Below are 72,089 nucleotides of genomic sequence, written 5' to 3'. Positions count from 1 at the left end.
CTATTACCCAAACTAAAACCTATTAAACTTTAAAGTTAAAAAATAATTACAATGAAGTTGGAGAAACAAAATTCTTACCCATTTCTGAGTATAACCCCATCTCTGGTACCCAATATACGCCTGAATGCAGCCCTAGGGTAAATGTGGGCCAGTGTAAAGTTGGAGAATACAAGGAGTAATCAAAAAGACTGGAGTGAAAGATACATGAGGTTTGTTTACAAGAGGGCACCTAAAGAGAAGTCATGGAATCACACATTTACAAATCTAATATATTTCAGAAAGAAATCATAAATTATTCTAAGTAAATTTTTCATTCTCCGAAGAACTAACTGGAACTGAATGGTCTAAATCTCAAATTAGTTTAATCATTAAATAGATTTAGCTATTTAGTAATAAGGCTTGTTCTGTTTTTTACTTAAAAATCTAGAGGAAAAAAATACCTTTTCCTTTTTGTAGAGTTATGATTATGCTAACTCATTATCCATTTAACAAATATTTTGAAAGCTTATTAACTTCATTTCTCTGGGCCAACCATATTGTGTGGGGGATAGACATAAGACATTTAGCATGATAGAAGTCTATTTGGACCATAATATAATCTCTTGGGTTGAGATCCACATTGAACGGTGAATCCCAATTAAATACTTTACCAAATTTTCAGCATTTTTAGTAGCATATATATATTTGCTATATTAACATTCTTTGGGCTTTTTTTTTTTCTTTTACAGTGGCACCTGTGGCATATGGTAGTTCTCAGGACAGGAATTGAATCAGAATGACAGCCATGGCAACACCACGTCTGAGCTGCATCTGTGACCTATGCCACACCTTACAGCCAAGGCTGGATCCTTAACCCTCTAAGCCATGCCAGGGGTTGAACCCACATCCTCACAGAGATAATGTTGCATCCTTAACCTCCTAGGTTACAGAAAGAACTCCTTTTTTCATTTGTTCAGGTTTTTGTTGCAGTATTTGATTTACAACCTGGTGATAATCTCTACTGCACAACAAAGTGATTCCATTTTACCTACACCCTTATCCATTCTTTTTTAGATTCTTTTCCCATATACGTAATCACAGAATATTGAGGAGAGTTCCCTGTGCTTCCCAGCAGGTCCCCGCTGACCATCCGTTCCATATATAATAGTGTGTATATGCTAATCCCAATAAACTTTTGTTACCAAAGGGGAAAGGTCAGGGTAAGGGATGGATTGGTGTTTGGACCCATAGTTTTAAAAAGGAATGCAACGAATTTAATTGTATACACATATATTTCTTAAAACATACTTGTATATACATAAACATCTAAATATAGTGCATTCTTTTATGAAACATCAAGTGGTTAAATAAATTAAATCATTAAGAAATCTGGAACTGAATGGTTAGAGAAATTGATACCCTTCATAATTGCAGTGAAGATTAAAGGACATAGAAAGGGTCAGGGTGTTTTGTGCCTTGCATTAGCAGCTATAAAACCAAATTTTGCATTTTTATAGGATTGCATCTACATAGCTATATCAAAAAAAAATATTATCAGAATATTTCTTCTCAGGTTGCAATCTAGGACTTGAATCCAGGGATCCAAATGCCCATGATCTTTTCACTGTAAGACATTCCAAAAGGTAGAAATATTAAAATAATGATAACCTATACTCTATTACAGAACTCAGACCACAAACTTATAGGATCAATGAAAATATACAAGTAGTACCAAGTATTTATCAGGAGTATAGATTAGGGTCTGAATTCAAACAAATAGCCAGTGCTTCAGTAAATGTATAAATGTATTTCTACTTGATGTTGTTTTAATGCTTCATTAAATGTATAAACATATTTCTACTTTATGTTGTTTTATACTATTGCCCAATATTCAGTAAAACATTATTTTTGAGTGGTGGACATGTAAATGAAAAATACAGTCTGCCCTATCAGTAAACAAAGGATGTTGCAGCCATCAGTCTACCACATTTATAGCCACCCTAACAGTGAGCCCTGGATGGAAACAGGATGCCAGCCAAATCATCAGACAACAGAAGTACCCCTCCCCTCCCCTCCCCTGGACAGGGCCCCTTGAGGAGACAAAGGATTAAAAAGCACAGGATACTGGCCCCAGAGAGCTGAAGTGCATGGGAAAGGAATGATTTCAGTGAGCCCAGACTCTTGCATCTTCCAATCATAGAAAAAGCACTAAATTCCTTAACTTGAGATATCTGGTTTTAATTAACAGCAAAACTCCTGTATATCCTGGCTCCCCGACTTGTCACTTTGGAGCAGTCTCTCAGAGTTATCTGAGATACTATGTCCTGGGCTTAAGTCCTCAGTTTTGTCTACTGAATAAAACAACATAACTCTCAGTTTTTATGTTGTACAATTTTTTTTCAGTTGATGGAGACTACCAAATTGAATATATATCAATATATAATAGGAGTATTAGTTTAAAAAATAATTTAAAAAATGAACATGTGTGTATGTACTTATATCACTATTTTGCTATGTTAGTCAAAAGCCATATTCAATACCACAGTATTAAACTATCACATTTAGAATGGATGGGCAACAGAGTCCTGCTGTAAAGCGCAGGAACTCTGTCCAATCTCTTGGGGATAGAACATGATGAGGGATGATGTGAGAAGGGGAGTGTGTATTTATGTGTGGCTAGGTCACTTTGCTGTACAGCAGAAATTGGTACAACCCCATAAATCAATTACACTTTAATTTAAAAAAGGATTCTCTAAAAAATATCACGACATTAACCTCTTTGTGCCTATACTCCAATTTATAACCCCAGGATTTTTCATCAGAAGTAATCAAGCTAGAATGCTAACAGCATCTTCTGGGTCCCTATGTGATCTTAATTACTTCCTTGAGCCTTCCAGACTTTGGATTTGAACTGCTTTGAACCATTAGTATAACCCTCCTTAATTAATGGGATTCTTTGAAGCCAGTAGCTTCTACACCTAAGTTTTAGATTGCAATTTTTAGTCTCATGTTTCCTTCTTCTGCGTTATTCTTTACTTGAGCAATCTGCAGTGTCACCTGATGCACCAGAATAATCACACTAGGATATTATGAGCCCATGTTATATAATCTTATATCAGATGTAAAGCTCTACTGATTTTATACATATTTATGGGGAAAAGAAAATAAAGCAATAAATATTTATTTAATAGGTCTGAAAAAAATCTTATCCCACATATTTAACTTGAATAGAATCACGCCATAGATTTAACTTATAGGCCATTAAGAGACATTAAAGGGATAGAGGAACAAGTGAAATGACACCAAGAAGAAATAATCATATGAACTTAGAAGATAAAAGATAACTAATACAATCTCAAGAGTAAAGAGAAAAAGAAAAAAGGAAGACTTTTCCAGATTAATAAAGTCACTACATAACTAAATGCAATGTATAATTTATTAGACCCTAGTTCAAACAAACCAATAGTAAAATAGATTGTGAACATAGCTAGAGGGAACTGAACATGGATAGGGCATTAGATGATGTTGAAATTTTATTGCTAATTTTTGTTCAGGGAAAATCTTATTACAATTACAAAGGAAAATATCTTTATTGTTGAGAGACTCATATGGAAATATTTAGGATTAAAATAGTTTGATAGGAGTTCCCGTCATGGCGCAGTGGTTAACGAATCCGACTAGGAACTCTGAGGTTGCGGGTTCGGTCCCTGCCCTTGCTCAGTGGGTTAACGATCCGGCGTTGCCGTGAGCAGTGGTGTAGGTTGCAGACGCGGCTTGGATCCCGCATTGCTATGGCTCTGGTGTAGGCCGGTGGCCACAGCTCCGATTAGACCCCTAGCCTGGGAACCTCCATATGCCGCGGGAGCGGCCCAAGAAATAGCAACAACAACAACAACAACAATAACAACAACAACAAAAGACAAAAAAAAAATAGTTTGATATATGTAGTTTACCTCAAAATAGTCTAGGAAAGCAATTAGTAAAGCAAATATGATGAAATATCAAAAATTGCTAGCAGGTGATAGGGTTGTTTATATTTCCATTATCCTACAAATTAGAATATTTTCATAATTAAATAGGAGAAATTGAGAAAAATCCTAATGTGGAGTACCTGCCTTGGCTCAGCGGGTTAAAAACCTGACTCGTATCCATGAGAAGGCAGGTTTGACCACTGGCCTCACTCAGTGGTTTAAGGATCCCGCATTGCTGAAAGCTACAGCATAGGTAGTAGGTGTAGCTTGGATCTGGCGTTGCTATGGCTGTAGCATAGGCAGCTGCAGCTCTGATTTGACCCCTAGCCTGGGAACTTGCATATGCTGCAGATGAGGCCCTAAAAAGAAAAAAAGAAAAGAAAAATCCCAATGCCAAATACTAACAGGAAATGAGAAATTGTGACATACAAAAGTTCCTATTATCAGCAGTAGTTCTGTCTGGGAATGGAGGATATGCATTTGATAGACATATCACCTTTACTTATTTATTTATTTGTCTTTTTGCCTTTTCTAAGCTGCTTCCTGCGGCATATGGAGGTTCCCAGGCTAGGAGTCCAATCGGAGCTATAGCCGCCGGCCTGCACCAGAGCCACAGCAACATGGGATCCGAGCCATGTCTGCAACCTACACCACAGCTCACGGCAATGCTGGATCCTTAACCCACTGAGCAAGGCCAGGGATTGAACCCACAACCTCATGGTTTCTAGTCGGATTCGTTAACCACTGCGCCATGACGGGAACTCCCATGTCACCTTTAGACTGGATTATTGTGACTAGATATAGAACAAGGTACTTGGAAATGCAGAGAAGAACAGTTCAAAGGCTAAGATATAAGGCTAAGACATACAGCCCGTCAGCAAAATTGTTCACCATGCGGAATTATGGCCAATATTCAGTGTGGGTTTTATCCATCCATTTATTCAGCCAACAAACACCTGAGTGACATGGTTTATGTACATCTATCATGATATAAATATTAAGATCACAGTTACTGATTTGATGAACCAAATCAGGAGGGCAGAAAGACAATCAAACTGATAACACCACAATTCTACGCTAACATCGAATGAATGGCTGTAATGTTGACAAGAGGGAGTAGTTAGTTTTGCCTGCATTCTGTTGTGTCTTATAAATTTATAGTTGAGAAGGAAGAAACTTCTAAGGCAGGGAGAATACTAAATAAAAATACCTAGAGATGAGCAAGGGGATGTCAAGACTATTAGGAAATTTAGTATGGGATTTGGACAGATCTTGTAAGAGGTGATGTCGTACAGGAAAGGTTGAGTCAGACTAGGAAGTCTTATAGTCAGATTGAGGAATTAATCTATACTGATATTTTATTTTAATATAGTATGTCAAACTATATCAGATGTCATGGAAATCTGACAAGAAGAAGATTAACATTGATTTTATTTGTGGAAAGTTTTCTCCTCCTGAAGAAATTTACTCTATAGAGAAAGCAAATAAAAATTTTAAACACTAAAAATGGACTCAATTCCTAAGAGAATTGTAATATAAATACCCATTGTATATTTCTTTCTCTTCGCCTGGCCACAGAAGAGTGAATTTGCTAAGAATATGTCACTTTGCCATTCTTGCGTCTCTGCACAAATTGAGGCTTTTGGGAGAAAAAAGGAATAGCAGGTCTGAGATGCCTTGCAGCCTTACAGATTGCCCAAATGCCTACAAATGGACTGATAGGTTAGCTGAAGCAGGTGACACACAAGTATCACTTTGGCAAAAATAAATTATCTCTGACTAATGCCCATAGTATAAATGCTGGCCTCCAGGAAATAATTATTTCATCTCTAACAGGAATAATGATCATATAATTTGATAATGGTTAAAAATTGGGTATACATAAAATGACCAACAATAAGGGTAAAATAAATTGCTATAGCCATTAAAAGAAGCATATAACCTATACTCTAATGCATATTTGTAAAGTACTATCAGTGAGGTAAAAAATGCTAACTGTAAATTTTAAAATACTTAAATATGTTCATATCATATACAACATACACATAAATACAAAGATATACACATATTGTAAACAAATTAATAAAAACACTTTTGCTCAAGTAGTGGGATTATGAGTGATTTAAATATTGTTCTTATACTGTTCCATAATTTACATTTTTCTAAATGATACAGACAGACATTATCACTGGTCTTAAGGGATAAGGGAAATAAAGGGAAGAAGAGAAGCAATTAATTTTCAATGAAAAATATCATAGAAGGGGGAATTCAAGTTATAATAAAATGGGTGAAATCTACTATTCCAATTTTCTGAATTCTGAAGTGTTCTCTCAAAAGCATGTTTGCTTAGAAGATCACAAGCCAAGATACTTAGCCAATGTAATATCTGCCATTACTCAGGAAATGAAGTTTCTGCCTACCTCTTGGGCCATGAGAGTTTAAGTATTTACAAAATGACATTTATTTTCTTTTCCTTTTTTTTTGTCTTTTTGCCTTTTCTAGGGCCGCTCCTGCGGCATATGGAGGTTCCCAGGCTAGGGGTCGAATCGGAGCCGGGAGCTGTAGCCACCGGCCTACCCGAGAGCCACAGCAACGTGGGATCCAAGCCATGTCTGCGACCCACCCCACAGCTCAGGGCAACGCCGGATTCTTAACCCACTGAGCAAGGCCAGGGATCGAACCCACAACCTCATGGTTCCTAATCGGATTCATTAACCACTGCGCCATGACGGGAACCCCACAAAATAATGTTTATTTTCAAGTAACAAACCATTAAGTTCTCTCCCATTGCTTCCTTTCCTTCTTCCAACAAATATTTATGAATAATTACCATGTGTCAAGCACTAGGCTAAGGTCCACAATTAAACTGGTAGCAAGAGATAAAAAGCCACCTCCTCCCTCCTCCCATACACAAAGGGAACTTCAGTCCCTTGAGCATTAACAGAAGGTTATCTTTCTCAAGACCAAGTATTTCAACTACCTAATAAATTACAGCCTGAACTGTAAGCATGTTGGTATGTAAGCACGTTAAGACACGATGCTTCCGCATTTACATTAGCTGTTCCATGGGCAGCACCACCCCTGTAACCAAGCACTGTCCTGTGGGGCTCCTGGGCACACAAGCCTTTATGTGTCCCCCATTTCTTGATTTTAGGGAGTAAGCTTCAGGCTCCAAGACCTTCCCTGATTTCCTAAGGGCAGGTGCTCATCAGGGAAGGGAAGGGATGCAGAGACCAGGGAGAAGCAGTCAAGAGACAATAGTGCAGCTGTGGGGCAAGGTCCTGGTTCCTCTTCAAGGAATATATATAATAATATCTTTGGGTTCTTCTGAAGAACTAAACCCCCAACAAACGGAAGATGTTAACTACTTGATGAAGCATTCTTCATTCCTGAAAGGAGGAGGACCACCAGAATCAGTCCCTGGGCCATAAACACCAACTTTGAGAAACAATGCAAGCGTGCCTCTACCCTGATCCTTACCTGTGGCCCTATTTTCCACTCCCAAAACTAGAAAATCACCTCCTAACCTCTCTCAAGAGGGGTACGGTCTTTAGGACTGATGTAACCCTCCTCTGGCTGGCAAAACAATAAAGCTGTCTTTTTCTCATTCACCCAACATTTTGTCTCCAAGTTTCTGTTTGGCACTGATGGGCCGAGACCAAGTTTCAGCAATACCATCACCTTGTCAAACTCCTCAAGCAGGACAGGAAGAGGAGGTAGTAGATAAAACCAAATGGAATTTCAGGAATTGAAACCAAGCAGGACCCTGTGGAGCTCCTGGGCAAAAAAAAAAGCCATTTGTTTCTTGCTTTTAAGATTATGGGCCTCATTCAGCCTCCATGGCCTTCCCTGAGTTCCAAGGGCCAGGTTCAGACAGTTGCTGATCAGGGAAGGAAGGGGATGCAAAGGCAAGGGAGGACCAGTCAAGTAACAACAGCACAGCCTTGGGGCAGGATCCTCAGAAGGGATACACATAATGATGCAGGCATCTTATACACCTGAGAGAAAAGTGATATTGTTGCGGGATTCTCATCCAGAGAGACGGGACACCGAGGCTTTTTGCCAGGAAGCAGCGTTTATTCATGCCATCACTGGCTCAGCAGATTCACAGCCAAAGACTCCATTATTTTCCCTTTTACATTTTGGTCCCTTTGTCGAACTTATAACATACATTCTGTAAATTTTGGTTGGATGTCTATGTTACAAAGTTGCACATGGATACGGATTATGTCTTGCTGCCGCAGAGTTACGCGTGGGCACATAGATGCTGGTTATGCCGCGTTGCCTTCTCTTTGTTCTGGGAGGGGTCTTACCACAATATTCCTTATGCTTCTTTTAGAAATGAATACTTTAAACCTGAACATCTTAGAGTCCTTCCTTATCCTTCTCCCCGGCTTAATTGCACCCTAAACACATTCACCCATAAGCTAAAGATTAGGCACCTTGAGCACAACTGCCTTTGGGTTAAAGATTATTAGCACATGATGTTTTTCAGGAACTTTTCTAGTTTATTCTAACCTCTGATCAATATTCCCTTTTTGTGGAGTTCCCGTCGTGGCGCAGTAGTTAATGAATCCGACTAGGAACCATGAGGTTGCGGGTTTGATCCCTGGCCTTGCTCAGTGGGTTACGGATCCAGCATTGCCGTGAGCTGTGGTGTAGGTCGCAGACGGGGCTCGGATCCCTGCGTTGCTGTGGCTCTGGCATAGGCTGGCAGCTACAGCTCTGATTAGACCCCTAGCCTGGGAACCTCCATATGCCGCAGGAATGGCCCAAGAAATGGCAAAAAAAAAAAAAAAAAAATTCCCTTTTTGTAAGTACTGTTATTTTAGGCAATAGCCCCGAAGCCCACCACCATGATCATGCTGAGATATTCTGATGCCCCCAAAGAAAGAAGAATGCACATTTGTCCCAGTCTTGATTCCTGTCTGAAAACCAGCTTTTCTCCTTTTTATTATAAAACTCCCCTCAGTTCTTCCCAATAGGGGGCACAGTCTTTAAGGCATTACCCTGCTGTGGCCTCCTTTGGCTGGCAAAGCAATAAAAGCTATCTTTTTCGCCTTCACGCAAAACTCTTTGTCTCCAAGTTTCTATTCAGCACCAGTGGACAGAGCCCAAGTTTCAGCAACAGAATCAGTGTTATAAAGCAGAATGTCTCAACTTAGAAAAGTTAGGTGATTTCTTCAAATATACAATATTGACATTGGCAGTCGTCAGAGCCATCTGGAAAGCCCTGACATTTTTGACTGATTGCGGTGTCATATGCCTCCATGTGGCCTTCTGGGAACCCACCATCTACTATAGTCGAGGTCTATTATCTCTCATGCCACTCAGTGGCTTTACCTCAATAGCAACTTTTCAGCTTTTTCTCATTTGAGAGCACCCTACCCATCATTGAGGCAAACCTGGTTGTGCCAAGAGGCAACCGTCCTCTTGCACGGTGGACTAATCCCCTTCTATTAAACTTTAGTTAGGTTAATACTGAGGCTCTCTGCTGATGTTTAGTTGCACATTAGTGCTTCCCACAGAAGAAGCACATCAAGGAGGGAGAAACCACTGCTTAAGGGGAGTCTCCCCTGGATCAGAAGAAACGTATTTAATTACCAGTGAGTCAATTTATATTAAAATGAGAGTGGGGCAGCAATACAGAAGGCAGTCAGCAAAGAGGTGGGCTAAGAGACCAAAGTCCAGAAGGACTTTAATCTAAAACAGGCAGATGCCACATTCCACTTAGAGATAAAGAACAGGGGAAGGAAGAAAGAGGCAATCCTGGGCCCAAAGTGCCCTGAGGAAGGAGAAGTTTTACAATGCAAATTGTTTTCTTTCCATTTCACATTCCTTTCTTGGGCCTCTGAAGACTAAAAGGCCAGTGCTACTGAAAATAGCTCTATTCCACAAAGTATTGCATTAAGTTTGTGATTTCTGAGGGCTTCTCCTTCAGAAAACCTGTTCTAAAAGCAGCCATTTATTTTTTCAGGTGAAGAGCAGCATTTACAGAGCTACTTATTTCTGAAGACTATATAACTTGTGGCACCAACTCCACTAAAAGTGCATGTGGGGATAACTACGGGCTAGTTTCAGGATAACAGAATTTATCCTAAAGGATCCTTGAATATCCTTTAAGAACTCAGAAGAAAAAGAACAGAAATTTTGGATACAAAGATTCCAGATTTGTATTAAACACTTTCTTGGTTTCAGATGATACGAAATACAACTTAATCCTTTAAATGACGATTGTGAGGATACATGGTTTCACGGAGTAGCAAACACAACCAGTCTAAGAGCTACTCCCGATAACCAAGGCATTAATTTCCAGCTTAAAAATTAAATTAGAAGTATTTGTTTGTCTAAATTAAAGTTAAAAAAAAATCAGTGATATGTCTAAAAGTCACTATTTCTATATACCAAGACTCTTAGAAATAGAGAAAAAACATAAGAAAGAGAGTTAACAGGAAGTTTATCATATTGCTTCTGCTTTTTTCTCACCCTTATTATCTTTTCAGTGTATTCCTTTCTGTACATTCCCCACTGTCTGGTAGACATATACATACACACACACACACACACACACACACACACACACATCAACACATACCCTCAACCTTTACTGCCTAAAGAAGTGGGACCCTGTCTGTACCTAGGAGGCTTCTACTACAACAATGAAGAGAAGAAAGAATTATTATTATCTGATGGGGGCTCACCTCTTTTGGATTAGTAACTCCCAAGTAACTTGTCACTTGCACTATAGTTAAATATAGCCTGCATATGGTTCAAAACATCTGTGATTTTACATTCATGCATAAATTATTTTGTACGGTGGAGTTACTGCAGAAAGCACCCTCCCATCACCATGGTTACCAATCCTTCCTGTAGAGCTCTGGATTCACATGTACTCTTAGTACAAGCAGAGAGTGAATGGTAGAAATAAAATTCAGAAATACAATTTCTTAAGCCAACATGATGAGGTCCGGTGGTACTGGTAATTAGCAAGAAGTTAGCAGCAGAAGAGAATTGGTTGCTTTTGATTTCTTTACAAAGGTCTTTTAACATTAGGCATAAGATAAGCAGTTTGTATAAATCATAGAGAATAAAGTTAATCTGAATAAAATAGCTACATTACTGAAGAGTGATTAAAGGTCCCTTCATTAGTCCATCCGAAGCCACTGCTCATAGCTTTCTATGTTCAAATTTAATAAGACACATGGTCACTTTCTTTTGGAATTGTTTCTTGATGTTCCTGCCTCAGAGTCCCTGGCCTGGGTGCATACAAGTAGAGATATAAAAATAAGCTGAATAAATAAGACATTCAAAAGGCAAATAAATGCTGAGCAGGAATTTGAATACTCATTGAAATAGTTCAATAAGATCTACGTCTTCCTAATTATTCTCAATAAAATACTTAGTTCTGTCCTTCGTCTTGCTCTCTAAAACTACCTGGGTTTCCTTCTTTTCAACAGTGAATTGCAATGTAAAATCAATCACACCACAGTGTTTCAGGGTTCATCATTTAGACACTACACACACACACAAACACACATGCACACACACCCCTCTATTGCTCTTGAGTGACACTTACCCGGAAGGAAAAATAAGACCACTGTGATTTGGGAAATGACAGATATTAACTTTAGGGAAAAGCTGAAAAGGGGTTAATTCAGGATTTAGGAAGCAGAGTGTTAAAGTAGATAATTAAAAAATTAAAACCTTTATTAACACTGAATCCCTGTGAAAAGATGAAGCATTTTCAATTGGGATCCCTTTCACAGAACAGACTAGGTATCTTGCAGTATAAGTTGACATCTCTTAGTAACTAAAAAAAAAAAAGAGAATTGCATCACATATAGTTTAGCTACCTGAGAAAGATGAATCATTTCTTTCTGGAGTGCAAGCTTGTTTCTATTTTATTTATTGATTAATTATAGGGAAAATTCTCCCTCTTCTATGTCTCACTTGATATCCCTTCTCATACTGGCAGAAAATATGGCATGCAGATAGGAACATTTCCGCAGTTGGAGCTGTGACTGCACATAAAATAGATTCAATGGCTTGAGGAAGTGAAGGATGCTGAAACTTACAAGTAAGCTGGGAAAATTCTTTCCTGTCTCTAGGTATCTTAAATATACAAAGGGACATTAATACCAACAACAACTGGGTAAATTATAAGAAACAGCTATTAAAATACATCCATAAACTGGCAGGCAGGTAAACAGGGACAAAGGCTAAATGAAAGAAAGAACCAATACATAAAAAAGAAAACACTTAAGTTGGGTTACATTTGGAGGGAATGTGCCCACATCATTTAATTCGAGCCTCAGATTCACAACCTCAAGGAGAGTGTCTCAGTCCATCTGGGCTGCTCTAGTAAAATGCTACAGACTGGGGAGCTTATAAACCACATAGTCATTTCTCACAGTCACAGAGGCTGGGGAGTCCAAAATCAAGACAACACAGTGTATTCCAGCAAGGTTCTCTTCCTGGTTCACAGCCCATACTATTACTATTGTCCTCACATGGTTGAGGGGCTAGTGAGCTCTCTTGGGCCTCTCTCATAGGCTCTAATTCCATTCATGAAGGCCATACATTCATGATCTAGTCATCTACCAAAGGATCTACTTCCTAACACCCTGAGGGGAAGGATTGATGAATTTGAGGACACAAACATTTGGACCCTAGGAGGGAGCGACAGGTGATAAGAGTCTTGCATCTACCACTATGGGAATTCCAACAGAACCCTTTCTCTCTGCCTTTCTCCCCATCTCCCTCCCTGCCTCTTACACACACACACACAAGAACTACATATGAAACATTAGGACAGATAAGGCACAAACCTATTCCCTTCTCTGGGAATTTCATAAATATTTGTCAGTATGAACAATGCTTAAAAAATAGGGCAGAAAAAATATTTGCCTTAATCAGCTCTGACCCTCACAATAGGATTTGTGTTCTTATATTAAGAGAAAGAGAGGCATCACCCTCATGATCTAGTTATGTCCCAAAGACCCTACCTCCTAATACCATCTTATTGGGGGTAAGGATTTCAATAAATGAATTTTGGAGGGGACACAAACACATAGTCCATAATAATGTTGTTTCTAAGAAGAAAAAGTGTGATCTGAAAACCTCAAGCTGCAAAAGTAGTTTAAGGCAATTCTGGGCATAGTGTTCCTAGGCATATAGCAGAAATAAACAAACATGGTTCTCTGAGGAAGCCCACTTAGACCCTAGACCTTGTAGACCTTGAAAATTTCTAACAAATGAAGTTCAAGGAATATGATCTCACTGTCAAACTCATGAAATGCCCCCCAAAAGAAAGCATCATGAATAAAAGCCATCAATAAAATAATAGACAAATGATTACATGTGAAGACTTTAGCTATTATAATGATCATAAATCAAATACGGGGAGTTCCCACTATAGCTCAGTGGGTAAGTGATACAGCTTGTCTCTGTGGCAGCACAGGTTCAATCCCTGGGCCCCAACACAGTGGGTTTCCCTCCAACCATATCACAAAGTTTGTTTAGTTGATATTGCCCTGGCATCTCTTTTATACCTTTTCCATCCTGGCCTGGGAATTTCAACATGCTATGGGGGGCCTTAAAAAAAAAAGGAAAAGAAAAAAAAGAAATCAAGTATTAAGTAGGTTTAGTATGCTTAAGTAAGTAAAGATAATGACAAGAGTAAAAGTAATACATAATTCTAAAATTAGTAAGAATATTTGGAAAAGCTGAAAAATTTGAAATTTTAAAGAATCCAATGTACACATTTACAAAATAAATACGCATATTTAGAATGCACCAAATGGAACTTCCTAAAATAATCTCTCTCTCCCTCTCTCTCCATATGTGTACATGTATACATACTATATATAGTATATAATATGTATATATGTATAAAGTATATACACACATAGTACTGCTGGATTTACAGAGTAAATAAAAGAAACAGTAAAATTAAAAGGCATAAAGGTGCTTTCCATAATCAGCACAGAATAGAAAAACTGTTAAATATGAAAGATATGAGATGCATATATTATTAAAATAGGTAATAATTGATAAATTTTTATGACTAATAAAAAACAATTCACACAAACAGAAAAGATACATATAAACATATAATAGTGAAACTGCAGATTACCAAAGACAGTAGAAAAGCTTAAAATTGTCTAGAGATTAAAGCTAGTATTGTAGAAGAATAATAATATATATGAATAGTTAACTTCTCAAAAGCAGTCAAAGCCAAAGAAAAGTGCAATACTTTCAATAGGCTGGCTGAAAGGAAACCAAAGTGAAGCTAGGATTGCAGACCCCACAAAAACATGTTTTGGAAAAATAAAACATTTTTAGACAATATCTGCTTTGCCACAAAGAGATTATCACTAAAAAAATCCTATAGGATGGACAAAGATTTCTATCTACATTTTTCATATGCTATAGTTATAACAGCTATGTTAGGGGAGATGTAATAAGTTTTCAATAAATATTTTTGATCAATTAACTAATTATAAACTTTAGATGGAAAAAGTGACTTTATATGAAAGGTCTGAGATTTCAATAAATAAATAAAGATTAAAGAAACTTATACGCATATAAGTAAACCTAACCAACCATATCCATATAAAACAAAGTGTGATGGACTTATAAAAAATAATGACAGAACTAAAACACATGGCCATAGCTGTCATAACAGTTTGGTCTAAGATAAAATACTATCAGGTCTTCTGTTGCTTGGACAGAGAGTAAAGATACTGACTTGCTTCACAACTGATATGCATATAATTTACAATTCCTAAGAGGATCCTTAAAAAATATATCACAAACCCAAAACCCATAGATATAAAAATATGAAACGTTAAAAACTGAAAATCAATGCAAAACAAAACAGTTGAAAGAAACAACTGAGGAAAAGAAAAACAATACAAATATACTCAAAAAACAGGACAGATTTTGATGGTACAAATAAATCTAGACATTTAAGAAACAGCAGTAAATGTACATTGACTTAGTATCCAGATTAAAGACAATTAGACTAAGAGAAAAAAAATCTAACTCTGTTGTTTTATAAGAGGTACATTTAAAACATAAGAACATAGAGATATCAAAGGAAAAAAATGGAAAAGAGATGCCAAGGAAATATAACAAAACAAAACTTGTGATGTGGTTGGAGGGAAATAGAAAGTAGGTTAGGTTTTTTTGTTTTTAGGACCTTGATTCTACTCTAGGAATTAGGCTTTATCTCCCATGATAGCCTTTAGTTATTTGTGTTAGCATCATTTACATACATTATTGGAACTGAAAGAATTATAAATGTTTATTTTTCATTGTAAAGCTGTAGTCTGGACCTAAGAGAAACAGTATCTATTTTGTGACATAAACACAAAGAACACTGAAATATATGCTTTGAACCAGTTAAAATAGACTAAAGTATATGAGTGTTTAATTAGGTGGCAGTAAATATTTTCCAGAATACCCACCTAAGCAAAATATAAGGTATGCTAGTATCTTTGATTTTGATATAGTTTTATCTTATCTGTTTCATTCACTCATGTGACTGGCAGAGTAAAAAATAGTTACTATGTAAATACCTTTCTCATCTGACTTAATACCTTGGACAATAGTAGACTATTTGCCCATAAATAGAACAGGTGATAAAATTAACAAGCTAATGTTAAATAAGAAAAAAACAACAAATCTTATCTTGTTAGAATCCTTATAGCTAAAATATACCAATAATGGAGTTCTACTCATGGCTCAGTGGTAAAGAATCCAACTAGTATCCATGAAGACTCGGGTTTGATCCCTGGCCTCACTTAGTGGGTTAAGGACCCAGCATGGCTGAGAGCTGTGATGTATGTCTCAGATATGGCTTAGATCCTGTGTGGCTGTGGTGCAGGCCAGAAGCTGCAGCTCAGATTTGACCCCTAGGCCTGGGAACTTCCACATGCTATGGTTGCAGCCTGAAAAAGAAAATTAAAATAAAATAAAGTATACCAATTAGTTTATTATTTCTCAATGCACTATCGTGGGTGGGAAGACACATGTTATCAAAAACATCTATTTATTAAATTCTCTGGTACTTAAATTTAACAGTGATATGATAAATGTGTATATTCTACACACATACTAAGTATTCAGATGGCTCGTGTTCGTTAAATAATTTCATTGTTGGTAGATTGGAAAATTCATAGCCATATTATATGAAATGCTAGTATCTATCTATTGGTATTATACTTAAATAATTATTCATATGCATTTTAGTATCAAAATCCAAGCTTGTATAATTATTGTATGACCAAGAAAAATAGATTATAAGGCAAAACACATTATTAGAACTAAAAAAGAGTTGGCATAATTGTCCAGGAAGATGCAAAATTATAAACTTGTATGAATCTTATACATGCATGCATATACATACAAGCACATACACATATATTCACATTCATATATATATATATACATGCATATATAAATGAATTATATACATATAATAGCAGAGAAATAATCAAATTTGCTTGGGATCAATTGGGAGAGTCTCTTATCACTCTCTTAGTAATTGAAAGATCAAGCAGGTAAAATAAATAAAAAATCATGTGTTCAATTTAAAGAATATGATAAACACATGTGTTATAATGGATTTTATAAATGTTGCACCCAATAACTGTACGACACATATTCTCTTCAAGCACAAGCGTACTTTTATGCTATTTGTCATCATTTTGAAAGCTTGGTACAATACAGACTACAGAGATTTCTCTCTATAGTACAATTACATTAATAATTACAAATAACTAACAAGAAAAATGATTGGAATTTTTGAAAAATTTGCATTAATATTAACTTGAATTAATAATTCACTGGCCAAGGAAAACATAAAAACAGAATAATGATGAGAATATTTGGGACCTAAAGACCATTAAAAACTGTGGGATGCAGCTGAATGCTATTTAGAGGGACATCTCAAGTCTGGCATGCATTAGGAATAAAAAAATTGTTTAATCCTAAAAATTAGAAGTTATTAAATAAACAACAATAATAGGAAAGAAAGTGGAAGAAAGGACATTTAGAAGAAAAAATAATCAAATAAAAGGAAAAATCTAATAGGGAAAATAATGTCCCTACTGGCCAATGAATCTTTTGTCAGAAATCAGCATCAGTTCTTATATGAGCCTTTAGAAATCACTAGAATAAATGGTTTTATTATGGTTTCCCAAACCTTTTAAGTTATAATGATGAGACATGTTCCTATTCACACAATCTAGGTCACTTGATTGAAAATTTTGTGTTCCAAAGTGCTGTTCTCTCTTAGGCTGGAAGTCTATACAACTTTCTTTAGAAAAGAAATGTGCATAATACCACATTTAACTTTTTAAGAAACTGATCTTAAGGCATCCTTCCCTTAGCCTTTTTTTTTTTTTTTTTTTTTAAACAGCCACACCTGCAACATATGGAAGTTCCCGGGCTAGGGGAAGAATCTGAGCCACAACTGCAGGCCCCCACCACAGCCACAGCAACACTGGATCTGAGCTGCATCTGCCACCTATGCCACAGATTGCAGCAGCGCTGGATCCTTAACCCACTGAGTGAGTCCAGGGATCGAAGCTGCATCCTCATAGCCTCTATGTCAGGTTCGTAAGCCACTGAGCTAAAATGAGAACTCCCTTATTCTTGTATTAACTCTAAAAAAAAAAAAATGTTAACAGCCAAAAAAAGTTACCCTTCTCTCAACTTTGTGGCTAATTGTTTCCCAGACACCACACCATGCTACACAACTACAGGCGGAAGCTGCAGTGGCTAAAGGTCCATAACTTCTTTGTTGGCCAATTATAGCTTATTTCAGTAAAGTTACTTTTTTTTTCCCCCCTGGGACAAGTTGATCTCTGTAGATCACTATTCCAATCACAGTGCATGATTTGACACATTTGTTCCATTCTTACAATCCCTTTCTCCTTGATATTTTTTTAAACATTTCCTATTCTATAACCCAACAGAGAAATGCATCACATTTCCTCTGAAAGGCATCAAAAGATATCCGCTTAAGGGAGGAGAGAGTGAATTTAACTGGATTTACTTTTACAGAATTGTAGAGCATGTACTTTAAACATGACTTTAGGATTTTGTTAGGTATTTGAAAAATATATATGCTTACACATTCATCCAGCAAATATTGTTCAGTCCTTGCTATATTCCAGGTTCTTTTTTTTTTTTTTTTTTTTTGAGAGGGAAGAAATGAGTAACAAAGAATTGGGAGGCAGAGGCAGATAAAGAGTTTGGATTATTTCTGGTGGAGGGTGGCAACAGTGCTGGGGTAAAGTAATAAGTCCCAGTGTAGACATACTGAGTTATTGGCCTAACACCTGGGATAATGTATCCACTACGGAGAGATAATGTGGTTCTATGAATAAACATATACATACTAATGTGTTCCTATTTAAAGACCACTTAAATGGCCTGCCTTCAAGTTGTCCATAATGAACTGGGGCAGGGGGGATGTATACATAAATAACAGTGGTAGAGGGTGGCAAGTACTATGCTGAAAGTATGACACAGAGTTCCCTGGGAAAGCAGAAGGGGTCACTGAAACCATATCTCTAAAGAAAAGTTACAAGAGATAGTGATGGGAATTCCCTTGTGGGGCAGCGGGTTTGGGATCCAGCATTGTCACTGCGGTGGCTCTGGCTGCTGCTGTGACATGGATTCAATCCTTGGCTCAGGAACTTCCATCAGCCACAGGCACAGCCCACCCTCCACCAAAAAAAGATACATAGGCTTGAACGGTGTCTTGATGAATGAGCTGAATGAGGCAAATAGAAAGATGGTGGGTGAACTAAAGAAGACATCAAGGAATTAGCAAACATGTCAGGTGATCAGTGGTAGATTAGTCAAGAAACCAGCCAATCATGTAAAGACTGTAAACCATTAAAAACTAAACCAAACCTAAAGACCCAGGAAGAAGGCTCTTACCAGAAGTTTCTAGATGAAGGAAGTAACCTTAAGTGGCCCCATCAATAATGATATCACAGTTCCCAAATCTGGCAGTGTACCCAAAGTATATATAAAAAGATTAATATAACAAGTAATTTCGATGTGCAAATGCATTTGGAATGTGTAGGTCTAAACATAACATACTGCCTCTCTCTTCAGAGGTAATTTGGACCAAATGACTTTTACATAGCCATTCTACAGTTTGGCCAGGAATGGATGAAATGGCATGGTATTAAAAACAAACAAATAGGAGTTCCCGTCGTGGCTCAGTGGTTAACGAATCTGACTAGGAACCATGAGGTTGCAGGTTTGGTCCCTGCCCTTGATCAGTGGGTTAATGATCTGGCCGTTGCTGTGAGCTGTGGTGTAGGTTGCAGACATGGCTCAGATCCTGCGTTGCTGTGGCTCTGGCATAGGCTGGTGGCTACAGCTCTGATTAGACCCCTAGCCTGGGAACCTCCATATGCCGTGGGAGCGGCCCAAGAAATAGCAAAAAGACAAAAACAAACAAACAAACAAACAAACACCAAACAACTCTCTGAAAGGGATACTAATAAGAATTACTGGGAAAACTGGCTTCTCTAACTGTAGTATAACTATGAGATGCAGTAACAGTAGTAGTAGTAGTATGTATAACAGTGGAAAAGTATCACAGAGAGAAATCCCACAAATGTGGCTTATGAGACCACAAAAACTAAAACAATCAAACCACAACATAAAACAAACCTAGTGGAGAATATGAATCAACGTAATGACCTAGGGGCAATGAATTTTGCCACTAGGGATATGGGATCTCTAGAAGCTGCCTTCAATTTTGCACCATTTTCTGATTCTCCAAACACATCCCCATCTCTAGGGGCCCAATTTAGGTTAGGACTGAGCCCAGGATTCATGGATTGTGAATCCTAACTTACTTCTATGTAACTTATCAAAATAAACTAGATCAGTGACTTGATTTGGCATTCTTTCCTTGTGATAAGAGACAACCTGAGATCATGGATGCTGTGACAGTCATTGCTGATTGTCACTCAGTACACAACCCTCCTTCTACCTTAGTGTGATACATGGCTGTTCATAGCAAATTCTGTATTTCCCAGCCTCCCTTGCAGCTACGTAAATTCATATAAATATGTTTTAGGCAATGTGATTTAAAGGGAGGTAATAACCAATTTTAGCAAGTGTCCCTGGGACATAAATTTCATGGCTTCCTTGTTTTGGCCTGGGGTAGGGTTGGGGAGGGAACCAAGCAAACTGATGGCTGGGTATCAAACAACCATCCATCTTGGACCATGCAATGGAAGGCATATGTTGATAATGGTGAACCAACAGATAGAAGAATATCACAACATATGATAGATCCTGGTATTCAAGGAACTGCCCCTCCAAGATACTTTCCTCCAAGCATGTCTCTAAGAAATGGAAAAATAGCAAAGATGACCTATGGCTCTGTAGAAATATCATAATTCCTGCATAGATCCTACTATCATCTCTGAAGAATACGCTCTAAAGAAAAGAACACTTGGTATTAACCGCTTTAGTCACCCTCCAAGCCACATCACAGAATCAGCACAAACCCAGACCCAGGCAATCCCCATCAAGAGTCCCTATTGCAGGACCTTTCTAATACTAAAGGCTACCTGTCTCTACTAATTTCAGCCAACAATTGTGGTGCTGTGTCTGAAACACCAACCCAAAGGTAGCAGTTCTCAAATGCTGGTGTATAATATCACTAGATACAAAGTATCTTAAAGTATCTATTAAAAATCAGATCATCAGGCCCAATCCCTAGAAATTTATATTTAGTAGCACTAAGAATTTGCATCCCAACCAATACCTAGGTCACTCTGAGGCAATGGAATTTTGGCTACTCTTTGTGAAAGACAATTATAAATATATGTGCAGGAATTACCTATTAGTTAATTTACAAGCAAAGGTTTATTTAATCTATACCCACATACACTCAGTTAAGAGGGATGAATCATTTAGGGGAGACAATTAGACCTCAGCTTTCAAATGGCTTGCTCACAATTCTGGGGATATATCTACACAGAACTTTGCAGCCTATAAAATACTTTCTTCACACATATGTAGGTCCCACAAAATGTGATGAGATTTCTTGTGACCCTAATTCACATGTAAGAAAATCTGAAAAAGATGGTTGTGTGAACATGTATAACTGCATTGCTTTGTTGCACAGCAGAAATTATCACAACATTGTGATACTTCAGTAAAAAATTTTTAAAATGGAAAAAAAAAAGAAAAAGAAAACATCAAATTCCAAGGGTTAAGGCTGGTGCTAGATTTGCCAGAGCCTCTGATGCTGGCTGGTTCTAAGACTCCATCATTCACCTCCTGGCTATCTCACTGGAAAAGAAGTAAAAGAATCTGGAAAGTCACAAAGCAAGTAAGTTTTCATGAGCCATAGGACATGGGCAACCCTGTGGTTAGAAAAGGCTGGTAATGCTGAATAGCATTGAGAACTTTGTCTAGATACTCATGTTGCAACAGAACAAAGGGTGGGGGAAAAAATGTAATTGTAATGTATACATGTAAGGATAACCTGACCCCCTTGCTGTACAGTGGGAAAATAAAAAAAATTATTAAAAAAATATATTAAAAAAAAAAAGAGAAGAAAAGGCTGGTAAGGGACAGACAGCAGAGGTGGGAAACAATGTTCAAAAGAAATCTCTCAAGGATGAAGGAGAACGCACCCAAAGATAAATTACGTCCTGACTTAGCAAGTTCAGCTGCAACTAGCCTTTCATCCAGAACTGGCAGCAAATTGTCACAAAGGAAAATTTTAAATAGAGATCTTCCTACCTTGTCTATAATTGTTTGTGATGAAGTAATGCCTAGGCCAGATTGTTGGCCCATGATGGATGATGGGCAGGCTGCAGCAAATGTATAACCAGGGTTCCCCTAACTAGAAGTCTGTTTCTCCACCCTTTAGCATGAACCATGTTGAGAACATCTTTGAATGTGCTAACCTTGGACATGAATATGTTATTCATTTGGACCACACTTAAAAATAACATATTTAAAACACTATTATATGTTGTATTATGTTAATGAGAGAAACCTCTCCAAGGAATAAATTGTACTATGGATGCATGATGCATACTATTTACCAAGAAAACTAGATTTTCTGTCCTGTTTTTGTTCTAAGTCTATCCAAATTCTTCATTCAACAAAACTGATCTACGTATAAAACTGCATGAGAACATTGATGAGATTAATTATTTTGTTTGCAGCAGGGGATTTGTGGGCTATAGAACCAGTGTTCTGGTGGTTCAAGATAACCTGATCTGCTCTCATCTCATTCAAATATGGCATTAGTGGATCCACAGAGCACCAAAGGAAGCAATCTCATAGGAGAGCTAACAGACCTTTAGAATGACTGGCTCAGCATCCTGGGGATGTTTCCAGTAAGTCAATGTGAGAAGGGAGGCACTATCATAAAACTTTTACATCCTAAGGTCTACAGGTTTCTGTATACGTGGTACCCACCCATTTTTCATCACCCACACCTCCTATTGGTCGCTTTCTGGGGGATTCTACCTAAGTCACACTGGCTTTCTTCAAATTTTGTAAATATTGTGCAATCCTTCCTGTTCTAAGATCTTTGCTTTTGCTAAACCTCTACCTGGAATTATATTCTCCCTTTCTAACTCCTGCTCATTCCACAGCTATGAAAATAACTGCCATATCTTTGGGGAAAGTTTACTTGATTATCTCCATTTCAAATGAGGTTAAGTCTTCTGTCTACAAATCTCAGGGCCTTCATGGTTTTCCTTCATAGCACTCATTACCATAAAAATCTATAGTAATCTGGAGTTCCTATTGAGGCGCAGTGGTTAACGAATCTGACTAGGAACCATGAGGTTGCGGGTTCGATCTCTGCCCTTGCTCAGTGGGTTATGGTTCCGGAGTTGCCATGAGCTGTGGTGTGGTTCGCAGACGTGAAGCACATGTTGCTGTGGTTCGCAGACGGGTCCCATGTTGCTGTGGCTCTGGCGTAGGCTGGCAGCTACAGCTCCGATTAGACCCCTAGCCTGGGAACCTCCATATGCCGCAGGAATGGCCCAAGAAATGGCAAAAAGACAAAAACAAAAAACAAACAAACAAAAAAAAACTATAGCAATCTGGGTAATTATCTGTTTGATGAATGTTCCCTACTTCACGACACCATAGTTTCACACAGGCAAAGACCAAGCTTGTCTTCATCATCATTGTGTTACCAGCAAAGTACTTGGCACACAGTAGCTACTTAATAATTACTGATTGAAAGAGTGAATAAGTGAGTAAATAACTTTCCTTAAGGAAAACCATTAACAAGTTCCTGTGAAGACTTGAGATTTGCTTAAACACCCACCCACCCACACAAAGGTATCCTGGGGTTTTGAATAACAGCATCCATGAGACAGTTTAAACAATGTAAGAAGCCATCATTTGTTCTGTAACCTGGTCCAAGGCACTTGGAAAGTGACGTAAATTAGTGACTATAGAACTTCGGGGTTCATAAGTTTCAAAATTTAACATAACATTTCTCTTTGCTTTAGCCCCTCCTTTGGTATTTCATATTTAGTAAATCTGAGATGAATGCTGAAAATCTGCAATAAATAACCACCTCAGGAAATTTTAATTAAATGACTGATTTCTAAAAATATTTGTTGAGCATCTCCTATATGCCAGGCATGGCATGAAGTGGAGACACAGATGATGGCAAAGTTTGAGAGCCACTGCAGTAAATGATGGCCCAGCAATTCTCACTACTATTTCCAGTGCTATAATTTCCATTTATGTGTGCATACAGTAGGTATTCATTGATGACTTCTAAAGTTTAAAGCACTATACAAGTTCTTTCCCTCAAGTTCCTGTAATATCTCAGAAAAGCATGTAAACTCATATTCACATATTTATTGGCTATCTGCCAAACGTCAAGTGTTGATAAACATTTTTACATGTTCTCAAATAGGTCTTTTTATGAACAATTATTCAGATCTCTAAAAAAATAATATAGTATTATTTTAGTGCTTAATAATTTTTAAGCATTGTGATTTTAACCATAGGAATTATTTTAGTAAGCACTAAAATAATACTTTATTGATTATTTCATTAAATTATCATAGGAGTCCTATGAAGCAAATATCATTTTTGTTTATAAATAACTTGCTATAGATCACCTAGCTAGTAAGTGGGATAAAAGGGGAAAATTAATGTTATAAATAGCTTCAATATGAGGCAGTAAGTGTTACCAAGTGTTCAATGGAACTACAGAAAAAAAGAAGTAGGAGAAAACCATTTGAGAAGGTAAAATACAAAATAAGTGTGGGCACTGCAATATACCTACAGCAGAATTCATGATGAGGTCATTTTATTGATGGCCCTATTTTTTTTTTGTCCTTTCTAGGGGTGCACCTGCGGCATATGGAGGCTCCCAGGCTAGGGGTTGAATCAGAGCTGTAGCCACTGGCCTACGCCAGAGCCACAGCAACGCAGTATCCAAGCCACGTCTGCGACCTACACCACAGCTCACGGCAATGCCAGATCCTTAACCCACTGAGCAAGGCCAGGGATCAAACCTGCAACCTCATGGTCCCTAGTCAGATTCATTAACCACTGTGCCACTACGGGAACTCTGATGGCCCTATTTTTATTAGTAGAAAGACCTGCAAAGAGATTTTAGCCACTTAAGCCTGTTTTGCACACATAGCATGAGCTATACAGTAAATTTTTCTGTCGAGATGTTTTCACTGTTTGGTGTTTGCCTCACCATTCTGAAGGGGTTCAGCCTGAGCTTATTCTCACAGCCATTCCATAGAGGCAATCTTCCACTTGGATCCATAAAATTTGATACTTTAGCAGCTTTCCTTTGGAAAGGACTACCACTGGCAAGCAGCCAAATAGTTATAAGCAAGCCTTGTTCAATATTTACTGCATTTAGGATATATACGAGGTTGAATGGTGTCCTTCCAAAGTTCAGGTTCAGCAGCAACCTCACAACATGACCTTATTTGGAAATAGAGTCTTTGCAGATATAATTGATTAAACTGAGGTTATACTGGATTAGGGTGAACTGAAACCCAATGACTGGAATGCTTGTAAGAAGGCTATGTGAAGACACACACAGGGAAGAAGGCCATGAGATGATGGAGTAGAGACTGGAATGAGGTATCCACAAGCCAAAGAATGTCAAGGATGGACTGGGGCCAGAGAGAGGAAGGAAAGAGTCTTCCCAGACATCTTGAGAGAGCAAGACCCTACTGGCCTTCGCAAATACATTTCTATCCTTTAAGCCACCCAGTGTGTAATTACTGGTTATGGTTGCCCTAGGAAAGTAATACAGGATTTTATCCGAGAAACCCTCTGGCAGAGATCATGATGACAATGTACCTATAATATGGTTATTCTTTTTCACTGCCCCAAGAAAATTTCTCCTGGTGTGATCTTAAATAATGGAGACACATGACTGCAAAGTCAATTAAAATAGTGACATAAGCAACCTAACTTCAAAATGTCAAAGTTTATTGAGAAGAACTGCAAAGACCTTTACATATTTTTCAGATACAATTTTCTGTTAGTCAAACTTGTATGTCAAAATTAGTGTTGCCTTTGTCATTTACAGGAGCCATCTGTGAGAAGAACAACCAAAAAAAAAAAAAAAAAACCTGCCGAAATGTACTTCCATGGATGCTAGGATACCTTAGGGATTCGGGACAATAGCAATGCCCTCTTTAACAGTGAGGTTAGGGATAAACGTAATCTTTGGATGGTGCTATAAATGAGCTTTATAAAAAAGAATCTTCAGAGAATGGGTGATTTTGAAGAATGAATGATCCATGTACAATGTCTCAATGAAGAAAGAGGTGTGTATGTGTGTGTTTGGTGGAGGGTTGAGGACCAGGCACCTGGTCCCTTCTTTCATATCCCCTTTCTTTCCACAAACAGGCCACCACTGTTTCCAGGGTGATCACAATTTTACAACCTGTAACAAAATTAAATTTAAAAACAAAAACGCCTAAGAAGAGTTTCAGCACAGTTTATATATATACCTTATGGGTTGTTACACTTTGCAGTTAGAGGCAATGAACTTGAAGGGAAATATTGAGGACTTGCCAAAAATTGGTGCAAATGAGGCTGCCATATTTATACTTTACGCTCCCACGGAGTATCCTACCACATTTTATATTCAGGAAATGCTGTATCACACATTTATAACAGCAACAGGGTATGTTTTCAATAGTAAAAGTATTGGTGTTTCTAGCATATGCAAGTGAATTCTATAATATCCCTTTCCCAGAATACATTTACTCCTCACCCATTAGTCTACAAGCTTATTAATTACGGTGTTTCTAACCCAGTGATAATTGCAAAAAAAAAAAAAAGTAATTTTTATAATCTGGAAGTCAGCCCAAATTCTTTCATTCATCTGTCCCCTTCATCTAATCTACGTTGAGGCACTATGGGGAGTGTTAAGAGCATAGATGCTAGGGTCAGAGTGACCTAGGCTCAAAGTCTCATCAATCTTTCACATTTTATCCATGTAACCTGAAAAGTTGGTTTCACTTTCAAAGTCTTTGTTTCCTTTCCTGTAACATGGATATCATGACAGCGGCCACAGTGGAACGGGGTGGTGGACACGGACTGCACTTGAACCCTGTGTCCATAGCCAAGGAGAAACTGGCAGTCCCCTTCCAGAAGGGAAATCATTGAAGAGACTCTGCCAGTTTCTCTCCACATCTTCATTCACTCCACTCTTGGGAAGGAGAGGATTTATCTCAGTGGTAAATTTAAGAGAAGGAAGTGCAGATGCACCATGAACATCTTCCTCTCTCCTCTTCAGATCTGCCTTCCTGCAACGAGGGCTCCAGGGAGTCTGTGCCCTCCCTGCCCATGTAGTGGGGAAGGGCTGAAGCTGTCTGACTGCACCAAGCAATGGGCTCATACATCTTTATAATTCATGAAGGATATCTAAAGAAGCCAGCCCCTCTGATGAGCCAAGCTACACTTTCTAATCAGCTCATCAGAAATACAGAGGGGAGAGGGAGTAACAAACTCAACTAATATCCATGAGCATGCAGGTTTGATCCCTGTCCCCATTCCATGGGTTAAGGAGCTGGCACTGCTGGGAGCTGTGGTGTAGGTCACAGATGCAGCTCAGATCTGGCATTGCTGTAGCTCTGGTGTAAGCTGGCAGCTGCAGCTCGGATTCGACCCCTAGCCTGGGAACTTCCATATGCCATGGGTATGGCCCTAAAAAGAAAAAAGAAAAAACGAAATAAAAAGGGGACAAAGGAAGATTGTTTGGTTCTTATAAAAACACCACTAGCCTCAGAGATGGTGTTACTCAGGCATTTAAAAAAAAAAAAAAGAATGCAATAATGCCATTTGCAGCAACACGGATAAACCTAGAGATTATCCTATGAAGGGAAGTTAGTCAAAGACAAACATCATATGATATCACTTACATGTGGAATCTAAAAAAGGGATACGAATGAACTTATTTGCAGAATAGAAATAGACTCACAGACTGAAAAACTTATGGTTACCAAAAAAGACAGGTGGGAGCGGGAGGGATCTACCGGGGTTTGGGAAGTGGCATATGCGCACTGAGGTGTTTGGAATGATTGGCCCACGGGGACCTGCTGTATAACACAGAGAACCCCACCAAATATTCTGTGAAAATCTGGGTGTGGAAAGAATCTGAAAGAGAATGGATGTGTGTACATGTATCACAGATTCACTTTGTTGTGCAGCAGAAATGATCACAACGTTGTAAATCGGCTACCCTCCAATAAAACTTTAAAAATGAAAAAAAAAACTGGGTTTTGAGATCTGAATGAATTAATGATGCAAAACTCAGCAGAGTGCCGAGTACAACGCTCAACAGCAGACTTCTGGCTGTTCCTGGGACAGTATTCTTCTCACTGACATCACTACCTCCACATTGTTACTGTTTTATCCTTATCGCTCCTGGATTGGCACCAGAGAACTGTGACTTCTTATTACATAAATGGTTTACATAAGAGTAAGGAGACCGTCAAAAGGAAAGGCTGTGTTACTCCGTGGAGAGAAAAGGAAAGAAAAATGGAGATGCTATCAGGGCACGTGGTACCAAGTTGGAGAAGCCTTTCATACTTGTACTGCCCTCTTTGGAGGTCTTCCCTCCATTTCTACCTAGAATGGAGAGCATCTAGGTTCTAAAAGGGACCTAAGGCAGCTATAAGTGCCATTTGATTCCAAGGGAAGCTCACCTCTCTTGGTGCCCAGGGCATGGAATTCTGGCTAGAACAGCCTTCTCCTGGGGAAGCAGAGACAGAACACTGGTGACACAGGTAGATTCTCAGAGTAAAAAGCAGATAGTCAATGTCCACGAGCCACAGAGGAAGAACAGAGAGGAATTGAGACCTTATTCTTTTTTTGTCTTTTCAGGGCCTTACCCATGACATATGGAGGTTCCCAGGTTAGGGGTCGAATCAGAGCTACAGCTGCCAGTCTATACCAAAGCCACAGCAATGCCAGATCCAAGCCGCATCTGCAACCTACACCACAGCTCACAGCAATGCCAGAACCTTAACCCACTGAGCGAGGCCAGGGATCGAACCCACAACCTCATGGTTCCTAGTCAGATGTGTTTCTGCGGCGCCACGACGGGAACTCCAAGACCTTATTCTTAAGCACCTCTTGTGGACACTGAGAAAAGTGCCTTAGGTTGAAGCAGGTCCTTTGGCAGAAACTGAGTTGAGTCCCAGTAGATCTGAACAATAAACCATCAAATTGTGGGTAGAAATGCTGTGTAACTTGATTCATACCCAGCAAATAATAAGTCCTAGAAACATCTGGATTACATAGGAATTAATATTCTGGCCAGGCAATTAAATATCCACTGTGCCACACAGAGTATGATGGGACCATTGCCAAAATTTCATCTCACTTAGTGCACCATAATTGAGTAACTGAATAGCAGTACATAAGAACCCATCAGTGCCTTAAATTACAGAAAGGTCTACCAACACTGGTTTACTTTCTGGGAAAAGTGAACCTAAAAAAATAAAGTCATCCTTAAAACTCATTTTACAGAGAGTAAACTATTAAGTTCAAGGAATTACAACAAACTTTCCAATTTCACATGAAAAGTTGAGCCAAGAATACTATTGGTCTCTGATTCAGTGAAATCAAAATATTATTTCCCTTGTGTTCCAATCTGTCCCTCCCCCAAAAGACCATCCCTGGTCTCTTATTCCCAGTGCCCTTCCACACATATACCACACACTAAAGGCCGATCTTCTAGCCAAAAGCACTGCACAGTTTACTATTATTATTATTATTATTATTTTGAGCTTCAGGGAATAAAGAATAGTTGCATTTTCTCTGTTTCTTCACTTTCTCAAACAGTCTAGATCTTAGATCATAATTAAGGTAAGATCTTAGCGAGATAGTAATGAAGAGAGTAGGGTAACAGTGGCTGGAAAGAGCAAGGAAGAGAAAATGAGAGAAGAGCGAGGATCTAAAAATGTTCTAAGAAGGAAATTAACATGCCACGTTTGGAAATTGGGATATCCCAGTTTCTGTGTTAAATTGGAGCAAAAGAAATAAAGACAGACATTAAGATAAATTCTTGACTACAGCCTACTTTTTTCTTTTTCTTTTGTAATTGCATCCACAGCATATGGAAGTTCCCGAGCCAGTGGTTGAACCCGAGCCTCATCTGTGATCTATGTCACAGCTGTGGCAACACTAGATCCTTAACCCACTGCACCACAGTGGGAATTCCTACAGCCTACTTTTCAATACTGAATTAAAACACGGATTTCAAATAGTCACTTTGAAATTGGATGATTCTGAATTCCTGACTTTATGTTGGGTCTTCTTTAGCTTTCTCTTAGGGTTACTGCATCCATATTCTGACCTTTGCAGTATAATCTGGCAGGTGTGTCTCAAATTCTCTTAATAGTGTGCTTCGTTAGAATGCTCACTAATAATGACAATGGTTAACATGTATTGAATGCTCAAATTCATGTCAGCAACTATTATAAGCACTTCAGGTGTATTAATGCATTTAATTCTCTTATTAACCCTATGAAGATTTAAATAATACTACTTTTTAAAATAAAACAACTAAGGCACAGTAAGAGTAAATAAATTGTCAGGATCATAAACACAAACAGTGTGGATGGGTGCAAACCAAGGTTGTCTAGAGCCTAGAACTAACCACTGTGCTAAGCTGCTTTGGAACCTAGAACTAACCACTGTGCTAAGCTGCTTTGGAACAAATAAAAATGTGGATGAAAAGTCAATACTGCTATTTGTAAGTTTGTAATGTCTCAAATAGTCCATGTGTAATAAGCTAAAATTTTGTATTTTTTTTTCTTTTTGCTATTTCTTGGGCCGCTCCCGCGGCATATGGAGGTTCCCAGGCTAGGGGTCGAATCGGAGCTGTGGCCACTGGCCTGCGCCAGAGCCACAGCAACGCAGGATCCGAGCCGCGTCTGCAACCTACACCACAGCTCACGGCAACGCCGGATCGTTAACCCACTGAGCAAGTGCAGGGACCGAACCCGCAACCTCATGGTTCCTAGTCGGATTCGTTAACCACTGCGCCACGACGGGAACTCCTAAAATTTTGTATTTTCTAGTCATATTATACCAGAATGACCTTTGCTAAAATTGAATAAACTTTTATCTCTATTTGGATACAGAAAGTTGGAAATATGTTCATGGCAGAGGTCCACACCAGTACTAATAATTATTCGGTGTTTCCACATATATTATAGCTCATGCTCTCTTTACTATAGGCTTTCACTTCTCAACAAATCTTAGAAAAGGTTCTCTGATCTCAGTCCTACCTGTTTGTCCCATCAGCCTCATTTCTCCTTCAATTCACCTTCATTCAGTGGGGATGCACTCTGGACATTTGAGGCTGGGGTCGATGGGTGGGATCATCTCATGTAATACAGGACCTTTGGAATTCTTGGCTGTAGGCATTAAATGCTAAAGGACAACCACAAGTGTTCCCACACTTTTTCAAATTCCCCCAGGGGCAGCGCTGTACTTGGTTAAGAGCCCACCATTGGCCCAAGAGCCCAAAGCCAGCCAAGTGATATTTTGCACAATCTCTTTGTTTCTATATTTACTCATGATGCTCTGCCCTAAGGTTTGTGAATATAATCCCAATTACAAGTTCATGACCCAAGTGGAAGTCCTCTACTGTAGTCTAAGTCTCCATGTCTTCTACAGACAGTTCCTGAGCTCCTTCCTCAAAGGTAAAGTGTATGTATTGGATTGTATTTAGTTAGTTGAATCTTTTGAAGGATGAAAATGCATTTCAATATTTCACTACTGTCCCAGTAGGTAAGTCTATTTAATTCTAGGAAGACACCCTAAAGGGCTTTACTTTGTTATGGAAGGGGTGATCTTGTTAAACTCATGTCACACACTTTCTATGTAAATGACTCCTAAGTTTAATTTTTACACAAGTTTTCCATGGTTGCTATTATTGTGCCCATTTTGGAAACAAGAAAGCTGAGACTGAAAGATATTAAATAATTTTCCAATAAGACCATTCATCAAGGCAATAATTACATTTATAGTAATAATAACAACACAGAGACCTAATTCCACTAGGTAAATATTAACTTCTCAGGCTTTAATTAATTGAATTTCTAAGTCTATCAGGAAGTTCTAGAGCAGAGCCTTAGTGGGCCCTCTCCAAAAAGAATCAACTGCCTTTACCCTGCCCATTTATCTTATAAGTTTTGTTGACTACAACCAAACCTACCCTTGTCTAGCTAGAGGTCTAGATAAAAGTCTCTGGAGAAAGCCCACTTTCTTCTAGAATAAATAAGACATAAAATATATAATCTAAAACATTCTGGAAAGAACTGATCAAAGCATCTGAAATTTGCCACTGCCATCACTAGTTGTGTTTTCTTATGAGGTTGGACCTCCATCTCCTTATTTATAAAGCTGGATCCATGAGACCTAATATTTCTCCCAGAGATGATTAAGGTTTGATGGCACTTACTTAAGAAACTTCTCTATTCAAATATTGTCTCAATTTTGTCCCCTATTCTCATAAAATGCTCCGGACCATATCTTGAATGCACCAGAGGGAAACCAATGCTAACTCTCTTAGAGGTACTTTCACTCTTTGTAGGACTGGCTGGTGAGGAGAAACGGTTTTTAAGACTAAAGGTTGGGAGAAGAACACTCTACGTGGGAGGGTGCATTGCAAGGAGTGGATGAAATTATAGCACAAAGGATCAAAGAGAAAAATTGCCTTTAGAGTGACAGGCTCTCCTTCAAGGCGAAGAAAAACCAAATAATTTATGCCTGCAGAGGTACCGCAAGGCTCATATTTTAGCCTGCAGAATTCCTCAGGATTGCTATAACCGAGCCTCTTGCAGGGAGGACCTATTAATCCTTTGCATGCCTTGCCATTAATATTGTTTATTGGGCCACAAGAAGAGGACATAAACCTTTAATGTCACTTTTTCACACTAAGGATTTTTTCCTTAAAAATTCAATGGTATCTGCCAATTTGATATGGCACTTTAAGGAGATTAGAGAAGCAGATGGCTGATTCTTAATGACTAATTTTTTGCATCAACCAATGATTTGTTATTTGATGCACACTGCACAGAATAACAATGTTCCTTTTTAATGGAGTTGGGCTGTGCTAGTGAAAGGAAAAAGGAAGTTTTTTTGTTGACAAATAATAAAGATTTGATTCAGAAGGGTCTAGAAGGAAAACAGAGCAAGAGGACCTACAAACTAACCAAGAGGAGAGAAGAGGAAGCAGAGAAAAACCCGGTACCCACTCAATGTTAATTGTGAAGAAAATCTCAAGCAAAGTTTACAAAATGTCCAAAGGTTTAAAAAGGAGGCAGGCAGGTATAGGTTCAAATCTTTGGACAGCCATTTGCACTCTAAATAACTTGAGACTGTTAGTTGGGCTTAGTTTCAGTAAAGGTAAAATGTCAGTAGAAATCAATCTCATTAAAAGATGCTATAAACATTAAATTTTAAAGTGTACATAATGGGTTAACTCAATACCTGATCTTTAATAAATACTCATTTGTTAATCATCTGATGTAAGTATTCCCCAGATGTTTTCTTTCCCCTACCCTCTGATAAACTGTTTGCACCCCTTCCATTATCCTCTGTTTAATCACTAACACGGTGCTGGAGGACAATTCTTTTTGGTTATCTCCCCATGCCCCTACCCCCAGTGTCAGACCTAGGATTGTCAAGAATCTTATGGATGTTAGGAGGAAAACAAGACTGCAGGACAACATAAGAGGAAGGAAAGGAAACAGGAAGTAATTACGAAAAACAAGAAACTTCTTCTACAGGGGCCAATGTCAGACTAAAGTAGTACTTTAGAGTTTTGAGACAGTTGGGCACCAAACTGGGAATAAGGGAAAAAGTCAAATATTGTGACTTGGTAAAGGTGAAAATGATTTAGAATAAGTGGAGCAAGATCCACTTATGGATGACGCGGATGATGTGGTAATAAAAGACAGAGAAATTCAGTATCTTTGTAAAGACGATCTGATGCAGCAAAAAGTATTATAATGTAAGATTATATAAGATAAGGTTATGCTTTGAATAATGCAGCCAGTAGCCACATGTGGCTTTTTAAATTAAAATTAGACAGCATCCAGAATTCAGTTCCTTATTCACACTAGTCCCATTTCAAGTGCTCAATAGCCACCAATGCCTAGTAGCTATTGTATATTACAGGTTATAAGCATCGTCTCAGTAGGTTCTGCTGGGCAGTTGCTCTTTAGCAAAGTACAGGGAGGAAGTTTCTGCTTGTTTACTATTTATCCAGTGACTGTCTAGTGCCATTTACTCTTCTGCATGTTAGGTTTACAGGGATGACTAAAGCAAGTTTCTGGCTCTGAGTTTTCAGTCTAGCTAGGCAAGTGCACAGAAATAAACAAATCATAGCAATGCAATAAACTCATCACTGGATATATGAGGGGATATGGAAATTAATGGGAGGGAGTAATAAATAATACTTAACTGGAATGATAATTTCTTTGGAAACATTATTTAGGCTCTCATTAGCTGTGCAGTTTGGACAGGTTATTTAACTTCTCTGTTCATTTTTTTTCACATCCTTCTTTCCCTGTTTTTTCAACAAAGATTTCTTGAGTGTTTTTCATGTGTGTCATAGAGTGTGGGAAACATCTGGCGCCACTGAAGTTCTGGTTAAAATATAACCCATTTGTAATGTCTAAAATGTTAAATGTAATTAATAATGTAGTATGTTATGTACACACGTTGTTAAGAGAGTAAACACTGAGTTCTATCTAAAGAAAAGGTGTTTTCTATTTAATTTTGTACCTATAAGATATGATGGATGTTCACCAAACTTATAGTGATAATCACTTCATGACATATGTACATCAAATCATTTATATAGACCTTAAAAATTATACAGTGGTATATGTCAATTATATCTCAATAAAACTGGAAGAAAAATAGATAACCCATTTGATCCATCACATTTTACTCTAAAGCAATGCCACTGTTTTCTCTGATTCATTTCAATGTAGAGTATACCCTGATACTTAGTCTCTGTGTTATCAGAACATCATACTAAGTGAAATCAATCAGACAAAGACAAATATCATTAGCTATCACTTATAGGTGAAAACTCAAAAAAAAAAGATACAAATGATTTTTTTTACAGAATAGAAATAGGCTCACAGACACAGAGAACAAATTCATGGTTACCAAAGGGGAAAGGGAGGGAAAGAATAAATTAGGAGTTTGGGATTAACATACATACACCAGTATATATAAAACAGATAACCAAAAGAACTTATGATATAGCACAGGGCACTATACCCGGTATCTTGCAATAACCTATAAAGAAAAAATAACTGAAAAAGAATATATATACACACATACACATTGTTGTACACTTGAACCTAGAACATTATACACAATTACACTTCAATTTAAAAAAAACTGTTTCATTTATTCATTCATTCAATCATCCAACAGAGATTATTGAAAACTTGTTATGTAATAGGCACCATATTAAAGACATATAAATGGGGATGTCGTGGCCTTTGTCCTAAAAAATCTAGTGGTACAGAGAGACACAAAACCATTACATTGTGATGCAATGATGGCAGACAGAACCTATGGGATTAAAAAAAGGAAAGAAAACTAACCAAACTTCAAAAAAGATAGTTCACCCCATTATTCACCCATAAAATGATGCATTTCATTGGTTATCTGTCTTCAATCAATAATGAAAGCCTTGTACACCCTCTAAGGCCATGCTTAAATATTATCTGCTAAATAGCTATCAATCCCCACCAACAAATAAGAGCCTCTGGGAGAGAATATGAGAATTCATAGTCAATTACACTGACTTAAGGATTTCAATGTGTGTGGTTGATTAGAATCTCAGAATCCACCTAAATTCATGTATCCATAAGTCAATGCTAATTATATCTGATGAGAAAAGCATTCATTTTAGCAAGCATTTATTGAATGTCTACTAAGTAGCAACATAATTTATGGGATAGAAAGGATACAGAAAGGTGTAAGGCATTCTCTTTGACCTCAGTGAAGTTCTAAGTAAATACCTTTAAAAAACTGTATTTGGAACTAACGGGCTAGACATCAATCTGTTTTAAGAATCAAAGGTTTGGTGTTCCAATTGTAGTTCAGCAGGTTAAGGACCCAATGTTGTCTCTGTGCAGATGCAGATTCCATCCCTGCCCTCGATCAGTGGGTTAAGGATCTGGCATTGCCATACACTGTGACATAGGGCACAGATGTGGCTTGGATCCGGTGTTGCTGTGGCTGTGGCTATGGCAGCTACAGCTCTGATTTGACCCCTAGCCTGGGAACTTCCTTCCATATGCAGCAGGTGCAGCCATAAAAAGAAAAAGCAATCAAAGGATAAGAAAGAGAATGTTTCCTACGGAAGTTGAAATTTCTGATGGGATATGATGGTAGGATACAGACATGAAAACTGGACAAGAATGTCTTCAGCAAGAGTAAATACCAAGAATAAAAGCTCAAAATACAAACAGTAAGGGAATTCCTCAAAAGGGAATAATATAATTGGTTAGTGGTTCGTTGGCCAAATATCATGAGCCTGACACTAAGCTGTGTATCTGAAGCATAATAGTTAATTTCATTTTTTACAGTAAGACCATAATAGAGTAGTATTACACCATTTTAAAGATGAAGAACCCAGGGCTCAAAGAATTTAAAAGAGATAACTTACCTGAGGTCACAAAGTTAATACAGGTTCAAGTGATGGGTTCAAACTCAAAACACTGACATCAAAGTATTTTCAACCAGGTAGTAGGACTATAGATAGCCTACCTGATCATCTGAAGAGAAATACTGAAAAACGGTATTAGAAAGTCTACTTAAAGCCAGAGTTGAGGATCTTGAAGGCTAGATTAAAAGAAGCTTAATCTCTTTAAACATTTAAATATTGCCAAGAATCACTCCAAGGAAATTGAATTGATGGAAAATGAAATCACTTGGTGTCCTCATTTTAGTTCAGCCATGTTTCACAAGGTTAAGACAGGAGATTGGTAATAAAAAAAAAAAAAAACCACACACACACACAAAAAAAACATGGTATCTATGTTTATACTTCTCAATTGTCTGAGCCTATGGCAAAAACCTACCAAAGGAGGCAGAAGAAGAAAGAAAACTGGGTACTGAGTTCAAATAATGACAGGTATGTATCCATTCCAGTGTTTATTTTTAAGTAGAAATGCTATATTCTATAACACACCATCTTCATAGGCTTAAAGCATGGAAGAAAGAACCTCCTTTTATGAAATTCAGGTGTCCTATAACAGTAAGCAAGGGCATCATAACAGGTCCCCACAAAAGGAAATAAATGTATAATAACTACGCAAGCTGTCATGCCAGGCAGTGACAAACAACTGATTAAGACCAAATTGGCCAGCTTGTGATGCTGACCAAAACTTGGCTCTTGCCTGAGGGCACTGTTGCCAGAACATGTTATTGTATTTCTACAACATGGAAATTAGCACATAGCACTAGGGCTGATTTTTGTCTTCGCCCTGCTCCCCTCCTTTGAGAACAGCATCCCTGTCACTCACCATTGATTGCATTCTTACCCTCTTCATCATCTATTCAGTGCACATTTTAAATTGAGATTTTCAAGAGAGAAATTAGAAGCATTCACGCTCTGTCTCTATTGCGGAACTTGTCATTTTAAAAAAAAGCAATAACCACCCACATGCCTGGACACAATCATGTCGCACACATACACATGTTGGCAATAACAGTGCAACAGGTATAAGAGATCGCTGATGGAGACGGAAAGTGATAAATGGAACACAGTTGAGAGGTAAATTGCCAGAGGTATCAGAAGACGTGTTTTGGGGATGCCAACAGTGGCAGAGTCATTTATTTCAATATCTGACAACTAGAATGTTAAAGGAACCCACCCCTGTCATTCACTTCGGCTGCTGATTGACTGATACCAACCTTTCTCTCCTTCCCTGGTGTCTCTTCGTCTATGCCTTTCTGACAAGATCCCCAAGATTCCCCAAGCAAAGAGCTCATGCCTAAGGCAAGAGCTTCCTATTAATTGTACTAAGTGGAGTGGAGATCTATAAAGGTCACGGCTGCCTTCTAACAAGCTGTTGTCCAATACCAAGTACCTTTCAAATGTGACTAATTATCGATTTGGTAGAGATGGCCCGAGTCTCTCCAGAGTTAATCCAGGCAGCATGGGTGGTGTCTGATTAACAGAAGGGACGTGTATAAGGAGCTCACAGGAACACTGAGCTTCAATTACCATATGCATATTCCTTCTCAGGATTCATATGAAACTAAATCAGGACCCATATCATCACAGTGACAGGGGTGAGGTTTTTAACAGCAGTGATAACAGCTATTTTCTTAGTCCAGACACCAGCTGGAGAACTGCACTAGAGAGAAAAATGCTTGTGCTTTTCACACTTAAATGAAACATGGATTCTAAGAATGTCTCAGACCACCGACAAGAAGCAGAAGACATATGAGCAATGTAACATGCAAGTAACTGATCATAATTTAAGAAAACAAATATAAAACTAGCAGATGCACTAGTGTTTGAAATACTAGGGGGATGTTCTAATACTGCCACTGTTGAATATCTATTCAGATAACATAGAAAATATATTACACTTCTTTAGTCAGAATGGGCTTAGAACACACCAGCATTTTATCACGTAACATTTAAATCTCCAGTGCTTCATTATCTCTGGCAGTAGCATGGTCCAGCAATACCTGCTTTACTATCACCTAAAATATTAAATGATAAATGAAAAAAAAATGTGATCGGAGCTCTTTGGAAAAATTCATGATGTTTTCAAACAAAATAAATTCATAATTGAATAAATTTAAAATAAATGTTGTCAAGGGTCCATATCCAGGAAGGTGTCATTTAAAACATTTGGCTTATTGCTTGTGCAAATCTTGGTGAAATTTTAAGAATGCATAGTTCCTGTATGTGGTAAATATATAAAATAATAACATGATCAAATAACTATAATAAATATTCTCATTTAATTTTCTTATTCAAGCATTGTCCAGAAAGTTTCTTCTCTGTGTCATGGCAGGAAAAACCAAAGAACACCAAATAAAGGAACAAAAATATAAATAAATTATTACTATTGAATCTTCCTAACTTACATTATCAATTTCTCCAGGCTCTCCCAGGTGGTTGGAAAAGTAAAAATAAACAAGAACTGTATGCAAACCAAGTGCTATCTAAATAATTTAAATGTTCGCTAGGAAACAGGAAGAAATGAAAGGAAAAGAAGTCACCTTACCCTAGAGCAATACTTGATACTGTCATTACATGTCCCAACTTTAATCTATTTTAAATCATAGACAAGAACAGAAACAAGGAAAAGGAAGAATCCATGTCATTTAGAACCAAATCAAATCACATCTGTTAAAGTAACATGGGCAGAGGGTAGAGGAGACAGTGATAGTTCATATCACTGAATTTCCTTAGTGTTTATTTAGCACTTATTTTTAATTCAATTTTTATTTTATATTGGAATATAGTTGATTTACAATTTAGCACCTATTATGCTTCAAGCAGTGCAAGACTGAGGATGTAAAAACAGAGCTTGATTCTTCCCTGAAAGAGCTCCCAGTCTAGCAGAGAAATATGCAAATATAAAAGGAAATAAATATGTAAATATAAAGGGAAAACTAAGCATACAATGCTCTAAGTGCTGTACAGATACAAATAGAAATACTGCATCTCATTCACAGGACAGCTGTCCCAGCTCAGGAATCCTAAGCTCCATTTTGGCAGCTTTTACAATGACTTGATGTAGTGAAGTTGGACATAGTCCAGAGAGGATCAGCAAAAATGATGACAGCGGCAGAGAAACAGACTTACTGGGTAAAATTAAGGCAGCTTCATATAAATGTATTGCTTGTCTAAGTGAGGACATGTGATGATATAAATACCAAAGAGAAAAGTGGAATTAGAATGAGCAAAGGTAAGACTTTGAGTATAAATAAATCAGAGAGGAAAATACATAATGACAGATGTGAATTCTAACATGGAAAAAATTTCCTTCTCTAGGAAGGGTAGAATTTTGCCTCTGGAGTCATTTGATTTAGGTCTTTTTCTCTCCTGGCTTGACTCTAGGAAATACATGCAATATTTATTTTCAGTTCATTTCCCCAAACACTGCTTTAGGGCTGTGTATGCACCAAGGATGAAGACAAGTGTTAAAGAGGAATAAAAGGCCTGCTGTAGGTTGAACGTCCGTATTCCTGCGAAATCCATATGTTGAAAACGAACACCCAGTGTGCCAGTACTGGGGGGTGGGGGGTCTTTGGAACATGCTTAGGTCATGAAGGTGGAGCCCTCATAAATGGGATTAGTGCCTTTATAGTGCTCCCTTTCTCTTCTGCCAGGTGAGGTTATAGCCATGAGAAGACGACAGTATATGAGGAAGTGTGATCTCCCCTGACACTGAATTTTGCAGATGCCTTCATCTTGGACTACCAGTCTCCAGAACTGTGGGAAATAAGTTTCTGCTATTCATAAGCCACCTCATCGATGGTAATTTGTTATATCAGCCTGAGTGGACTAGGCCCTGTACTTAGGGAATTTACAGGTTGAAGGAATTTAGGGTCCTTCCCAACACTCCACAGAGGATCCAACTCTTGGTGATGCTTCTCTCAGGCTGGAAGAGTCCAGCCATCTCAGATTGTACTCAGTGTTACTAGGCCCTAATCAAGCACTTCTTCCACCAAACTACAAAGTATTTCTTTCTCATTCCCCAACCTTTACTCCCCACCCCCCCCACACACTCTTAATTAAGAAATAACCTCAGACATTTAGTGCATTAGTATCTAGATTTAAAGATATCTAATGCAACATTCTTTCATCTTTACCATAAATATTTACCGTAAATATTAAAGTTGACAAGTCTGAGATAAAGCAGCCTAATTAATAATAGTCTATGAAAGACTGGTAACTTCAAATGCTAATTTCTGTGTGGCATGTAAGAAAGATTATAGAAGAGAAAAGAACAATCCTACAATCACAGTATGGGAAAGGCATTTTTAGATAGCAATGCTTTCCTCACATCAGCCAGTCAGCAAATGTCAGAAAGCTCTGTGTGTGTGTGTGTGTGTGTGTGTGTGTGTGTACCTAACTGAATATCAATGGTCTATGAAGTTTTGTTCAGCAGCCCAACAGCCTTATGAGCACAAGTGAATTGAGTACACTAAAGGCAATTCAGCAGACTCTCAGGCAACCAGCAACAATTGGGTGAACACCTGGTTCAGGATCAGGGTCACCTCATGAGCACTGCACACGCTCCTGCCCTCCCTTTGGACCGAATCCCTGCTCTTCCATCTGCACTTACTTCCTAGGAGACATATGGGGGCAACCTCTGCACTGTGGGGAATTCGCACTGCTTTTCCAATTAATCCAACTGCTGAGTCATGACATTCTTTTTGATGGTGGCTAAATGTCTCTGGTAGCAGTTGAAGTATGGTTTACACTTGTCAGAGAACTGCAGAAAATAAACCTTGCCAAGTAACAAACTATTGAACCCTTGGAAAAGTTCGTACACAAAGAAATGATAAAATAGGAAATGTGTGTTCCATGGTTACTTTGCGATTGGAAAATGCTAAGGCCCTTACATGCCTTATTTCATTTAATCCTCATGAAATTATCTCACTTAATCCTGAAAATAACATGATGAGGAATTTACTATAGGGAATTCCCTTTTACAATTTAGGATATGGCGACTTAGAGTAGTTAATTTCCCAAGGCTGAAAAGTTGAAAAGCTAAGGGGTGACAAGTCTGTTTAATTTCAGTCTAAGTTTGTAACTACTGTGTTCTACTATGGGTGTGAGTAGAAAGCCTAAATTAAATGATTCTTTATCAAAGGAAAACAGCAGTCCAGAATACTAGCCATAAAGATGGAAAGCAATTCAAGATTGCGCTATTCTTCCTTATGGTCTGTGTCATTAATACCTTTCTCATAATGCTTATACTATGCGAGGTTATGAAAGCTGATTTTGGTAGTTGTGACCATGTCCTTCTGTAACCTTAGAAACTAGGAAGAAAATGAACTGAATATTCCTACGCATGCTAACTGCCTTACGGGGCCATACTGCTCTTTTTACATGTTATTTTGCCATGGATCCCTGGGTTTTCATTTCTCTAGCACCCTAATGAGAGAGAGAGGTACATTTGCACCAGCTAAGAAAATACTCTAAACATCTACTCAGTGGTGTGCATTTTGGCCCAGCATTTTTTTTTAAATTCGACAACTTTAATGCTTGCACAAGAGCCATGTGTTGGCCATGAGCCCCTTTACACCCATTATATTACACACCCCTGATTCACTCATTTTGTACTTGCCTGGCCCCTACACGCGATGGAACTGGAGAAGTCGGATCTAATCCAGGATAAGCCTCTTACTCTGTATTGATGTTCTAGGTCCCTGTTCTGGCTTGAGGGCAGATATGTGTGTGGCTTTGAGCAAGTCATTACATTTCTTCTGAAATCATTTTGGCACTCAAGTTTTCCTTATCAGTAAAATGTGCAGAAGTATGTTATCGCTCAGTTTCTCTCAGTTCTCAAGAGCCTTTTCTTACTGAGAAAGTTCCCCTTTAGAGAATAATACCAGCTAATCAATGCTAAATGATAGAATAATCATTTTTTAACTTTTAAAGAAATAATGATCTAGACAATGATCACCTGAAATCCATTAAGTGAATGGCTGGTGGGAACTTTTTAACAGATGGTCCTGCCTGAGCGCTATCTGAACCCACTGATCAATGCTAACAACCTCAAAAAAAAAAAAATGTGGCTTCTATAGGAAGTACAGAGTATGTACCAATTATCAACAGGGTGTGCCAAAAGAGAGCTTTAAAAGAATGATTTCTCCATTAAAAAGGTGCATGGTCTTGTCTGTAGCTCACCCACACCAAGAGTGCTGTCCTATTTGACAAAAAAGGTGGACAACAAAAAGAGGTGCAGATCAACTTGAAATAAGGAACACCATTTAAGAAATGAAAAAAGGAGAAAACTGGACTTGAAATCCACGTGAAAGCAAGATTCCTTTTTTGAAACCTAATTTGTATGCAGCTTTTCAATGAAATGCTAGGTATAAATTGAAATGCAGTGTTTTATTAGAATCATTTGCTACCCTAAAATAGATTAATTGGGGAAAACTGTATAAAATCAAAGCATCACAGTCTTTCCTCTTTTCATTAAATTGTTAAATGTCCTGTGTCACTTGCTTATGAATCAACAAAAGGCATGAGTCACTTACAGATTGGAAAACAACCTAAGGCTGGCTACCTGACCTTCCTGTGCCAGCCTGAAAGAGGAAAAGCTTGGGCTGTTAGTTTTGCAAACTCAGTCATTCTACTAGGAGACTTAAAGCTCCATGATGACAGGAAATTCAACAGAGACTGAGAGAGAAAAGGACTGGAGACAGGAAGGTGGTTCAGGCAACTAACTCAAAACACAACTTACGGAAAGAGAAAGATTCTTTACGGTTCTATACAAACTACCCCCAAAAGCTCTTTCTTCCTTTGTAAAAACTGCCTAAGTTTGTGGTGAAACTATGAATAATGCCAGCACATGACCTGAAAGGTAGAGAGCTCTCAACACATGACAGCTATTGATAAGCGTCTTACTTACTCCCTATGGTTCTGAAGTTGAACTGACTAAACTGTGTCTGGGGGAAACCAGAGACTGCTCCTCCCACCCCACAAACAAGCTCCTCTCTTATCTAATTTAGGAATCAAGAATGTTTTCTCAAAAATTAAAATATTTCTCTTCTATTGAAGTATAGCTGACTTATGATATTAGGTTTGGATGTACAACCTATTGATTCAGTATTTTCATATACTACAGAATGATCACCACCACGAATCTAGTGACCATCTGTCACCATATGGAGTATTTTTTTTACTATATTCTATATATTGTACATGACATCCCCATGATTTATTTATTTTGTAACTGAATTTTGTACCTCTGAATCCCCATCACCTGTTTTGCTCATCAATCTATCACTCTCTCCACTGGCAACCACTAATTTGTTCTCCAGGAGTCTGTTCTGTTTTTGTTGTTGTTGTTGTTTGGTTTTTTTTAATGTCGCTCATGGTTTCCTTCACTGTGCAAAAGCTTTTCAGATTGATATAATCCTATCTGTATATTTTTGGTTTTGTCTCCCTTGCCTGATGAGATAGATTCAAAAAAATATTGCTAAGACTGATGTCAGAGGGCATACAACATATATTTTCTACCAATTGCGTGGTTTCAGGTCTCACGCATGCCTTTAATTTTGCATTACTTTTTGCATATGGTGTGAGCAAATGGTCTAGTTTCATTCTTTTACATACAGCTGTTCAGTTTTCTCAAAATTATTTATTGAAAAGACTGTCAGAGGTCCCATCATAGCTCAGAGGAAATGAATCCATGAGGACGCAGGTTCGATCCCTGGCCTTGGATCCTAAGGATCCCATGTTGTCATGAGCTGTGGTGTAGGTCGCAGATGTGGCTCGGATCCCACGTTGCTGTGGCTGTGGCAAGACTGGTGGCTACAGCTCTGATTTGACCCCTAGCCTGGGAACCTCCATACGCCATGTGCCATGGATCCAGCCCTAAAAAGTTAAAAAAAGAAAGAGACTGTTTTCTCCTGGTATATTCTTGCCTCCCTTGTCAAAAGATTGACCACATAAGCATGGCTTGTTTAAGAATTTATTTCATGACTCTTTACTCTGTTCCACTGATCTGTGTGTCTTTTTTTGTGTCAGAATCATACTATTTTGATCACTGTGGCTTTATAGAATAATTTGAAACCAGGGAGCTTTGTTCTTCTTTCTCGGGATTGTTTTAGCCATTTGGAGTCTTTTATAGTTCCATACAAATTTTAGGACTATTTGTTCAAGCTCTAAGAAAAATGTCATGGATATTTTGATAGGGATTTCCCTGAATCCTTAAGATTGCTTTAGGTACTACTGACATTTTTACTATTAATTCTTCCAATTTATCAGCACGATATATCTTTCCATTTATAAGTGTTATCTTCAATTTTTTTCACCAGTGTTTTATACTTTTCAAACTACAGTCTTTCACCTCCTTGCTTAAATTTATTCCCAGGTATTTTATTCTTTTTGATGCAACTGTAAATGGATGCCTCATTTCTCTAATAGTTTATTAGTGTACAAACATGCAATAGATTTTTATATATTTTGTATCCTGTGAATTTTCTGAATTTATTTATTCATATAAGTTCTTTGGTAGAGTCTTAAGGGTTTTCTATATATAGTATCATATCATCTGCAAATAGTGACAGTTTTTCTTCTCTTCCAATTTGTATTTTTTTTTCAATTTCTTTTTCTTGTCTGACTGCTGTGGTTAGGATATCCAATACTATTTTGAATAAAATGATGACAGTGGGCATCCTTGTCTTGTTCTTGATCCTAGAGAAAATGTTTTCAACTTTTCACCATTGAGTATGATGGTAGTTGTACATTTGTTATACACGATATTATGTTGAAATTCATTCTATACCCACTTTGTTGAGAATTTTTATCACAAAGTGGATGTTGGAGTTCATCAAATGCTTTTTCTGCACCTATTGACATGACCAAGTGATTTTTATCTTTTATTTTGTTAAAATGGAGTATCATGTTATTTGATTTACAGATATTTAAATATGCTTGCATCCCTGGAATAGATCCACCAGATCATGTCATATGATCCTTTTAATATATTGCTGAACTCGGTTTGCTAATATCCTGAAGATTTTTGCGTCTATGTTACTCAGGAATATTAGCCTTCGTTTGTTTGTTTGTGGTTTTTTGGTAGTGCCTTTGGGACTCTGTGCTTCCTGGACCTGGGTATTTGCTTCCTTTCCCAGGCAAGGGAAGTTTTCAGCCATTATTTCTTCAAATAAGTTTTCTGCCTCTTTCTTTCCTCTCCATCTCACGCCTCTATAAGCCAAATGTTCATATACTTGATGTTGTCTCAAATGTCTCTTTATCTTCATTTTCTCTAATTCTTTTTATTTTTGCTGGTCTGATTGAGTGGTTTCTACCATTCTGTCTTCCAAATCACTATGTGTTCTTCTGCATCATCCAATCTGCTATTGATTCCCTATAGTGTATTTTTCATTTTAGTTACTGAATTCTTCAGCTCTGAGTGGTTCATTTTAATATTTTCTAATGTTCTGCTGACTTCTCATTGCATTCCTCTATTCATTTTCTGAGAAGTGCTCATCTTTACCACAGTTGCTTTGAACTCTTCACCAGGTAAATTACTTATTTCTGTTTTTTATTAAGTTTTTTTTTCCCTGATGTTTTATCTTGTTCTTTTATTTGAAATAATTTCTGTGTCTCATTTGGTTTGATTTTCTATGCTTGTTCCTATGAATTATGTGAAAATGTTATGTCTCCTGGTCTTGAAGGGCTGGTTTTGTGTAGGAGCATATTCTGTGTAGACTGTGTGTGCCAGGTCACTTTGGCAGCCAAGCTGGGGCTGGAGGGAGTACAGGCTGGCTGGGGGGATGGTCCCCAGGATGTGCCAGGATGGGCCAGGGCAAATTTGGCTGGATGGCTAGAGTTGGAACAGGCACGAGCCAGGGCTTTCCCAGGTTGCATGGTGTCTCTCACTTTAGCAGGAGAAAAAATTAAGCCATTTCTTTACTTTATCACAGAGGAGGAAAAAAACAACAACAGTAACCCTGTTTCACAGATAGAAAAAAAAAAATTGATGTCACAAGAGAGGAAATGCTCCTTCAAGTATCTGTCTTCACAAACAGTGCCAATAAGCGTTAATACCTTCTTGCAGCCTTTTCCTCCTTCCCTACTACATCTGCTGCCTAGGGAAGGTGTGGGGAGGGCTGAAGGTACGAGTGGCTCATTTTCCTACTCATCCATGCTACCAAGGGGCTAAGTGCTTTCTTTAAGACTCCCAGGAGTCCTGGTCTTTAGAGAGAGGCTCACAGCAGAACAATTTACTGGCAGATGTGGCCTTTGGAAAAGGTAGCTTTAACACTTACAAAGAGAGAGTCTGAAAGAGAGGCCAAGAGTAAAGATCCAATTCATCCTCAACTCTAGAAAGATACTAGGGAAGTTGATTTAGTCAAAAGAGAAGATTGCACTATACATCATTAGTCTCCCAATGTTGCTTAGGTTCGAATAATGGCACTCTATAAAAAGAAAAAAAGATGAAGGAAAAAATTAAAAAGAAGAAATCTTCCCTGGCAATTTGATTATTAGGTCACTTCAAGAGAGGCAATTTAAGAAACCGGCAAATGCCGCTGGGAGAACTAAAATAATAACAAGCAACACTAATATAACACCTTTCCTCTTCAAAGCACTTTACAAACATGAAGTAATTAGGCCAATTAAAACTTGAAAAAGTAGCCTATTTAAGCCCAATCTTCTTTTTGCATACAGTGCATCTGCTGGAAATGACTCTCTTGCCTTGTTTTCAATGCAGAAGGTACTCACAGGAAAACAAGACACCCATTAATAAAGAGCAGGACTTAATTTCAGAAGGCTCTGGGTCTAGAAGCATTTAAGGCATTTAATTCAGAAGTTTATTTCCCAAACCCTGATACTTCCCTGAGATTCCCTATCAGAAATCCTGAGGGGGTGAATACTTCGTAAGTGCCAACTAGTTGTGGATATCAGCAAACAGCAAAGATAGGTAGTCCAGGGAATGAATGGGCAGATGATTGGAGGTTTGTTTCTTCATAGGAAGTTAAGAGGAAATCCAGAATAACTGAGCAAACAGGCAGAGTGTGTTAAATTAGAATGTGTTTTGAATTGGGAGTAAGGCGATTTAAGTACTTGACCAAGTTTAACCGCATTTACTACGTGACTTGGGAAAATAATTTCATCTGAATATGGGGTCTGGGTCTCTACATGTGACATGAGCCACCTGATCAGATCTACGGTTTTCAAAGTAGGTTCTGAAGGTACTGTAGGTCCCCAGTGGAGACAAGTAAGAGCACTGAGTGTCTCCTCTAGTTCAGGAAGAGCAGCAGCATTTTAACTCATTTTAGACATTAGATTTTATGAGATGTGAATAGCTCCACATCTAGTTGAGCAGGGAAATCACTGGAATGGATGATATCTAAATTCTCCTGCAACTCTGATATTCTGTGATTTTATGAATGTTTTTAAAGCCCAGAACCCATAGGATATGTTTCAATGAGAATTTTTATTACATTAGCTTAATCTACTAGGATCAGAGGAGGAGTGAAAGACACAGACATTGTTCTTGAGTTCTCTCCCGTGCACCATAAATCAGGGGTAAGAAGGGTTCTTTTTCTTTGATTTGTCTGAGCCTAGGTTTAGCAGGTATTATCAGCCACCCCCACCAGGTCTCTGCTCTCTCTGTTCCGCTTCTCTGTGTGGCCCTGAGGGACTGATTTTGATCACCCGGGCCTCAACATCTAGATTTGGGGAGAAACAGAGGGCTCCATTCTATTCTCTAGTCTTATACATTTTCTGAAAATTTTTTTATAAAGCTCAATTCTCATTTCTCTGGTATGAGTAAGTATACTCCATGATGCAGAGCCCTGGAGGAGAAGAGGTACATGGAATGATTTGGGTAAATAAGTCTCCCTTTACTAATCTGCCCCCTTTTTGCCTGGACTCTAAGCTGCATTTAGGAACCACCCCTGAGAGTCAACCCCAATAAACTGTTCTGTTAGTTAGAACATCATCTTTATCCCCACCAAACTCTATTATTAATCTTAACTGTACAATGAAGAAATTGAAGCTGAAAGGGTAAATGCACAAAGTTTGAGTGGCAAAGCCAAAAACGGAACTTTCAAGCTTTCTGTTTTCAACTCCCCCACTTTCACCCATCACTAAACTGCTTCCATATTTATGTAACATAAGCCAATAAATCCCAATCCAAACAAAACGAGAGAAGTGTTGCTTCCTGCACTTGCTATCCCCTGTTGTTCCTTGTATTTTCTATTCAGATCCTAGGGTTAGAGGACAGCATGACCAAGGGACAGAGTTTAGGTCTGAAGTCAGGGCATCTGGCCTTGAAATTATCAAGTGACTTCACTAAAGGCACAGTCATAACCATGATTTGTCTAAGTGGCTTTCTCATTCTGAAGTGTATGATTGATACCTACCCCACTACTTCATAGCACTCTCATAAGACTGTAACATACCATTTGTGAGGCCATATCAAAATTATTCTCAGTGCTCTACCTATCCCTGGTGTCATTTGAGATGTTTCAGTTTCTAAGGTTTTCCATTTCTTGCAGCATGGCAACTGAATAAAGAGCCAAACTAAAGAGATTTCCAGGAACACAGATTTCCCCAATGAAAATAAAGGATTCCTAATTCCAGATGGAAAGCATTTTGGCATTTCCTTAGAGAATACCAGTAGTGAATTAAAATAGAAATAGATGCTCCTTACTGAGTAAAAGTCTAGCAATTCATTTATAGGCCTATCCACACTCTAATTAAAATAGCACAATTATCTAGGAAATTGTGAGGGAAAGCCGCCGATACTATTGACTGCTTTTGCAAGGCCAACAATCATAGGAAATGCTCAGTGACAACCCTAAATTTCCATAGACAGGCTATAAAAGGAAGAGAGCAAGTTATGGCTGTAGGATATTAGGAAAGCTTCCAGGAATGGCTAGGAAAAATTGTCTAATAATCAGCCATAGGGCCTTGAGAGTCAATCAACAGCATGAGTTTAAACTAGTTGACCTAAGAAAAGGTCAACTGATGGTTGTAAACAAACAACTTCTTTTCCTGTATAAGCCTAGACTTAGAAGCAGAGCGGTGCCTGAAAGCAAGGTATGGTAACGTACCCTGTGCCCTTGATTATATCCAGGGCTTCTTGAAAGAACATTTTTGACCTACCTCTAAGCTTACATTCTCTGTTGTTACTGGCAACGACACAGGTCTCCAAATCAGCAAATTAGCATAGATCCTTGGACCAGGATTTTAAATTAAAAAACTCAAATCTAAAAGGCTTCCAGCTTTTTCCAAGTGGAATCCACTAAGGAAGTTTTGTCAATACCCAGGTTCCTCATTCTCCAAATTATCTAACTTTATTAGCAAAAACCAACTACACTTAGGCAAGTCAGTTCTAGATTTATTTTTTCCTTTTTTTTTGCAGTTTTACTAAGATCTAGAACATTGTATTAATCCAAGGTATATGGTATAAAGATCATACATATATATATACATATATATATATATGCATTGGAAATTATTTGCTGCAATAAGTTTAATTAACATCAAACACCTCACATCTTCTTTGTGATGAGAATTTTTAAGACATCTATATTCTCTTAGCAACTTTTAAATATACAACATTTTTAACTATAGTCACCATGCTGTATGTTACATCCCCAGAAATTACCTATTTATAACTGGAAGGTTCTACCTTCTGACTGCCTTCACCCATCCCCCCCACCCCAGTATTTTTTTTCTTTTTTGGCTAAAAGAAAGTGCCCCAGATGCCCACTATATATGCACTGCATACACTGATACAGCTTCATCCCTGCCATTTCCTACTCATTGTTATAGCACCTCTATCTCCTGTTTATTTTCTCAACAAGAACCATACATCATAGCTCTTACTTACACTCTGAGAAAATTATCTGGCTAGTTTAAATGTTCATCTCTACTTAAACTCACCTTCATCCCTGTTTTACCTGAGGTTGAAAATACAATGCTGCTCTGCTAAAGAATGCACATTTCCCTAGAATTACCAGATTTATACAGGCATATCTGAAATCTGATCTGTGCTTCCTTGAGACACATATATTCTTTAAAACGTGGGGAAACATATGAATCATTCATATCTATTGCCCAGCAACAAAATTTTGAAAATACACACACACACACACACACACACTTTTGGCTGTTTTGAACATAAATAGTGATTCCCAGAGACACAAATCGAATCAACTAAGAGTTCTATGATATCTATTTTTTATTACAGAGGCCCATAATTTATTTAACCCACCAACTTCAGGGAGGAATTCAACTTTACATCTTTTCTTAAATAGTTTTTGACCTAAGGGTCCCTGACCTGGCTTCCAAGAGTAGGCTTCATTGGCTCTTGAATACTTTGAAATTAGATATATTACTCTGTGTGTGTGTGGGGGGGGGAATTTCTGGGGAGAGATTTATTGCTTGTATTAAGTTCTCAAGATTTGTGATATTATCATGACTTTCAAAATGTTACAATCTACTGATAAACCATCAATGATTTAACTTAGGATCATTCAGTCTTTATAGTCTATAAAAGATCTATAAGATCATTATTCTGTCTCTACGTGTTAACCCAATTTGTAATCTTCTTTCTAAAGGTAAGAAACACTTACATGGAAGAAAATGCCTCCTTCCAATACCACCTGGTCCACAATATTGTTTTAGAATCTGGCACTCACATTTCCCACCACTGTAGTAAATCAGAAAGATCACAGAAATCAAAGTCAGAACACTATTTCCTTCATCTTGACTTGCTACTGTGTAACATTGGCATTTGGGTCTGGTAAGTCTGGAAGTTTTCAGAAGGTGAAAGAGAGGAACCCAATGTGTATGCCCTGAAAGATGGGGCATGGATTTCCACCTAGACCCTTCTTTCTGCTCTTTCTCCAACAGAGCTGAACCTCTCAATGAAAAAAATACTATGCTCAGAGGTAGTGGGAGGATGCAAAATTTCCAACGACAAAACCTTTTTTTTTTTTTTTTAAGCTTTCCTATTCTTGCTCTCCTGGTGAAATCAGCAATTGGTAGGACATACTGAACTTCACTTAAAGCAAGGTAATGAGGATCAAATGCCCTATATAGACAAGCGTGGCCTGGAAGATGGCTGTAGGGAAATGGGATCTGTGTACAAGTGTGAACTCATCGGAGACTCTCATGACCTTCTTTAGGTCAAGATGAAGATCTGAGAGCGGACTGATGTTGCCATGAAGTGGACTGGTAACTAAGCACTACCCAGAGAAGATCAATTTAATTATTTTGGCACTGATCTTTAGGAAGGGCTCCACACTTGAGTTCTTGGGTTCTACACTTGGCCTTGCGATAGTAAACGGAATGTGTACCCACGACAAAAACTGAGGGAGGGAGAGAGCAAGGTGAATGTTAAATACTCAAAGAGATCTTGACAGAGGAGTGGGCCAAAAGTCAAAATATGAATTATCACAACCATGCAGTAATGTAGGGTGAAGAAGCAGCTCTGAAATAAAACAAACATGGATTTAAATGCCCTCTTTACTGCTTAATACCTATATGAGTCTAGTTAAATTACGTTCTAGGGCCCAGTTTTCTCATACATTTAATGGGGACAGTAAATTTTATCTTACGGGGTCACTGAGAAAACTAAACTCTACAGTATATATGAAATTCATAATATAGCGTCTAGAATTAAATTATTGGAATACTTTAGTTATAAGTAGTATATTAATTCTAAACTACCTTTACAGATGAAAACTGAAAAGATATCTGATACTTATTCATTTATCAAATATTTGGTAAACGTAGAATAAGTGTCTCAACACTCAATATGTCTAGTATTATGCTTGGTTCCGGAGGTCCAAAGATGAACGGGTCCTGGCCTGAAGGCAGAATTGAGGACATGCAATAAAGAAATGAGGCTTATACAGATGGAACAACAAAATCACTGCAGAGCATTGCTAAACACTTCCTCCCTGGCCCCATACTCCACTCTTTCCACCTGATTCTGTTTGCATTAGGCAGGTCATGCCTCAGAATGTCCTTTTGTGAGAAGCACTGATCCACAGAACTCCTGATGAACAAGCAGGCCTCGATCACTCCAGTTGCTAGGGTCTGAATATTTATCTCCCCACCCAAATTCACATGTTAAAATACCAACCCTCAGGAGCTCCAGCTGTGGCTCAGCAGGATAAGAACCCAACTAGTGTCCATAAGGACATGGGTTCAGTCCCTGGCCTTGCTCAGTAGATTAAGGATCTGGCATTGCCATGAACTGTGGTGTAGGTGGCAGACACAGCTTAGATCTGGTGTTGCTGTGGCTGTGATGTAGGCTGGCAGCTGCAGCTCCAATTTGATCACTAGTCCAGAAACTTCCATAATCCCCACTGTGGCCCTAAAAAGAAAACGAAAAAAAAAAAAAAATCCTAACCCTCACTGTGATGGTATTAGGAGATAGGGACTTTGGGAGATGCTCATGTTGTGAGGTGGAGTTCTCATGAATGGGATTAGGGTTTTTATCAAAGAGACCCCATAAGCTCCCTACAGTCTTCCACCTTTGGAGGACAGCCAGAAGTTAGGAGTCTGCAACATAGAAGAGGGTCTTTACCAGAGCCCAATTGGGCTCATGGCCTGATCTATGCACAGTGAGAAATAAATGTGTTATTATTTAAAAAGCCTCCATCTGTAGTATTTTATTAGAGCAGCCCAAGTGGGCCAAGACACCAAACCATGACACAGCCAACCGGACCAAGCATAGATACTAGACCCACAGTGCTTGCTGTGCCCAAAGCTAAACGCCCTTCCTTAGGCCAGGAGACTCTCTCAGAAATTTGCGCTAAAGAACAAAGACAGCTGGGTGCAACTGGCAAGAGGAGCTGGAAATAGAAAGATGCAGGAGAGAGAGTTGAGACTGGGAGAGGCTCTATCTACATGGAAATGATGAGACACAAGTCAAACGGCTAAGAAGAAATACACAGGAAAAATCAGAAATGGGCATGAGGGTGAGAGAGAGCCAGAGATTAACTCAGGCCAAGAGCTTCAATTCCTGATGACAATAATAAAACCTACCTCTTCTTGAGCTCTTAGGGTATCATGTCGAGCAAGTTATATATACTAGTCCAGGTAATCATCACAAAACTCTCCATGAGCCCATTACTGATATTTTTCTCATCTAACCTGTGTGAAAATGGAGACACAAGGAAGTAACCTGAGCAAGTTTCAAGGCTATATAGCTGGCTGGAGCCAGGATTCAAACCCAGGTCTTAGAGCTTCAGAGCCTACAGTCCCCACTGCTCGACTCTGTTGTCCTGGTCCTTTTGCACCCTGATAAAAACCCTCTCTATCTTAAAGCGGTCTCAATGGGTCCCTCCTTCACTCACCAAGAAAGAAACTAAACTAACACAGCCCCTTTGTACCTGACAGGGATTCAACTTCAAATAAAAGTTGCGAGAGGCATGCAAGACTGAAAGCCGTGGATGCTGCAGAAGAACTGTGTTTTCCTCTCAGGGAACATCCTGCTTTGCGTACAGAGCAGGACTGGATTTCTGAAGATCAGCCTTTGATAGTTTTTGAGGTGGCATTCTGGGATAATAGAACCTTGAAACAGTAATGAGACAACTTTTCTTAAACCCTTCCAAGGGCTCCACAGGAGTCCTCTTATGAATGCCTACATCACTTCTCCAAAGAGATCTGGGGGCAACACCGCCGCCCCCTCCTCACCATGCCACAAAGAGAGGAGGAACGTGACCCAGAGAGGTTCTCCTGAAAGACCTCCGAGGGGATAATAGATGTGGATGCTCTCAGCCACCACTGTGTTGTAAGTTGTGTGATCCCCTGACCGTTTTTTCCCTCTCAACTGTGAAGCTTTTAGAGAGAAAAGACTGGGTCATTTTTCCCTTTCTACAAACAGTGCTCAGTAAAGATGCTGCACATGAGAAATCATTTAAAGGAATGGCTTTCAATAAATGAACAAACAAAGGAAAGAACAAAGCATGTTGCTAATAGGAGATGTTTGCCACACATAAAAATGTATGCATGTTTAATTTAGTTGATTCTCCTGTTTTATCAGAAGTGCATATATTATTTCATAATTATTCAGTGAGTTAGGCAGCATTCCCTTCCAATCCAGGCTCTGGAGCCCCATTTCTTGATTTTTAATCTTGGCCTCATAATTACAAGTTATTCAACATTTCCTTCCTCAGTTTCCTACAATAAGAGATTCTCTAAAGACTTAACAATTATACCTGCCCAATTGGGTCTCTGTGAGGATTAAATAAGACAGTAACAAACCCATAATAGTGCCCAGCACACAGAAAGCTCCCAATAAACATGAGCCTTTTTGCTACAACTCTTCAGCAGCTAAGGAAACTGAAGTACGGGCATCCTCACAGCCATACTGCAGTGCATAAATGGGTGGGATTTAGCAGGAGATAGTATAGTGTAATAGCTATGAATGAGTTGGAGAATCTCTTAGGGTTCAAATTCCAAGATGACTCTGGGCAAGTTTCTTGACCTCTCTTCTATGCCTCAGTTTCCTCATAGGACATGGAGTATTATCATCTCCGTTTGACTGAAAAGACCAAAATTAGATAATGAGATCCCCCATGTAAAGTGCTTAAAACAGTCAGTGGTTCATCACGAGTTCAATACAAGTGTTTGTCATTCTTAATCATTATTCCTTATTATTAGTACTATATAACGTTATCCAGATATAAAATCCACCCCTAAGCTTTCTGTCTCCTATCTCTGAAGACATCTCTGGAGCCCATACTATGTCTCTGAGACACACTACCATGTATCCATCGGTCATGGCAACTGTTGGTAACTTTGCTACTAACCCACAGTTCAGATTCAGGAGGAGTGTCTCAGAGAGCCTGTAATTCAACAGGAAGCTGGGAGGAGCATAGCTACTTGTTCGGAGATATTTTGCCCAAATCTTCTGATAACATTTTTTTTTTTTCCTTTAAACCTGCCCAGAGTAATTATGGCTTTTAACAATTGTTATTCCTCAGTAGCAAATGCTAGGTGACTCCTGCAAAACAGTTTTATCAAACTGACATTCTAATAAATGTCCCTTGCAAAATGTCAAGTGAGATTTCTGGAGGGGAAAGAAAAATGCCTCTTTTCTTCTTCCACATCCCGCATTTATGTAGATCAAAAAGACACTGCATGGCTGCCCGTGGTTTCAGCAATTCAGACATCTGCAATAATCCACCGAGAATCCTTAATCAGCCAAGTCTCCATTCTTAACACTGAGGAGAATTAATTATGAATGTGGAATCAGCATCATGGTCGATCCGGGAAGCTGAACTGACTCGCAGTGATGCTGTCCTCCTGCAGTTTTAATTAAGAAGGAAGAAGTTCAAGGGTGAAGGCAGCAGCAGTGAGCGAGATAACTGGCCCGCTATGCAGATTCTTATCCCTCTCTGTATTCTGGGTTTTGTGATATTCATGAAATAAATATTCTAAATTATATGACCTCATAGGGATACTTAAGGGAAGATAATGAAGTCAACAGTAATTAAAGTCAGTGAAAAGAAGAAAACTGCCTTTATAAGAAGGTGGATTATTCTCTTCCCTAGATGTGAGTCGTTACAGAAATAACCAAAATCTTGGAGGAAGAAGTCATGATGAGCTGTCTAACCTACTGTCATTACTCTGCTTTTCCAACACTAATCAGGGTCTGATTTTGTTCAGGTAACTGATGACCACTGTCTTCAAAGGAGGCTCTTCTGAGCACCATGGCAAAAGCAATTGACCTGAACCAGCTATGATAATCTATACTTCTTGCTGGTGATTGGTTTAGGAATGGTTTTGTGACACAGTCATTATCCATGAAATGTGGGGGGAGGGAGATCTGCCAGGGACACAGCTTGTAAAATTTCCCGATTTTCGATTTTCAAAAAGAGATGCACATGAATAAAGAGCCAGGCGGGGAGGTGATGCTTGGGTTTACTGTAGCCAACTTGTAGCTGTGAATACACGCACTTCAGGTCAAAGTCAAAATGCTGAAAATGGCAGGGCGAAAAGATAAAAGATGTGAGTCCTGAATGATACCATCTATCCACCGAATTACCAAAGTTAGTTAGAATTACTCTACCCCTGGCCATCTCATAATTTCTTGTTTGAAAGCAATTCTATTCAGTTTTCTTTTCATCACAGTTAAATCACATTAACCAGTATTCTATTCAAGGTAAAAAAAAAAATCCATATCATTAAAGTATACTCACATCAACTTTATCAAGTAAAAATTTTCCTTTTTTTACAAGTGAAAAACAAACCCCAAAACAAACAGAAAAACAACAGCTGAGTCTCAATGAAAATAAGTGCTTTGTTAGCAGTGACCCACTAAGCAACTAGTGTCACTGGAATGAAAGCTCATGGGTGAGCTCACAGGGAGAGTATAGTCTGTATTTGCTACACTATGCTGTGGGGCCAGTCTCATCAATGGAATTATATTAATTTCTATTTATTTCACTTTAGCAGGTTTTTAAATGCCAGAAGACACTAAATGCTATAGGTGCAAATATTATAAAAATAATAATAATAATCCCAGTCTCTTAACAGTTAACAAAAAAGTGTGATGATAACTAACAAGAGTGACCAATACTGGACTAAATAAATGTTGAGGTACTAAGGCTGACATGGATTTTAAAGAAAGCGCATACAGATTTTAGACTAATGAATTAATGCTGATGGAAGAAAGGAAATCTAGGTAGAGAGAATGGGTTATTTAGAGACTCACAGCTCATTAGCTAGTACTGGTGTATAAAATGCAGAGAGAGTGGGGGCTAAGGTAGAAAGGGAGTAAAAGTCCAGGTTGATGGAAGCTCAAGCTAAAGAACCTGAACTTTATTCTGTGGGTCATTTTTTTTTTTTTACATTTCTTTATTCTTAATCATTTTTCTTCAAAGTTGTATCTAAAATCTTAAAGGGGGAGTTCCAGTTGTGGCTCAGTGGTTAACGAATCTGACTAGGAACCATGAGGTTGTGGGTTCGATCCCTGCCCTTGCTCAGTGGGTTAAGGATCCGGCATTGCTGTGAGCTGTGGTGTAGGCCGGTGGCTACAGCTCTGATTGGATCCCTAGCCTGGGAACCTCCATATGCCACAGGAGTGGGCCAAGAAAATGGCAAAAAGACTAAATAAATAAAAAAATAAAATAAAATCTTAAAGGGATATTAGTGGACATAAAAGCAGATTTTTCTGGTTGAAATCACAGAGCCATGTTACAAGTCACTCTTTGTGAATGATCAGTGTCACCTACAATTTTAACCATAGACAGCACATAAAAATAACGATGTCTCAAGAAAGATGATTCTGGGGACAGCATGGAGCAGAGCTGGCTGGAGAAAGAATCAGAGGCAGAATATTCAGCTAAGAAAAAGGGAAATAGAGACTGGATAGCAAAATAACTTTCCCAACTCCCAAGTACTCCATGCAGATTAACAAATACTCAAACCAAGGCAGTGACAATGAGTCAGCATGTATTCTGCCACCTAACTACCAGTCTCCATCTTTTAAGATAATAATTCAAAAAAGGAGTGGGGGATGGTGAAATTGCATCTCCATTTCGGGCCAGTCATGCATGATTGATACCAAGGTCAGCTCCAGGTAGACTCTGATTCAGCCAATCAGAAAATCTTATCCCTCAGCCATAGCGACTGGTTTGGGAATAGTCATGTGATACGAGTTGGACCACAGAAGATGATGTTTGCTGGAAGGGTTTTTTGGAGGGAAGGAAACGTTCATCATTTTATTTGGAGAGCAATGAGAACCGCTATCCTCCCTGAAGGAAGAAAAATGGAAGCAGAGAGCCCTAGATGCTGAAATAGGCCATCTTATAATGAAGAGGAGACACAGACTGAAGATAAAATAGTGTCTGGGAAAGAGAAAGCATAGACATAAATAAATGGGTTTTTGACAATGTCATTAAGCTACTTTGACATATCTCAATTGAAACTCTCACCACTTTCAGATATTTCATTTATTTGAACCACTAACTTTCCATTAATATTTAGTGCATTCTGGGTTGAGTTTCTCTTTCTCACAACTGAAAGTACCATAAGTAATACAGGACAGTGAGAATTTTTTTTTTTTCTTTTCAGGAATTGGTTTTAAATAAGGTAAAAATCCATGGATCACTGAGTGACTAAATTTGGCATTCAGGGTAAGGGCAGAGTTTGGGATGATTCCCAGTTAGTTTGTGGTTTGTTTGGAGCAACAATCATGAACCAAGATGAGGAATCCAGAAGCAAAAACAAATAGGGGAGTTAAGGAAAGACACCAATTTAGGTTTTAGATCTGGGGTATTGATACTGCTGAAACATGTGTTTGAAGATTTATAAAGACAGTAGCCTAACAATATGGATATTGCAAAACCTGTCATTGAGAGTGGATATGGAAAGAAATTTACAATCTAAATAATAAATAATTTTCAACGTTAATTTTATACTGAAATATACAAGAACACAGTAAAGAGAAAAATCAACTTTTCTTCCATTTTTTTTTTTAAATAGAAGGCTGGACTTCAAGGGTATTTCTTCCTTATATTTGGCAGTTTCAAGTTATGACTCATGCCTATCAGGGATTAACTATTCCAGTCCCTCTGATATAAGGAGTACTTTTCAAACTTTGAAAAATACACCATTCAGGGGTCATCATGATTAATTTTATTAAGGGACTCAGTGTATCAGATCAACCTTCCAATATGACCTACATCTATATGTAAATTTCAGAAAGATTGAGTTGGCATCTGAAACAAAGGAAGCAGAAGTTCCAGAAAGGTGCAAAGGTCAGGGAAAAGGGCCAAAACCAAATCTAATCAAATTCCCAGTTGCTACCTGGGCCTGGCTTTGGTCCCTAATGGATTTTCTGGTAAGGAACTATTATAGACAAATTCAGAGACGAATCATTGCTCTGGGGTTTGGTCCCTTTCCAACAGGCCCAAGGGGGTGACTTGAGACTTAAACCACTGCAAACCTTTGGTGTGCACATGGGTTCCAGTTGGCAAGGACTCCATCTAATTTTGATAACAGAAGTCTTATAGGGAAAGCCCATAAGGCATTTTACACATCAAACAGCTCTTACTAAACAATGTTTTGATGAAATAATTACAAACGAATCAGAAGTAAATTACCCTTGAAATAATAACAATACTTGGCATTTTCATTTTCAAAGTGTTTAACAAATCACTAATTATTTAATTTACATTCTAGCATTAGGATGAAAGGATTTGGACTCCAGGTTTACAAATGGGGGAGCTGAGCTATCAGGAAGGGTGATGCGCACACGTCAAGATGGTCAATCTAGAAAAAATGGTAACTGGATTTCAAGCAACTGTTCACTGAATGAGGAGGTAGGTAAGGGAGAGATGGGCTTTTAGGCAGAACCCAATTTCCTGCCATTCGCCCGCTTGTCAAGCCTTCAAAGAAGGCAATCACATTTTTTTAAAGTTTCTGCATTGCAAATATTATTCTAAAACTGAAAGTTGTTTTAAACCATGCCTGACATAGTTGTGGCTCCATAAATTGAGAAGGTGGAACCACTCTGGGGAAAACATATACCTTACATAAAAAGGGCCAAACCTTAGATGGTTCCATCAGGACAATTATAGGAATCACTCAATGAAGATAGTACCATGGCAGAATGCAGTTAGAACCACTTGTGGTTTCTTCCCTGATGCCAGTCTCTTAATTACATTGACTTATTTTTCTACTACTTGTTCTTTGGCACTTGACAGAAACTGTATTTTTTAATGCCTGGTGGCTTCTCAGGCTGCATCCTGAGTTGGCATCCTGACCTCAAACAAAAAACTGAAGTGCATACCTGCTTGTCATTTTGTGGAGCTGACACGGTCCACACCTGGAATTCATTCTGCCAGCTCTGTTCTGTGCCAAAACATCACTATGGAAATGATCCCCAACGTCGCCTTATTTTTTAGGGTCACGGCAACAGTCTGGCAGGGATGGACAGCCCTTGTTCCTGTTCCATCTGGGTGCCTGGGCAGCCCGCATGGTGCTTGCAAAGACACTGTGACTGGGCAAGAGTTAAAAACAAGCTCATTGCCTGTGTTCCTAATCTCTTTCTGCTTGATGTTTTGATATTAGCTTCAAGGTTCAGGCATCTCTTGCTATATAGCAATCCACACAGAAATGCAGTAGCTCAAGACAACAATAATTTCCCAAGGTGCACTGGGTCAGGAATTCCGGCAGAGCTCAGCCAGGAAGTTCTTTGCTGCTCATGATACTGATTTGGAGTGACTTATACGGCTAGAGTCAGCTGTGAGTTTTGCTGGGGCTGGAACATCCATGAGGGCTTGTCACCCTCCTGGGCCTCTCTCCACATGGCCATTTGATAGTCTAGCCCAAGAGAAAGGTAGAAGCTCCCAGTCTCAAGACCAAGTCTAAAAGTCCCAGGACATCAATTCTACTGCATTTACTGGGTCAAAGGAAACGATGGCGCCAGCATGAACTGAGGGAAAGGGGCAATACATTCTGATAGAAAGGCATAGAAAGAAAGGCATCCAGGAAGGGAAGGAATTCAAGGTGGCTATCTTTGGAGATTTTTCTATAGCACATTTCTATGGCCTTTTGAAATTGGGACTTCTGTTTTCAGTTTTGGGTGCAAGGATTTTCTTGGCATTCCTTAAGTTCAGTCAGTAGAGATTTTCTTTTACGTTGTGTTTATTGGTTAATTTTTCGAGTATCTACTCTTCCCCTGCCACTGTTTTAGAACATGCAGACACAGCAATAAATAAAAGACATGGGATGCTTTTCTTCAATGGAAATTAGAATCTATCATCAATAGACTGACAATAAATAAGTTAATACATAAACAATGTCAAAAAATCCAATAATGATATATGCTTTACAGAGAATTAGAATTATGTGATAGAGCATGACTAGTTTGCTCACATTGATTAGAAACGTGAATGAGGGTTCTCTGAAAGGGAGACTTTTAATCTGAGAGCTGAGTGACAGGAAGGACAGTAAGGGCAATGGCTAGTGTGAAGCCCCTAGGCAATGATAACACTGACTTGCTTTAGGAACAGCAGGAAGCCCAGCGAGTTTGGAGCAAGTGAAAAGGGAAGAGTGGCGTGGGTAAGGAGAGCAGAAGGGCAGCCAAGGGCCTGATCACTGAGGGCTTTGTAGGCATTTGTCAAGAGCTTGGCTTCAATTTCAAGTCTGGTAGAAGCCATCAGAAAAATTTTAAGCATGCTTCTACTTTGTGTTTCTGAGGTCAACTCTGAGCACTAACTAATGGTTTGGATTGTGGGAAGTGAGAAAAAAGGGAAATTAAGGTTAACGCTCACATTCTTTTTAGAACAACTAAGTAGCTGATGGGACTCTTTACTGCATTTGGGTGGACTGCGGAAGAACAAGTATATAGAGAAAAAAAGACATTATTTTTTGGTCACATAAGCTTCAGATGTTTACTAAATCCTTGTGGAGTTTTAGCTTTTTGCTGACCGGGAATGAAATAATGCCTCGCAAAGTGTAGTTGCTATTGTTATCATTATTATTATTAGAACAGGCATCACTTGGGATTAACTTCCCATGGAAGTGCCTTCTCATAGTAACCACCATGAGAGGGTTAGGAGAGGTAAGCAAGGTATGTGAGGGTTAGGGGAGTTGTCACCCTTGTTGATTCATTCTTTCCTGGCAAAGACTGTAACTAGCACCCTAGGACCAATGCAAGTATGAGTTCATCTTTTCCTTTCCGTTCCCTCCATCTCTTCCCTTCTTCTTTCCTTCCACAAATTTTTAGTTACCTATTTTATACCAGATACTGATGGACACTGGGCACACTAGCTTCAGCCTAGCTGAGGAGGCAGACATAACTGAATAATCCCCAAAAGGCCACAAAGTTGAGATGCACATGACTTAGCAAAAAAGGCCACTTCTACCCTTGGTATAAAGGCCTCTGAAGAGAAGGTGAACCATCTGTAAAGAGTACAGTGAGAATCACTTGTCTGTACAGCAAGTACATAAATTAAAAAGAACACCATGAGTCTCCTTGGAGGAATGGAACTGAAATCTGACCTACCTTTTGGTCGTTTAAACCAGCAACACTTCTGATAAGATGAAGTAGCTGGGACCAAACTCAAAAGCGAGAGAAGAAATGGGCCAATGTGACACATGCCATTACAAAATGGGAAATCAAGAATGCAGTAGGTTTGGTCAAGAAGACTGGAATCACCACAACTTGTGGGTAAGTCCAGAAACTCCTGTGGACTGGCTGCTCCTACTTTCTGGGCTCGGTCACTAGATAAGTGAACGTCAACCACAAGATCAGTTACCTTGGTGCCCAAGCTTGGGGCATCACGTTTTGTCCTGAGGAAAATAGCAAAAACATGGCCAAATGAGTGAGTAAGCAGGACCAACTATGAAAGATACTGTGCAGAATGGCAAAGCCATTGCAGTGGCGGATTAGGAAGACTCTCATTCCCTAGCTGCCTGGCATTTGCAGTCCAATGGACCTTTAAAATGCATCAGGCGCTGCTGAGGTGAGATGGAAGGAGAGGAATGGCCTGAAAGCAAGGCCACATTTTGCGCAGCGATGCTGGGCAGATGAACATGTTTGTGCAATACTCGGCTGAAGAGGATCGGTCATCCCAGTTAAAGTAACCACTCAGCAACCACAGCACAACTTTAGGACTGGATGTAAGGAAGCAGTCATTGCCTTGGGCCTACAGAACAGCCTACAGACCTAAACTGTCAAAAGTCCAATTTCCATGCTAACTACCAAGTTCCTTAACCGTTCTGTGCCTCAATGTCCGATGGCAGGAACAGGGTTGGTTTTGATGATAAAATGATATAATGATTGCAAAGCTTAAAGAACCACAGCTGGTATATAATAAGTGCTTGCTATGTTTCAAAAAATACATTACCTGATAATTTACAACTCCTAGTAAGTGATTGGTAATTACTAGCTCCTTACAGCCATTTTTATACCTTTGAGAATTAAAAATACCACACTTGTCCTTTATGTTTCTCCCTTCCTGGTGGGAAGGAAAGTGAGTAAAATAATGGACTTTTTAAAGAAATTTCAGTCACTTTCAGATAGCTAAAGAAGGAACTCAGACTGCTGTGTGCCAGTTCTCAGACAACTATTGCCCTTGCCCTCAGGAAATGACTATATTTCAGGGATTCAGAGGAGATCATGGTGACAGACTGAGCTACTGGCCAAATGCACAGGCATCACCAATATGAAAGGCTCTGTGGATAGACAGATACTTGGTCTCTCCCTCTTGCATGTGGAATCTGTGATCACTTATGCGAGACAGGAACAGGGTTCAATTTCTCTTGATGTTCTTTTGGAGGAAAGAACCTGCTCATCAATAACCAGAAAGGATGTGATTATAAGGGAGACATGTTACCTTAATTTAAAAGGACATCATTTTCAAACACTATATAGAGAGTACCCCTATACTTGTACATAAATTATTTACTCATAAGGAAAGGTCATTAAGGGCATTTATGTACTAGTTGTTGTCACCTTATTTTCTTTCCTCCCCCACTACAGAAATGATTCACATAGGGAATACACTCCCATAGATAGATTCATTCAGAGTATTTTTTAACTTCAAGAAATTGTTGTGGTCCATCTTTCAACTGGTCAGAGCAAGGATTGTCAAGTAAATGCGAATGATTTCAATAAACTTAAAAACAGAATTACACGTTTTCAAAGATTAAAAATAATTCCATATATACTTAGTACGTATGGTTGTCAATTTATTTATTCATATTACTTGTATAGCTAACCTGAATTTGTCCCTTTCTACCGCATGAACAGATCAGCTTCTTCATGCTTTCCCCATTCAGCCACATTTCTTGTGGATGTACTGTGTGAGGCACTGTTTAAGCACTAGGGGTAAATAAAAATGACCAAGATAAAATATTGCATTCCTTACAATTTCCAATATAACCTACAATGGGGAAAGTGTCAATACCCTCACCAACTTGTACCCTTTCTGAAATAAAGCTAATTTTGAAAGAAAAACACAGAGAGATAAAAGAAGTTAGGTCAAGACCAAGGGAAGGAAGAAAGGAAGACTGGAAAGAGAGAAGGGAGGGAGGGGAAGGGGAGAGAGGAAGGGAGGAAGTTGGTTCTTTCTGAAACTGATTGGTCCACCAACAAAGGTAAAGTTTGATGGGCAGCTGCATTAGAAATCTCAAGATAATTTCACCCTGTCATCATCTGCTTCATTTTGAAAGCTAAACTGTTCATCTAAATGCTCTTATAGAAACATATGACTGTAAGGCTCTAAAATTGGTTATTTTGTCCCTCCAACTACCTGCAAAAAGCAAGTGTGGAAGGGTACGTGAATACTCACACACACCCAGCTGAAACACAGGATTTGAACACCTGCCTACAGTTTCCTTTGATAATGGGCAGACTTAGTTCGGTTCACATTAAGTCACAGAAACATACAGAGATAAGCAAAGAACAGTTTAGTGGTGCTATCTTATGTGTATTTAAGGTGATTTGAAGAGAAATAGATATTTAGAATTTGGGGATAAGACTTTAAGGCCCACCTTTGTCTCTGAGGGCCATGCTCTCTGATTTGATCCAGCATGTAATTACAGAGACATCTAGTGGTTGGATCCAGGAGTATGAAACCTAGAAGAACAATGCAAAAATGGACTCATTTCCCCCAGAGGGGCCATTGACTGTGTGACAGAAAAAGTGGCAACCAGTGGGAAAAGTTAGGTTGAAATGGTGCATTATACACAAATGGCTATAACTTGCTATTTTTGAAGCTTGGAAAAGTGTGAGATGAGAATAAAGGAGATAGTAAATAATAATTCCAAAATCAAAACAAACAAACAAACAAAAAAAAAAAACAAGGTGAATTAAGCAAATGACAAAACGTAATATAAATTCAGGATTCTTGCTTTACTCGAAGGGGGACACAATATTTTGCCAATCTTATTATATCAGAAGTACCATAGTAGGCAGTGAAAACTTGAACATAAGGGTTTATTTTTATATCAAAATACAAGTTTCCCTGAAGTGATACAATGTCCTATATCAGTCATTTACCCTTTAGTGTGAATCAAAGTTGGTCAAAGTCTAAGAGTGAGCAAGAACAGAAGTTGACAAGTTTAAATGAGAAGAATTAAACCAATGTTTTCCTGAGTAGAAGAAGGGACACTGCAGTCACGAGGCTACGATAGTATCAAAAATGTATAGGGGAAATAAAAAAAAGAGAAAAAAAATGACCTGATTATAATTACTGAAAGAATATTATAGGTATCAATGTTTAAACAAACAAAACAAAACAAAACAAGTGATTTAGAGGCTATTCTATAATCCTGAAAGTAGGAGAAGTAGAGGAAAAGTAAATACAAAATAAAAATGATAAAGTATGCATGCACACACACACACAAAGCTTCCCTATAATAACATCCCCGTGAACCATGCTCTTCTGGAGGAGTTTTAAAATTCAGCACTTTTGCTTCCTCAAAATCTAGACCCTCTATAACGAGATCAAAATCAGGCATGGCACCATTTTTCACCCCAGGGGCAGAAGAGAGAAATAATATGATCAAGTCAGACCATCTCTATAAATATTGTCCAAAGCACATTCTGACTCATGGGCAATGGCCCAACTCTATCTGAAACGCCTTGAGATGGCAAATTAGTCATAACAGTAGGCTATGGAGTATACGTCTCAATTGCTTTCCAAGAGATGCGTAGAGAAGAGGAGAAGTGTGTAGGGGTGGGGAGCAATTTCTACGGGAGGTCCTCTCCATGTCCCACCATAACATCCCTATGTGCCCAAATAACAGCCCAACATCATCAAAAGGGGAAAATAACGCAAACTTTCAGATAACACTAGACCATGAAACAAGAACATTTATGACATTCTTGGTTGTGAAACCCATATCCTTGTCTTATCTGCTCATCAACAGTATGTACATTTTGTTTTAAGAAAAAAAACTATCACTTTCATTGCACACAGCATTTCTCTTCCCCTCAAAAGTTTTAGTCCTGCCTGACACTCCTGATTTCTCTGTAATCTTCATAATGATTTCCACCAAAACCGGTGATCCCAAGAGAAGAAAACTTACACACGTTCTAAATCGGGCTTCCATTCCTGCTGTTTTCTCTTCTGAATGTTGCCTCTAATTACCTATATTTCTACATTTCTAATATCCTTCTCAGCATAATTCTACATTTCTAATATCCTTCTCAGCCAAAGAAAGCACATCAGATCCAAGTGTTGATTCGATTACCAAACTGACTAAAATGGTTGAAAGGTTGAAAAATCCTTGACATGACTTTCCTGCCTGTGAGGATCCAGGTCCAGCTGCATCAGAAAGAGCGGGAGCCTAGTTACTCAAGTAATAGTCCACAGCCCAGCAGGACGGGCCACGGTCACCCAGGATCTTCCCAGAAATGCACATTCTCAGGCCCCTCTCCAGCTGAGTCACTTATAAACATGTTAAAATGTGGAAAAAGCTGCCATAAGACATTTTGTAAGCCTCCACATGATCTGATAACAACTTACTCCCCAAACTGCAGAATCCCCATCTTCAGTGGGGATAGGCGTAAGGGAGTATAGGCCTGGAAATCCATTTAATAGGCTTCCCACTTTTGAAACAATAACATGTGAAAGCCTGATTCGCTGCCTCCCATTTGCTCATCTGAGACTTTGAGTCAGATGATGCACGGTCAACACTTTGGTCAGGTCACTTTGTCTCCTCGAGTCTGACTTGTCTATCTGCACAATCATCTTCACAGCCCCGGACAATACCATGTGCAGGGAAGGAGTCCAGGCACATCAAATGCTACAAATAGAAGAATTCATTACACTTCTGACATGCCTCAGGATATTCATACCATCTGTGTCCCAGTAGCTTCCACTCTTTGGAGACTGTGAAGGAGAGCATCCTTGTCTTAGAGTCAGCTTGGGTAAGTGAGACTTCCTGCCTGCAAAGTATGCAGGGATTTTCTCCCATCGGTACTCAGAGGAGGATGTGGGGCGGCTTGAAGTCTGCAGATCTGCTCAGCTGCAGCTTAGTGAGCAGCTGGTAATACAGCATTCATATCATGCTGGCTCAGCTAAGAATATTCGTTCTATTCTTGCCTGCTTTTTGTTTTGTTTTGTTTTGTTTTCAGGCTGAGGTGTTAGGGAAAGAAGCAGTATCTGAATGCAGTTCCCAGTTATCGTGCATTTAAGAAGCCAGTGAATGCTCTCAGCCACGCTCTGCAATGGAGAGCTGGCCCCATCTGCTCGAAAGGCAGCCAACATCCCAGAGACTAGGTAGAAATAAAAAGTCCACAAGGTATGTGCTTCTAGATTTCCACTTAAAATAGGGTATTGATCCTGCCTCTTATTGAGATCAAAATCAGCAGAAGTACCAATAATGTCAGAGGACTAAACCTGAAGCACTAAGTCGATATGAGTGTATACAGTATGCCATGGATGCAAGAGAACATTACGATTAAAGTGATATTAGAATGTGATTCCAGTAATATTTTATGGAGATACTACTACTGCTACCACGGGAACTTTAGTATCTATTAAAAATAATTGATAAAGATCCAGGAGCACAGCCATCTCAAGTTTTGACAAAAATTATTAGACCCTGACAGGCCTTATATTCCAGTACAAAAAAGAACTCGTTGATCTGTGCCAGCATAACAAGGTATTGGTTTCTCAATATGAGTTTCCTGATTTAATAGTGGTTAAGATTTACTAAGTATGTAACAAGAGGCAAGCACTCAACCAGCTGTTCTGTGTAATTTAAAATGACTATGTATCTAAGTCTTATGTTCCTCAGAAATTTATGCTATAAGATGATGTTTTATCCTCACATGTTCACATGAGATTCACATGAGTATTTGCCAATAAATATATTTCCATTCATAATACAATTATTATGTAGGTCATCATTTCCCAGATGAGTTTCATAGAGCACTAGTAATTTGCTAAATGTTAACAGATGTTTCCTAAAAACAGTGTTCCATAGTCAGATAGATTTTAAAAACACTGAATTAAATAGAATTAAACATGGTTGCTTAATACAAGCCTTTGTCTTCAGATATTAATTTTTATATATCTTTGTAAAATAAAAATAGCATAAAAAAAAAACAGCGTGAAATGTGTTCCCAAGACAAAAGACCTAGGAACAGTTCCTTCTTCAAATACATGGTAATATCATGCTTTTTGAAAACATAATAGATGCATCTCATGACAACTCTGTAGAGTGGACACAGCCTCCTTAAACGAAGCCAAGAGAAGCAGAAGCATGTTATTTATCCCAATATTCGTTATAATTAATTTAGCCACCTCGTTTTCTTGTTGCTTGGACAGGCATTTAGAACAAAACTGGAGTTTCTGGCAAGACTAAGGATGACCGCGGAAGAAAATTAATGTCGAAGAGGATAGACGTCCTGAGCTTAATTTGAGGCCTTGGGAATCCCTGCCTCCCTACCAGACCCTAGCATTTGCCCTAGAAGGTAAGGCTGTAACACATCTAAAGTAACACTACTCATGTTCTGAAGCAATCACTCCCACCCCACCCCCAAATTAAAAATACATGTATTCTTACAACTTTTTGGTTTCTCATGCAACTAATCCCAATACCGTACTGTCAGATCTCTTTTATGGAGAAGCAGACCCACGGCTTGAACCAACGAATCCGTGCTTGCCCAGGCTCCACAGTGGCAGTAACATCTATGAACTTGGGCAGAAAAAGCAGAGAACCTTTTAAAGAAATAAGTCACCAGCGTCCCTGGCCTGATGTTACGCAGCAATCGTCTAAGGGGTCATGATCATCAGCAAGAGCCGATTTTACAACACTGTTCTCTACTCCCAGAAGCAAAGCCTGTTACATTCAGCTTCTAAATTCCCTTCTTCCAAGTCATCTCTCCTTGCAGATCAGGGCATACCTTCAAACGGTCTATAATCAATGTTTCCTGCGAGCTGAATGGACAACCGCTCATCCTTCAAGGATCCCCAAAACTAGGGCTCCTAACCTTCTGAAATGAAGTTTCAATATATTTAAGAAAGGTGAAGAAACCTGGCCAGTTTTCCTGTAATGGATTTTAGTTTTATAATCAAATAAATTTGATAAATCTCAAAAATCAGATACATGCATGACTAAATGAAAGGTACCATACCATCTGCAAAGATTGGAGGTAAGTGTCTCCATAAGGACCTAAGATACTCATTCATCTTCAGTCTTCCAACAGAAAAGACACCCTTCCCGAATGCAACAAAGTGGGGCAACTTGTATCCACTAGTTGAGCTTCCAGAAAAGGACGTTAGTAGAGACTAGATGTTATCAGACCTGACACAAACTCTTGCTACCAACCCTACTCCAGCATCCCATCCTGACTTAACTCCTTTCTTTTTTTTTTCTGTCTTTTTTTTTTTTGCCATTTCTTAGGCCGCTCCTGCGGCATATGGAGGTTCCCAGGCTAGGGGTCGAATCGGAGCTGTAGCTGCCAGCCTACGCCAGAGCCACAGCAACGCAGGATCTGAGCCGCGTCTGTGACCTACACCACAGCTCACGGCAACGCCGGAACCTTGACCCACTGAGCAAGGGCAGGGACCGAACCTGCAACCTCATGGTTCCTAGTCGGATTCGTTAACCACTGCACCACGACGGGAACTCCCTGACTTAACTCCTTTCTGCCATTATAATAAAAATGTTCAAAGGAAGGTCATCCATTGCTGACAACATAAGTTTCAAACTAATAAGTTCTCCAGTCTAGTTTGAAACTAATATTTACCTTTTCCAATATAATCCCAATTTTGCTTTCTTTCCAACCAGACATTGTCTCTTTCCATGTCTGTCTCTCCATATCTTTGTCTCTCTGTGTCTCGTCTCTCTGCCTCTCTTTTTTTACACACACATTTTTAGGAACTGTCCCCTGAACCAGGGATTTAAGGGGAATGAGGGGAGAGGGGGGGATATACTTCATATCATCACAGATCCTACATACCTTTTGTCAACTCACCTCTGAACTTTGTTGACAGTGCTAACTTTTATTCCCTTAGAATGACTTTTGCCTTTATCTAATGTCTATTTATTTGTTAAAAATCTCTTCATTCATGCCACCATTTCTTCTTTTTCTTTCTTTCTTTCTTTCTTTTTTTTAACTGAAGCCCATGGGTTCTTTGTGCCAGAGAGCATGTGGGACTTGGGGATGAAAGATAATAATATGGTATGGGTCTCAGAGGAGCTCACAACCTTGAAACAAAGTAAAGGAACTGGATGAAGAAAGAAAGGGAACAACAATTCTCAGGCAAATAACATTAGCAGGCGCTGCACATGCTACTTAGATTCATTTTACTCTTTGGCCTTCGTATCAACACAATTCATTTATTAAATAATTAAATGGGGATTTATAGTTAATCTATTATACTTCAGCAATGACTGGACCCTAAGTGAAGAAAGTTCCTGCTCCCATAGATCTTACATTCTCATGGTACAGACAGGCCAAATGCAGGGCAATTGGGAGATAAATAAAACGAACGATTAATAAAACAAACAATTAATAAAGCAATACGAATTCTCAAAAACAAAGAAAGATCTGAGATGGAAGATAATACAAAGACTAGAGCTGTATGGGGAGTCTTCGTTTAATTAACTAGGTGGGGAAAACTTCTCTGAGGAGGTGATGAATTGAGATCTAACGCTGCCAAAGGAACAACGAAGAGACTATCAAGGTAAATGGCAAGCAGGGACTCTCAGAAAACTAACAAGGCTTTGTGAGGAAAGCGAGAATGTCACGGGATGAGGGGGGAAAATCACGTACATTTCAAATCAATTAACATAACCACTGAGGCCTTTTAAATTCTAGCTTGGACTCACCGTTTCCAACCCTAGAACCAACCTTTGACAAAATCTTTCTAGACACCCAAACCTACTTTTTCTCACTACTACTTCATTCATGTACTTAATATACAGTTGACAACATTTATTTAATATAGTTGGAGCAACATGGTTTGAACTGCATGGATCCCCTTATAGGTGTATCTTTCTCCCTAAATATGTATTAGAGTACTACCCAGCTCATGGTTGGTTGAATCTGTGGATACAGAGGGCCAGCTATAAAGTTATACATGGATTCTCAACTATACAAGAGTCAGTGCCCCAACCCCCGTGTTGTTCAAGGGTCAACTGTACATAGTTGGCCCTCCATGTCCATGGGTTCCGCATCTGTAAATTCAACCAACTATGGATCAAAAACATTTTTTAAAAATTCCAGAAAGTTCCAAAAAGCAAAACTTGAATTTTTCCCTTTACTGTCAACTACTTACATAGCATTTCCTTTGTATTTACAACTATTTATATAACATTTACATCATGTTATGTATTATCGGTTATCCAGCAATGATTTAAAGTATACAGGAGGATGTGCATAGTTTAGAAGCAAATACTACGCCGTATTATACAAGGCGCTCAAGCATCCAAAGATTTTGGTATGGAGGGGGGTGTCCTGGAAACAATCACCCAAGGAGGTGAGGGAGGACTGACTGACTATATGTCAAATAAAACCTGAGGACCGTAGGTAAAGACCCTGATTTCATTCTAAATGCAAAGAGATGCATTAAATGATTGGTGTTTTTAATTTTTTTCTGTTAAAGCAAGTGATGGATACTTTGGAAAAAAATCTTTCTTTTTACTCTACAGAGAAAGGATTAAAGGAAATAAGAGAGAAAAGGGGAAGAAACATTACTGACATGATGTAAACTAACAAGGATGTAAGCCAGTGATGATAAAGAAAGCAACTGATTCCAGATATATTTTAGAGGTCTAATTTATGATCTCCTCCCCACTTTTATTTTTTTCCTTTCTCATCATTAAGACAACTATGTAAAATTTCCATCAGAATTCAAATGACAGCTACCTGGCGAACAGCACCCTACACATAAAAA

The sequence above is a fragment of the Phacochoerus africanus genome, chromosome 4 (assembly GCF_016906955.1).
Source record: "Phacochoerus africanus isolate WHEZ1 chromosome 4, ROS_Pafr_v1, whole genome shotgun sequence".
Taxonomy (NCBI): Eukaryota; Metazoa; Chordata; class Mammalia; order Artiodactyla; family Suidae; genus Phacochoerus; species Phacochoerus africanus.
The sequence above is the reverse complement of the archived record's forward strand: the minus strand, read 5'-3'. Positions refer to the sequence as shown.